We start from the raw sequence: 66219 nt of genomic DNA, 5'->3' as shown, positions 1-66219 counted from the left end.
ATACTTTTAATGTTATAACAATGAACAGCACAAGTTACTAAAATCGCTTATGTGCTTACAAACCGTGTTGAGTGAAAGCATCAAACATAAACAAGTATGATTGTATTTACAAGGTTTTATTTATATAAAAGACAAAAACTAATCTTTTCTGTAAGAAGTCAGGATAGGAGGGGGACAGGATGACTGCAAGGAGGGTCAAGGTGGCTTCTGGGTGCGGTTGATATTTTGTTTCTTAATCTGGGTGCTGGTTACACAGTTTCTTGCCTGCATGCTGGTTCAGTTTGTGAAAATTCATAGCTGTATACCTATGATACGTGTCTATATATATATATATATATATATATATATATATATATATCTACTGATATATATAGATAGACATTTTAATTAATTAATTAATTAATTTATGTATTTATTTATTTATTATGTAGTGTTTTTCAGTAGTATTCTTTATTTGTGTGAAGTTTCAATATCTTTATGTAACAGTGTGTGTATTTGCTAGGGCTGCCAGACTCTGGGTGGCTTAAACAACAGAATTTGTACAATTTCTTTTTCCCTTTCTTTCTTCCTTCCTTCCTTCCTTCCTTCCTTCCTTCCTTCCTTCCTTCCTTCCTTCCTTCCTTCCTTCCTTCCTTTCTTTCTTTCTCATTCACTCATGAATCCATTTGACTAAGAAGCTGTGGGGAGAAGGGGAACAAATTTTCCTCTTTTGTCTGGTTTAACAATCAAATAGACATGAGACAGATTAGGAAAAGAAAATAACCAAATTTAATACATGCATATGTATGGGAATCCTGCATACATGGGAGAGTCAGAGACCCCACATGCATGAGAGGTTCAGAGATAGAAAGGGAACACGGGTATATAAGACATTCTGAGCTAGGGATGAGGTAATACATCTTGGGGCTTCAGTAGGTCACTGCAGGGAGAGTACATGTTCAGTAATTATTAGTTTTCACTGCCATATAGATAAGCAAAAACTCATTTCTGATGATAACTCAGTGTGGGACAGGCTCCTAATTTAAATTCTTCTAGATAGTTAAAGGAGTTTCTCTTGAGTTTCTCAAAATCCACATACCACTGAGGTGCATCTTGGGATGGCTTGTTCTGAACCCCTACAAAGCCATTACACGTACAGGGTGGGCTATGCACTGTTTATGTACAGTAAATGCCAACAGGACAGCCTTGGCAGGTAGACAGAAAGACACAGACACATCTCACAAAGAAGTGAAAACAATGCAAGCAATATCATAAAGCAACGCAGGAATAATGCCCCAAGGAATCGTAGATCTTAAGTAATGTTGGTGACTGCATTCTATGGTATAATGAAAGTTTGGGGGCACAGAAGGGATAACATGATAATAGTGGTTGAATAATGCTACAATAACCTTTAAAGGTTTGGCTGATCACGTACTGGGTTAGGCTGGGAGAGGGGGAAGGGAATGTCATACATAATACCAGGTATTGTGGCTGGATGCCTTACATCTGCTAGTTCATGGAAACTTATGACTGGATGAGGTAGGTGTCATATCGCAGGTTGGCCTCCCCAGGAAGCAGAGTCTGAGACAGAAATTGAGAAGTACTCATGGATTCAATACTGTGGAAAGGTGGGTAAGGATGCAGGATTGATCTGAGGCCAAATTGGGCTGTCCCAAGGTAGGATGGGGCAGTCCCAATGAAGGCTTCAGCCAGCACCCCACCCCAGGGGAAGTCTTGAACTGGATGTTCCTTCAGAGTTGTCCCAAGTTGGGTGAGGGGGCTGGGCCTGTATACTCCTCATTAATTAATCACTGGATGTAGGCTGTCCCAGGAAGTAGATGTGATCTTGGGCGAGGCTGTTTTCTTCAGCCAGTACTCAAAGACAACTGACAGCTAAGGACTGATGGCACTCCTAACAGATGGAGAATGAGTTCTTCAATCCTGAACAGGTAGCTAGAAGGCACATCCCAGGGTCTACCACAGTAGGCATTATTGTTTCATTTTACAGATAAGAATACCGAGGTTCAAAGGGCCAAGGCCAGGATGTGAACCTAGACCTACCCTCAATGCCTGTATTCTTTCCCACTAACTTAGCTACCAGTTCTGCACCTTCTTGACTTCCTGTCTGCTTACCAGTGACCTCCCTGTTTCCCGGCGACCCTAGCCTGATGATGGCTAGCCTCCCCTTCCCCATCCTACCTTGGAACAGTCCATCTCTTGATTGGCTCTGAAGCTTCACTCCAGCTTTTGCAATGCTCTCTAGGGCCTGGTCCACAATCCCGCTTTGTCAGTTCACTGCTGCCTGCACTCAATCAAGATGGACTAAACGAAAGCAGAGTTGAGGAGCATTATTCTAGCTGGGAGGTGCTGGGTGGACCGATTGGATTGTAGCAGAGCACCAGAAAAACTGTAGCAGATACTCATGCATGAGGTCATAAGAGTTTGATGACGGGGACGAAAGTGGGAATGGACTAGCCAATGGCTTTGGGCTCCTCAAACATGACTGAAGCACAGCTCCTCTGAGGCCTCCTTAATGGTGAGCCGCGGGAATTTCACTTACCATGTAGATCTCCAGGAAGCAGCAGGAAACAACAAAGCCTTAGCCTTTCGAAATAGTAGCCATTCTCCTCCCTGACCTGATACAGACAGATGTCAAGAGGGCCCTGCAGGAGTTTGACAGTTTGTCCAAACAACTGCTTTAGTTAAGGCTATAAATCTCTTAGGAAAAGACTTATCTGCCTGGCTGTTCCATCAGTTAGCCAACACGGATTAGTCTGCTCATCTTCTCAGAAAGAAATGTCTTTGGGGATTTTTTCAGATGAGTGAATATTCAGTGTTCTGTCTTTCGGCCTTATCATCCACCCCCCTGCTCTTCATACCATATTCTTCAGAGCGTTGGCTCCTGGGCCTCCAGGACTGCCAGAGGAGGAAAGTCTTAATTCCTTGGCAGAGATTTACTCAGGTCTCCTGAATCTGAGCCTCCCATGCAATGCTGTTTGAGCTTCCCTTAGGAACTGGCTTTCTTTGCCAGCAAAGGGGAATTCTTTTTCACAACAATAAGGAAAATATAATCCCTTACTCAGGGGATGAAATCTTTTCCTTTGCCTCTCAGGACGGTGCACTGCTGCACCCCTCGTCTTTCTGTTCCTTTCCTTCCTGCTGCCTGTTGCATCTTTCCCGTACCTTCCAGAGCCAGCTAGCCCTGGGTGGAGGGGAATCACATCAAGGATGTTGGCATCTGGTCACTGGCGTGGAATTCCTACTTCCCAGCTGGGTGTCTCAGTGCAAGTTACTTGGTTTCACTGAGTTTTGCTCCTCAATTAAAAAAAAAAAAAGGTAACAGTACCAATTGTACTGAGGTGCTGGGAAAGTTATAAAAGAAAGTGAAAAGACATAGCCAATAGTACAAAATAGATATTCGGTATATATTGGCTCTTTCCTCTTTCCTCCCTCCTCCTCAGAATTTATTCATGGACATCACTAATCTGATTCTTTTCCCAAAGCAGGGATTTCCTTTATGACATCTTGCACTGGGTACCCTCTGGGAGTCTCCTCCAGATCTGTTCTCTGAGGCTCTGTGCCCCATGGGGCTAAGCGTGCAGACCATCACCTAGGCTTCTCTGCTTCCCTGCTGACTTCTGGTCGGGAGCCGCCAAAGGTGAGCACGAGCAGGAGCTGGGAGGTCGCGGGGAAAAGTTGGGATGTTTTTTCCCTGCTCCCTTGTTGCCTTGGCACCAAGTTCTGGAGCTGGCTGCATCTCTCCAAGATCACAGCCCCTGTCCTATTGCCCCTCCTCCCAAACTCAGGTCTCCCTGGCTCTGTTACAGTACCTGCTGTCCCATAAGTCCTTAATGTTGTTGCTGGTCACTGGGTCCCTCCACGGCCCTTGTTACTTCCCTTAACTTTGCCCACATCTCTCTTGAGTCCTTTCAAGCCTCTTCCTGTGAACTCTGCATGGGATTGTTTCCTGCTGGCATCCGAACAGGAGGTTATTCACCCTCTATTTTAATACTTCGGGACCAGAGCTCAATATGTACCATTTTCAGTTCTATATTTAAAATAATGATGTACTTGAGAGTGGAACTAATATTTAGGGTACATCTATTGTGTGTTAAATGCTATGTACACTTCGTCACACTTATTTCCCACATCTATTGTGTGTTAAATGCTATGTACACTTCATCACACTTATTTCCCTTGTAAAGAAGATTGTACTTCTCACATTTCACAGAGGATAAACTCAAGACTCAGGGAAGTTCTGTAACTTGCCCTGGATCCTACAGCTAGTAGGCAGCATAGGACACATTTGGTGCAGAGCTAGGTTGGCTTAACTCCAACGTTTGCTCTCTTTCCATTACACCTGCCTATCATGGGGGAGAATTCCAGAGAGAGAAAACTGGAAATATGGGAAAATTTGCGTTGGATTTCACACTTTTGCCAAGAGATAAACCCCATGTTCACAAAAACTTTTCAAGGACGCATTCCAAATGTTCCTGTTAAGTGACATTCATTGGCCACTAGATGGCACCAGTTCAGCGCTGGGTAAAGTTTTGGCCATCACTTTTGTGGGCAAAGGGTGTGTGTAGCAAGTTCTGTTTCCTTTGACACGCAAATATAACTTTGATCTAATGAACTACATATTTCCTCCAAAGTGGGCTGATTTTTAAGCTTTAAAAAGATGAGGTTGTGAATACACAGGGTGTGGGGTGGGGTAAGGGGTGAGGAAGGGGATTGAGGAGACTGAGAATGATGAAAGCTCAGCCTCAAGGAAACCGTGGCAGTGTAGTGGGGACAAACACTACCCAGGCTATAATACCAAACCAAATAAAACTCCTTCGAAGATCTTGAGGGCATTAGAGCTGGAAGGGTCTGATGAGGTTGACAAGAAAAGAAATTCTGAAATGTTCTGAATTATGTAAATCCATAAACCAAGCCCCAGCTAACATAATGCTTACTCAACAGATTGAACTAACCACCTACACCTTTCCAGAAGAATATGCTCTTCAAGGACATTTTAAAAAATCCTTGTCAGTGGTTAGCTGATCTCTCTCTCTCTCTCTCTCTTTCTCTGTTTCTCTCTCTCTCTCTCTCTCTCTCTCTCTCTCTCTCTCTCTCTCTGTCTCCCCCTCTGTTTCTCTCTTTGTCTCGTTGCCCACAATTGGCCTAAGCACTTGGTATACTCTTTATATTTCCTCCCTCTGTGGGATATGACGTCCTAAGAATAAGCCTTCCTAGCAACTTGGGACAATGCCCTGAACATAAAGGGGCCATCTGAGCATAATTAAAATATACAGATGTTCGACAGTGATGTTTTCTTCAAAAAGTCTGGATATAAAGGGGGAAATGACAGAAAAAAAACTGAGGTGTCCTAAATTAAAATTACAGTGGCTGGACAGTGAGAGAAAGAGACACAATAGTTCTCCTGTTAATAATAGCTGTGGACCAGCTCTGACAAAAGACTCCTCACATTTCTGTACGTCTATTGGAATTTAGGATTAATTTTCAGTTGGCTATTTCCATGATTATCAAAAAGAGAGAATAGCTAGGTGCCATCGAAACCCCAGGAGCCTCCACTTCTAATTTACACATGAGCTATCTGGACTCTGCTGTGCCTATTCCAGAACTAGTCCCACTTCACCTTCTTCTGTCCCCTTTGTCAGTAGCTTATGTAAATCCTTCCAGAAGCTTACATCTTTCTCCCCACTACTTGATGTATTAAAACACTTGCAAAACTCCTGGAAGTTGGACAGGCTGTCTTGCCTGCCTAGCCATGCTCCCCAAAATGGGTCTTCTTTTTTTGCTAGTAGTGGCCCAATAAATCCTTTCTTTTAAAAGGACTTTCAGCCATGGAAGTTAAATTTTTGTTTTTGTTTAACCAACAAGGTCTACGAGCCCAACCTTCTCATTATGCAGTTGAAGAAATATTCTTCTATTGCTTTCTGTGCAAGTGCTCCCCAACTTACCCAATTGCTCTAATGAAAAATATTATCCTCACGTTCTTCCTTATGGCCTTCCCAGGTACTGAGGCCTGCAGAAACAACCTGTGGGCCTTCCCTCGGGGCCCTGTGTTTGCTTCCCAGCGTGGCAGGGTGGCAGCTTGCTCATATGAAGATAATATGCTTTCCTGAAGGGCCCTTCCCAGCTGTTTTTTAGCAGCATTTTAATAGAGATCTGGAAAGGCAATTCTTTAACTTAAAGGATTCTAGGTCACAAATATGTTTTGAAGATTAGTGAAACTAGAAAAGCTCTGAGGAGGGGAGAGCAGTAGATGGAGTTGTTGGTGCTGCAGAAATGCCATATAATGAGGAGCAATAAAATGAAAAATGCTATGTAACAATGTCACCACCAACTTAGTGGCTTTTAAAACAACACACATATTATCTTTCAGTTGCTGTGTGTCAGGAGTCCAGGCAAGGTTGGATTCTCCGCAAGATTGCTCCCCCTTTTCCCCACTGAGTCTGCCCAGAAGTAAAGGTCAAGATGATGGCGGCAGTTGTTTCCACATGGAGTGCCCTCTGAGGGCTTCAAAGAAACTTTTCTGAGAATGTTATTATCCCAACTCTGCAGCTAAGGAGACTGACCAACCAGGGAAGAAAAAGCAGAGGCCGCTGTCCAGTATCTCTTGGCAGGTCACACTCAATTCTTTCCTGCTCACATCAGCTGGGGTTGCTGCAGCGTCCAGTTATAGTGTTTCCAAGCTCATCACCCGATGGCAGGGTGTTGTCCATTTGGAAGCTCCAGGCCAATGAGATGAAGCAAATACCTCACCCCACTGTTTACTGCCTCTAGAACAAACTCGTCTCACTGATAATTCTTTTGTGTGTACCTGAAATTGTGCCAAACTTGAGCAGTTTTGGGACAATGTGTGTAACTCTGCATCGATAATAAATCTTGTGTTTGTTTGTCTGTTTATTTACTTACTCATTTATTTTCCTGATAGAATTACTATTACTTTCTCTATGAGTTTCTGACGTAAAGTGAGGCAGACCCAAGAGGAAGCTTTTCTATCATCATATTAATCTGGCCGAATGGGTTTGAAGCTGGATTCCTCTGGGGGGCAAGCGCCTATAGGTCAAAACGGCTCTTCCTAATCCTGGTTCAGGTGAAGCATGACTAACACCAGGCTTGTTGTTCCTACTCTCTCAGGCAGAAGTGTAATTTGAGGAAAAAAGTGTGTGTGTGTGTGTGTGTGTGTGTGTGTGTGTGTGTCCTATCGGGATTGGGAGTGGGCCCTTACTTTCTTAGCATTTCTCCCACTGTACCAGCTAGCTAGGTTTGTTTACTCTCTCCTTGTGCTTCTGGGCCTTTGTGCCTGTCCATGGCCTTTCCAGAAAAGCCTTGTCCACTTCTCTCACTTAGTGAACAAAGAACCAAGGAGGGCATTAGGAAATCTAGTTCCAGCCCTGATTCTGAAATTGACTGACTGGGTAACATTGGTCAAAACACCTGGCCTCTTTGAATATTTATTCCTGATGCGTGGCAGGAAATACAGTAAGTCCTCACTTCACATCATTGCTCGGTGCTGTGACTTTAAGCAAAATGACATATAACAAAACCAATTTTACCATAGGCTAATGGATATAAACAAGGGTGAAGTTCCTATGGCATCTCATGAACGTTAGAATGAAATGCTGTTGACTCACTGAACCCAGCTGGACAGTGGGAAGACCCGCCGAACCACCCACCCTCCTTGGTAGCTGTAGGGATTAAATGATATAACGGAAGTTAAAGCAGAATTTTTTCTTGTCCCTTGCCCATCATCCATACCCAGGCCAGAGCCTTGCGAGAATGTCCGGACCACAGTGGCCTCTATGCTCTGATTTGTCACTTACTTAGCCTTATACTGCTTTGCTAATTTAGAATCTGTTTATGTGTGTGCTTGTGTGTGTGCTTTGTCTATTTTACTTGTGCATAAGCTCTTTTTCTGCTCCTTTGAATTCTTTCAATGCCTAGTGTCCTGCCTTGATCATAACCGGTTTAGTCTGTATTTGTGGATTGGCTACTTAATTGAAGTTGGAGTCCATGGAAGGAGACTTATTTTTAAAGGGACCACCCAATGCAAAGACCTAAGCTTTAAGATCATTTTATGTCCCCTTTCATGGTGGAATGAAGAATAAATACCACAGGCGGAATGAATAATTCAGTGTGTCATGAGTTGGGAAGAGAGAAAAAAAGAGTATCTATACATGTCATTTTCAATCATCTTGACTTGAATTGCCTTATCTTATTTGGTTAAACAATAAAAACTGAGGGAAAATGTTCAAACGTATTACTTGGTTCTTTGCGACTAAGTTACTGGCTAATTGACTGTCCTTTCCGCTATGCAGAATTTGCTGGCTCTGGAGGCCACAACCGTAACTGAACTGAGGAGAATAGGATCACACAAGGGCGGGAAAAGCAACCTGGCAACATCTTTATTCTTGCCTTGTTGGTGAAACCTTGTTCACAAAGAAGACAGGAAAGAGAAAAGACTTGGAGAGTAGGAGAAGAAAAAGGAAAGTCAGATCGTGAGGAAGGGCCAGGAGGATACAAAGGAATTAATCAGTGAATACATATCCAAAGTGTCCATGGGAGGACAGGCAGAGCTTATCAGGGGATGACAGAAGGCCAGCTAGACTTGCCTTCCTCCCGGCTCTGCCCCCAAAGTGAGATCACTGGCCATCCCCTTCCCTTTCCCTAGCAGGCAACAAAAGTCCCCTCACCTCTGCCTTTGCTTAAGCCTGGGCTCAGAGCTTCCCTCCAGCCCTCAACTCAGGGTTTCCCAGAGAAACAAAACAGTATATAGATATATGGCCACACATTTTAAGAAAGGAAAAAACCATATTAAAATTGTAATAATATACACTGGTAAAAGATGAATACAAGTCACGTTTGACTTCTGCAATTATAAGAGATGCTCAAAGTGGTTACCATCAGCGTCTGGACACTTCTGATGAGGGCGAACAACTGCTTGAGCATAGATAACATCTGTTAAAATGTGTATACATTTTTTGGCACCCCTGGTGTATAAGTGTGTATGTGTGTATGTATATATGTGTGTGTGTGTAGTTGTTGGGGCCAAATGATAGAAATTAAAGTAGGAAAATGTTGCAGTTTGAGTCCAAAGGCAGTCAGCTGGCAGAACTGACTCTTCTTAAGGGATTTCAGTCTTTTCCTTCTTATAGCCTTCACCTGATTGGATGAGGCCCACCCACATTATGATGGGTAATCTGCTTTACTCAGAGTTGACTGATTTAAATGTTAATCTTATCTAAAAGAAAATACCTTCACAGAAATATCTAGAACAATGTTTGACCAAGTGTCTGGGTACCTTGGTCCAGCCAATTTGACACATAAAATTAACCATCGCACCTGGGAAGGAAAGGCAGAGCTGACTTTGGAGGGCGGGGAGTGGCAGAATGGCTTCTCAACCTCCCTAACTTTCTTTTCTTAACATTATTTCTTTATTTATGTTTTCAAACAGGAATATAGACACATGGTAAACAATTCGAAAGGCTTAGAAAGGTATATGGTAAAAGGTGAGTCTACCTCCCAATCCTAACCTATTTCTTGGGAATATTTTCAGAGATGTTATATGAACATATAAGCATAGCCCCATAAAGACTGACACATTCTACACACTTCACCCGCTGTATGTTGCTTTTTCCTTCACTTAACAAGAAACTGGGAGTTCTTCTATATCAACCCGCATTCTTTTTAAGGACCACATGGTATTCCAAGGTGCATTGCAGTGCTCTCCTAGTGAAGCCCATGCAGATTGTCTCCAATATGTTGCTATTGAAAACCACATTGCCACAAATGTCCTTACACATCTGTTCTTAAACCAGCCCTTTCCCTACAAAGGCCTGTGACTTCCCCAAAGCATCCTTCAGGTGAGGTCAATAATTATTTTTTCTGACATGGTCTGCAGCCCTCCAGATCACACTGCCTCATCCAATCTTTCTGCAGGCTCAAGCCCTCCCTCCAGTATGAAGTTAATCTCCTTCTGGTTTCCTAAGACTCCACTCAATTGAACAGTGTCTGCCTAGGAGTTTTTATCCCACACCAAACGTGCTTCTTCACATTCAGCCAGGCTAGCTCTTTGTTGCAGAGAGCCTGTATATTTTTCTAAGCTTATTTCAGACGCAGCAGCATTCAGATTCAAATTTCTCCTGGCACTTGGCTGCAGTCAAAGTGACTGAGGAGAATAAATTGTAGTCAGACAGGCCACACAATCCTCTCGTCCGGCGGACGGTTTTGTTGGCTGTAAATCCTGTCACCAGGCAAGCAAACATCCTCATTGCTCGCTGGCAGATCTCTTGGGCGGTGGTGGGAGACAGCGAAGGTCGGGCCACTTTCAGGCCCTGGAAACAAGTTCTGGTACCCAAGGGTTTGGATAGTGTAATAAGAGAGGGGCAGGAGGAAGTTCAGAGGTGGCAGAAATCACGAAGTCCAATAGATGAGAACGGGAAGCCAGCCAGCTCTCTGAAAAACCTGTTCTGGGCTGGACCCACCATCCCAGTGGTACTAACCCTTTTGGGGTCAACAAGCCCCCTTGAGAATCTGATGAAAGCTTGGGGTCTTCTACCCAGGAAAATGAACACATGCATAGACACATGATAGTTTTGATCCACGGTGTGTTTGGGGGAGAGGCTCTGCTGAGCCAAGAGTTAATTAAGGTGCTGCCTTTGAACTTTTTTCTCTCAACATGCTATAGGAATGCCAGGCATTATTATTTTTTTCTCCAGGAGTGGTCAGACCCAAATGTTTCTCCACCGACCTGTCTTTAGCTGGACTGGCTTTAAAATCATTGTGTTTCTGGAAAGTGCTGGTTGCAAAATGAGGGCTGAGTATAGCACCCTTTTCTGAGAGGCAACTGGGTTTTTCCCATCTCACCGATCTGAAGTGCAGACATGCTTAAATTTATTGTAATTATTGAAGTTCCTTCTTCTCACACTGGCTGGCATTTGTCCAGTGTGAACCAGCCACATGGAAAGGTCTGACCTGACCTTTCTCTGGCTGGTTCAGTCTGGACCCACTGCCCCTTTGAGAGTAGATCATCCAACAGAAATGGGATCAATGGGTGCCTGATAGGAAAGGACCTATTTTGCTTCGGGAAAAAGAAATTTATCTCTCTACTAAGCTTAAAATATATGTAATATTATCTCTTCCAACTTTACCATAGTAAAATTTGTTTTAGGAAATACAGACAAAAAGAAGAAAATAAGAATCACCAATAATCTTAACCATCAGAGTGTTCATATTTAATACTTTTGGTGTATGATCTCTCTCTCTCTCTCTCTCTCTCTCTCACATACACACACACACACACACACACACACGCCCATACCCCATATACATTTTGCTTGATCGTTCTATTATGTCCCCTGCATTAGTTCTGATTATTTCTTTTTTTAAAAAATGTATAACAGGGCCGGCCGGCCTGGTGGCTCAGGCGGTTAGAGCTCCATGCTCCTAACTCTGAAGGCTGCCGGTTCGATTCCCACATGGGCCAGTGGGCTCTCAACCACAAGGTTGCCAGTTCAATTCCTCAAGTCCCACAAGGGATGGTGGGCTCCGCCCCCTGCAACTAAAATTGAACACGTAACAGTTCAATTACGTGAACAGCTCAATCACGGCACCTTGAGCTGAGCTGCCTCCTGATGGCTCAGTTGGTTGGAGCGCGTCCTCTCAACCACAAGGTTGCCGGTTCCACTCTCACAAGGGATGGTGGGCTGCGCCCCCTACAACCAGCAATGGCAACTGGACCTGGAGCTGAGCTGCGCCCTCCACAACTAAGACTGAAAGGACAACAACTTGAAGCTGAACGGCACCCTCCACAACTAAGATTGAAAGGACAACAACTTGACTTGGAAAAATGTCCTGGAAGTACACACTGTTCCCCAATAAAGTCCTATTCCCCTTCCCTAATGAAAAAAAAAAAATCTTAAAAAAAAAAAAAGGATAACAATTTTCCAACAACCAAAATGGTCCAATAATGGAATTGGCTGCTTCAAAAACAGTGGGACCCAACTCTGTGAGTGTTTAAGCAGAGGTTTGACATGGGTTCTGTAGAATAGATTTCTGCCTTAGGTGAGAAGTTAGACTAGAAGGTATTTAAGGATTCCAAGTACTAGAGGCTTTGGAAAACATTTCCTCTGGGAGTTGCTAGATCACCCTCCTTAGTCAGCCCCGCAGTACCTCCGCCTGGCTTTCCCCGGAGGCCCTCTTAGGCCAGACAACATGAAATCAGCATTCTTCACTAGTCTTCTGCCTGCATTGTTCCCAGCCCCTGGGTAACCGGGTGACTTGCAAAGGCTGTCATTAATGGAACTGTTTACTTTCAAGAAGTGACCTAATTGGTTCTTTCCTTAATACAAAAGAGAAAGTATTCTATCTCTATTCTATTGCCATCCTACTGTGGGCACTTTGGATTTTATTTAGCACTCCACAGCTGGGGTGTGTGTGTGTGTGTGTGTGTGTGTGTGTGTGTGTGTGTGTGTGTGTGTATGTGCCCCACACATGCATGTGTACATCACATGCCCAAATCATCCTACTGCAATTATTTCATCACATTTAAATCTCGCACTAACACATGCTTCTGTAAGTAGGCAAATGCCTGAGTTTGCAAATTGTCCTTACAATTTGGTTAGTCAAAATATGTGTCACAAAGGAATCTGACCTTTATCAATCTAATTTAATTTTTAGATTTTAAATTATGAAATATTCCAAGAATTCATAAAAGTACAAAAGATAATTCACCTCCATTATCACGTTCACTTGATTTAACAAATATACAATATTTTGCCATATGTACTTCAGATCTCCTTTTATAGGAAGTAGAATATTAAAAGATAATAATTTCATCTCTTCTTGCTCCTTCCCTTCAGGTTAACCATTAATATGAAATTGCATGTTTTCATATTTTACTACGTGTGAATGTGAATATGGCCATAAAAATATGTTACATTGTATCTTTTTAAGTTTCACTGCACAGGTGTTATACTGTAGACATCATTTTGGAGCCCTTGTTCTTCACTTAAGGCTATGGTTCTGGATTTGATCCATATTGATCAATGAAGTTCTCATTGATTCATTTGCAACATAACGTTATATAGCGTTCCATAGTATGAAATGGTACAATTCATTCATCCAGTTTCATAACAGGACATTTAGGTTGTCCCTCTTCTCTCCTTGCAAATAAGGCTGCAGTGAAATTGCATAAACTTGCTTCCTTCCTTGTAAGAATATTCCTAAGGTATAGACCTTAAAGTAGAATCAGTGGTTGAACTTCACTTACAGTTGTCAATAAAAGACATTTTAGTTGTTAGTTTAGTTTGCAAAATTGTGATAAAACATACATAACAAAATTTACCATTTTAACCATTTTTAAAATGTGTAGAGACATTAAGTGCATTCACATTGCTGGGCAACCATCATCACTATCCATCTCTAGAATTTCTTCATCTTCCCAAACCGAAACTCTATGCTCATCAAACAATAACTCCCCACTCAACCCTGGCCCCAGCCCCTTGTTCTTGTTTTAAATAGAGGAAGTCACTATTACTCCTTCATTCATTCCATAAACATTTATTGTGTGCCTATCATGTTTCAAACATGTAAATAGGTACATACAGTTTAGTTCCCACCATCAAGAAACTCCTGTCCTAGCCAAAGACAGACACAGGAATAATTGAAAGAAGTGGTGGAATCTAAGTGATGGGAGAGCCAGAGGCAGAGCAATGAATTCAGGTCTGAGAGTAAGATGAGATGAGGTGGGAGATAAGAAAATCTTTAGAAAAGAAATAATTTTTAAGCTGAATGAAGTATGAATGTCATGCAGGGTCTCTGGTCCCGCTCCCCACATAAGAACGCAGGATATGGCTAGGCCAAAAAGGAACACCCACGGAGCCACAGATAGGGGAGTCATACCACTATAGTCTCGCTGACAGCTGGAAGCAGGAGCCAAGGATCCGCAACCTGCTGTCCACTTCTTTGCCAACCAGCCTCACTTGCTAACTGCAATCCGCAATCCACAATCCGCGCCTCTCTGCAATCCGCACTTGCTAGCTCAGCCACCATCTTCTTGCTAGCCCCCATTTGCTGCTAGCGTAGCCACAGCAGTTATATTAGTTCCCAATGGCTCACTGGTTACAGCTGACGGCCAACTACAGCTTGCCATCCAATCACAGTTGATGGCCATTTACTACTCGAGCCAGCACCTTTCCACATGAGGGCGAGAGCCTGTAAACTGCACTCCTGGCTCTGTCCCAACACTGAAATAAAACTTTCCCACAATTTTTCTACTTTTTCAAACACTTATTAAAATAATTTGTTTTTTCTGCTCCTTTGATGTATAAGTTATAGATTTCCTCGTACTTATATTTATAGATTTCCTTGTATTGAGCCGTGTTTATACTTCTAAGTTGAATATACCTCAATTGGTCATGATACATTGTCCTTTTAATGGACTGTTTAGTTTTATTTGCTAATATTTTACTTAAAAATTTGAAATGAGTTAAGTTTATCATTTTCTTTTTTTTGCATTTCAATCTTTGTCAGATTTAGTATTAGTGTTATTCTGACTTTGTAGAAATAATTTGGATGCTTTTATTCTTTGTCTGGCTCTGAAAAAGTTTAAATAAGTTTTAGAATTTATTTCATGCATTTATTCAACAAGTATTTATTATGTCCTGGTACTAGGAATACAGCAATGATCAAAATACACAAAAGTCTCTTTCATCCTAGTAGGGAAAGGCAGACTGTTAACAAACAAGTAGTTAAGATTTATAATATGTCAGATGGTGTGTTATAGAGAAAAATACATCAGGGATAGGAGATAGGGAATGTTGGGGTGGGAGGTGCAATTTTCAATTGGGTGGTCAGGGAAGACTCACAAATTAATATTAGAGAGGTGAAGGGAAGACTTGCAGAGTTTGTACATTACTATAAGGACTAATCTTCACTATAAATGAATTGGGGAGCCAATGGAGGGTATCAGGTGTTTATTTCAGGTGAAACTTGGACCAGGGTGGGAGCAATGGAGGTGGTAAGCAGTGATCAGATTCTGGATGAATCTAGATGGTGAAGCCACTGAGATTTGTTGCATACTGGATATGGGATAAGGAAAAAGGGGAGAAGTCAAAGCTGATTTTAGTTTTTGGCCTGTGTGACTGGAAGGATTAGTTTGCCATTTATTGAGATTGGGAAGTCTGAGGCCAGAGTTGATTTGGGGGGAAGATAAGGGGTTCGGTTTTGAATATGGTATGTTTGAGATACTTTTTAGGGATCGAAGGTGATAAACAAGCCCGGAGTTCAGGGATTCAGGCTGGAGTTCAGAGAATCACATACAGATATCTTTGAAGGCATGAGAGTAGATGAGATTATCAAGGGAGTGGTTTTAGATAAACTAAAAGTAGAGGTCCATAGACGAAGCCCGGATGAGGAGGAAAACCAGAGTGTCCTCGGAGGGAGCGACTCCGTATGACTAGGTAAGAGGAGGGCTGAAGATGGACCTGCTGTGTGGAGATCGTTGGTGATTTTGATGGGAGGGGCTGTGGTGAGGTCGTGGAGCTCCAGGGGGTGGAATCAGGGAGCACAGAGATCTCTTTAAAGGAATTTTACTGTGAAGAGCAGCAAAGAAATAAGGTGAGTCTGGAGAGGGAAATGGAGTAGTCGATGGAATCTTTTTTTTAGGTGGAGAAACCTTAACTTCTGTTGGTATGCCAATGGCAATGCTCCTAATAAAGAGGGAGAAATTGTTGGAGTGATGTCTGTGTGTAAGTGAGAGGGGCATGGAATCTGGTATGTAAATATGTGGGGAAGGTACTTAGATGCACTGACAGTTAGTTCCTCCTTAGTAACAGGAAGGGAGGCTGAAGACAGGGGTACAGATGCAAATGGATGGATGAGTATGAGGATGGGGGCCCGTGGATGTTCTCTTCTGATTGATTTCATTTTCCCAGTAAAATAGGAAGTCGGGTCATCATCTGACAGTGAGGATGGAGAGATGTTGGAGGTCTGAGGGGAGGGTAGAAGATGTGACAGAGTTGTCCAGGTGAAGGAGTAGGAGGAGTAAATTGTTAAAAAATATATAGTTGATTGCTAGGCAGGATTAAAAGGCCACTTGAGGGTACTGGACACTAATTTAATTTAGCAAAACTGTGTGTGTGTGTGTATGTGTGTGTGTGATTTCCCGCTATGATTAGCTATATAGATGTTGGTACAGAAGTAGATAAAAAATTAGATTTAACCAAGGGTTTTGTAGTTTAGGGAGATTCCCCAGGGAAACATGAATCTGACACTTCGGGAGTCTGTGGGGATAGGATTGTTGGTCACTATCAACCGTTTCTTGTGGTTATTGGTCTATTTAGATATTCTGGATTCAGTTCTTTGTAACAAATTCTGCTAGAAAATGGACCTTTTTATATCAGGTTTAAATGTCATTTTTTCTTTTCCCCACTGAGCTTTGGAAATCCTCAGAGCATTTAAAAATGGACTTAATTTGGCCATCTAGTCCTCCAGTCTGTCATTTGAAACATTTTTAATGCTTCTAATGTGGCAACGAGCCTTCTTGCATCAGCCTTTCCTTTCTCTGGTCTGTTGTACAGAAGCGATGGGCAAGGGGAAGGGTCCCAGAAGGCTGAGCTGCCTGGTTTGCTCAGCTATGCTTCTTCTTCAAGTACTGGCTGCTGTCCTGCCCTCTCCCTGGGAGTGCTGGTCTCCAGGCTTGCTCAGAGTCCTGAAGTTCTAGGCTGATCTCCCAGCAATCATTTAGCTTTTGTGTGTAGGGCTACTTGGAGAAGATTATCAACATAGCAAATTAACATGACATTCTAAGTTGAGCCGCTCTGGGTTTTTTGGGGGGTTTGGGGGGGGGAGTGGTGAGTGGGACTTGACAACCTTTCACTGGGTCTCATGCTCTGGGTTAACTGATAATATAGCCCATTACCATGCACTATGTCTCCAAAAAGAAATGTGCCAGGCCTGGCTGTTCTCTCAGGTAAATTCCTTTAAACTACCCCAACCCCAGGTTAAACCCACTATTTCACCGGCTGCATGCCTGTATATATGCATAAACTGCATGTATGAATTTGCATAAAAATTTCTTTATTAAGGAGAATTATTCAGCTCCTTTTAGATGTCTTCTAAGTGGAAGAATTCAAGGAATTGGAGTTTGTGATTTGCAGAGGAAGGGAAACATAAAACAACAACAACAACAAAACACCAAAACAAGCCTACTTATACCTTCAACATAGGAGAGCTGAGGTCATACTGCAAATGGAGATTTAAACTGAGGCTCGATTAACTTCCTCTGTAGTTACAATCCCTGGTCCAGTGCTTCCCAAACTGTGTTCCTGGAGATTCTGATCCTTCACTAAACCCTTTGTGAAGGGAGAGTTCTGTGGTCAAATCAATTTAGCAAAAGCTGATTACTTTGTCCCCTTCTTCGAGATTCATGACACACTTCATTGATATAATCAATTAACAAATATCTAAGGAGGTCTTTTTATGTGCCAGGCTTTATCCAGGTTATGGCAGGAGAATAATGAGCAAAAAGAAACCCAGTTGCTGTTTTCGTGGAGCTTATATTCTAACAGGGAGATGGACATTAATCAAATAGCCAAACAAATAATGTCTAATTACAGACCCAGGTAAGTTCTGTACAAGAATGGAACATGCTCATAGGTGTGGACAAAAGCAGGGTTCTGTGGAGAGTAACCTCACAGGGTGATCTGGTCATAAATTCCTAACAAGCAGGCCATGGTGGGTAGTCACACTCCAGTCATATAACTTCTTCAGTAAAAGGCTTATCTTTGCTTTAAGCAAGCCTTGTCCATTGTTTCTATGAATCTAGGTTAACACATCTTTGAAATACTCCCTTCAGACCCCTTCTAATATGTGACCACTCTTTTAGTGCAAACAGTTATTCTTGGGAGCATTTAAGATCTTGCTCCCTGGCATATGTTGTCAGATTGGCTCAAATAAACTCTTATAAAAATTCCCCAAAAGTTTGGACATTTCTTGTGTCAACATAGGAAACCTAGGCCAGGGGTCAGGGAAAGTTTCTCTGAAGATGGGATCCAAGCAGATATCTGAAATTGGATGTGTTAACATTTACTAGGTCAAAGGCCAAATCTCGACACTTTAGAATGATCAATAGAAATATAATATGAGCCACACATGTAATTAAAAGTTCTCCAGCAAACACATTATAAAAAATGAAAGGAGACAAATGAAATTAACTTGAGCATTAGATTTTACTTAGTGTATCCAAAATTTTGTTGTTTCGACATTTAATCAACATAAAAGTTATGAATGAAGTATTTTTTAACGTATTTTTTTATCCTAAGTCTTTGCAATCTGGTGCAATGTATTTTACAATCAGAGCACATCTCAATTCAGACTAGCTACATTTCAAATGCTTGATGGCCACAGCTAGCTTGTGGGACTGTATTGGACAGCACAGAAAGGGGAACTAAAGACAAGGCCAGTGAGGCAGGAAGGCAGAGAGAGAAGGGGAGGGTGGTGCAAGATGGGGTGATGCCACTCACGTAGGGGTGCTCAGCCTACTTGTTTTATTCCAACTAGTTGCTCATGAAGCATCTGGGGACTAAGCTATCTTCTTAGTTGTAAGCAAAAGAGGCTCTGGCTCATTTACACAGGAGAGGAGCTTATTAAAATGATATTGGTTAGCAACCACCATCTCTGTAGAGCAGAAGAACCAGGCATGGCAGATACTCTCAGGCAGACTGATCTGGTGATGACCCACCCCACTCTGCCACAGAGAGCCTGAGCTGGCTGCTCCATTGGGAGAGTGGAGTGCTTCCATCCTCACTACCTTCCAGTGCAGAGTTTGGTTGGCTGAGTTTAAATAAGGAATTCTATTAGGTTGCTGCAAAAGTAATTGCGGTTTTTGCAATTATTTTCAACCTTTTAAACCACAATTACGTCTGCACCAACCTAATAGCTGCCAGGGAGGCTAGAACGGTGTATGTTTGCTGTTCAGCCTCGGTAGTAGAAAGTAGGCTCCTCTCACAAGAGAGGGATTCATTCCTCTAACATAGGAAGGTGTCTTCAGATGCTGGGCAGCCAGAAGGAATGACCAGAGTTCTTTGCTAGAGTAGCCGGAGACCTTGACGTTTGACTGCTACACAAACAGAAGTTTCTGGTGAAACGCTCCAGGCAGGGATTTCACACACGGGGCTTCCCAGATCTCATTGTGGTTCTTCAGGAAAGTATGATGAATAACAAGCAGTTGATGATACATTACTTTAATGCTTTTGTAATGTAATGTGATTGTAATTTCATTATGTCCTTTGAGAGTTCTCACATGATATTTTAATATAGAGACACATGAGGGCACTCTAACCAACCAGCAATAAAACTTAAATGGTTTCATAACCTTGGCAGTTAAAAAAAAGGGATGTTGATTTTGTTGAATCTGTCCCCTTTCCCCCTTCCCGGTTACCGCCCCCCGCCCCCCCCCAGCAAGATAGCCAACTTTGCAGGAATACCTAGCTTCTGTGGGGGATCTCACCAACCTGTGACAAAGGCCCCCAACACACACCCTCTACACTGTCTTGTTAAGGTTCTGGGGACATGACTTTGAGCAACTCAGAACAGAAAAGGGGATTTTTGACTCATAGGTACCCATTGCCTCAGCTACTGATGAGACATTGCACCTAAGGGCTTGCATTTAGAGGTCAAGTGGCCAAATCAAACCTAGAGCAGAGGAGAGAGACCTGATTGACAAGATTTCCTTGAAACCTGCAGGCTGTCCTCATGACTCACTTTTTCCATCTATAAACTGGAGATAATATCTGACTTATATTTGTGTAGTTTGCCAATAGACTAGGAGAGCAGGAGAGGGTCAGAAGCCACATACCTGGCAGTGTCATTTACCATCCCATTGAGTTTTATACTCAAAAACTAAAGCCAGCCTGCCTCTTTGTTAATGAATTATAGCACAGGGGAGGGACAAAGCGTGCTCCGCTGGCAGCTGGAGTAACAGAACCGGGATAGGTCGGAAACAGGACCTGCTCCTCGGGACTGGTTTCCCCACACAGATCTTGCAGGCTGGGGCCCCGGCCCCAGGGAGGAGGGAACGCGGGGCTGCTGGCGCGGTTTTCCTCCCCAGGCGGGAGCGGGACAGGTTCCTGGCGACCGCGGGGTCACTCGTGGCCAAAGGTGCAGTCCTGCAGAGCCCGCTCGGCCTGGCAGCGCGCGGAGCGATGGCGGTGCGCAGCCTGCGGCGGCACTTTCCACCTCTCCCACCGCCTCCGCGTCCCCAGCGGTTGGTGAGGCAGCCGCTCTCCGGCTGCCCCGGCCGCCGCCCCTCGGGAGCCCGCGCTTCCCCGCGCCGGACGCGGATTGTGGGCCACGTTCACGGGCGCTCTCCATCCTCGGTCCCGGGGTCCCGCGGGCGGAGCGGGAGCCACGACCCAAGACCTGGGGGAGAAGCCGGGATGCGGATCAATGCAAGGAAGGACAGGAGGGGAAAATGATGAGAGAAGGAGCTGCTGGATTCCACTCAACAGGTAGCTGGGGCGCGTCTGCCGAGACTGCGCGCTGGCCACGCCTCTGACACCCCCAAGCTCAGCGCACCGTTCCCTTTGGGGAGCGTCGCCCGGTATCCCTCCAGCCCGCCACCCCCCAGGTAAGAGCGCGCTTACACGTGGCAGGCGCCGCACGAGGAGCGCTGTACGACGCTATCTCCTAATTTCCCCCCAACACCCCGAAGCGGCAGGAACTGTTACCGCAGGTTGGGGACGAAGGAACAACCTTGGAGAAGTTAAGGGGCTTGCTCCGACTTTGGCCGCTGGTGGCGCGTGCGAGGACTCCGAGAAGGGTCGGTGTGATCCTGGCACCGAGGCCACCGTCCCCAGTCCCTCAGCTCTGCCCGGGGATGGTCCTATTGCGCTTGTCGGCACCTGTTGGGGGCCTCGCTGGGCGGGGGTGAAGGAAGAAGAGAAGGACCAAAGGGGCGATCAGGTGGCTCTCCCCCACCTGGCCCCTTGGCCTGGGGTGCAGAGAGAGCTTTCCGGGGGTGGCTTTGCACTTTGGAGAGGATACCCTTCCTTCCCCTGGGCGCAGGGTATCGGGGCAATGTCCCCCTGGCAGAGGCAGGGGAGAGCGAAGAATCTGGGGTCCAGGAGTGGGCACTGGGAGAAGCAGGGAGCGTGGCAGCGCGCGGGGCCTGGCGAGCAGGCGGGGGCGAACGCACGGCTGAGCGCGCGGGGCGTCCACGTGGTGGGTGTGCGGCGCTTTCATTCAAACTTTGGGGAGTCTCGGTTCTGGCGTCACGAAGGTGTGACCAATCCGAGTCCCCGGAGGGGAATAAATTATGCAAATCACCATCTGGCGATGGGTCAGATGACTCCGATAGTTTAAAAAACCTACCTCTCCGGGAGCTCGCGGTGTGACAGTGGCGAGCCCTTGCTTCCACGGCGGGGCTCACCGGTGAGGGCAGATCTGGTTCTGGTTCTCATTCAAGCCTCTTCACACTCCCTCCACCGCCCCGCCGCTCCACGTAGCCAAGTTTTCCACCTCCACCTTCAGGTGTCTCAGGCCACCGCTCTCTGGTCGAGGGAAGGTGCCTGCTTAGGGTCTTACGGGCTCCGACGGCAGGAGACCCCGAGAGCCCAAGAGGTGTTTGTTTGTTTGTTTGTTTGTTGTTGAAGTCCTGTTTCGCGGAAGGGTGCGTGGCGGGGAGGATGAGGAACTTCGTTCTTCTGCTCTGCCTCTGGGGCGTCTATTGTTGCTTTGCCGCAGGAGGCCCCGCACCCCTTGGTCCAGAGGGACCGCTGCAAGGTAACGTGCACTTATTTTTATTACCACCCCCCAACTTCTTTTCTGTGCCGGGCCCCGTCTGTCTTGCCTCCCCTTCTTCGGTCCCTTCTGTTTCCTGTGAAATCCTTCCTTTCTCGCTGCGCTATCCATTGGCTCCTTCTAACCAGCCTTGCAGGCCGTTTGTTGCTGGGCGCTTCGGACCAGGGCATCTCCAGCCCGGCATCCGAAAGGTCGCGCGCACGCTGGCGGCTGTGCTCGCCCGCTCGCTCTCGCCCCAGCCGCTTCCATTATTTGGGTCCCTTCATCAGGGCTGTCCAGTCACCCAGTTGACTGCCCGCAGCTCTTCAACGTTGTCCTGGTCTTTGAACCTGGAGGTTTGCGAGTCAAGGAGGTGGTTAGAAAGCTCTCTCACGTGGCGCCCCTCTTGCTTTTCATCTCGGTGTGGTGTAGGTGTTTTGCGAGCTAAAGTGGCAGGGAGCATTTGGTGAGTGACTTGTGCCCAGAAGCTATTGGGTTTGTTCCTCCAGTTTGCCAGCCTCCTCCTCGCTAATACTCTTTCCACCCTCATCCCTCCCGCCCCACCTGCTCTTCCTACCTCTCTCTTCACCTTCCTCCTTCTAGCTACTAGCTCTTCTTTTTTATTTTTTTTCTGAGTTCTGCCTGGCAGTCTCTTCCACTGGAAGAAGCCTGCCCAGGTGGAGTGAGGGTAGGGTCACCCAGAGGGAGGGCCAGGGGAGCCCCTACACTGCACCCTCTTATTTCATCTTTTACTCTTCTGCTGAGGTTGGGCCAAATGATATCATTCCATGTCAGCATATCGATGGGTGAGAAGATTAATCTGAATGAATGAATGGGAAATCGCCTTGCTTTCCTTAGCATGTCCCCAGCTCTCTGCTAAGAAGTGTGATCTGTGGTAGGTGGGATCTCTAATTCCCGTCCTGTAAAATGCGAATGTGTTTGTCCAACTTCTGTGTTCATGATTCTCCGTATTTGTGTGCCATTTCATTCCTTCAAAGAAGTTTTACTGCTATGCCTGCTTAGTGCCAAGCACTCTTCTAGGAGCAGATGAAAACGCTTGCCCTCATGGAGCTTACATTTCAGTGGCAAGAAGACAGACAGGAATCTAATTAAAATACAGAACTGGTGCTTGGTATTATGGAGAAAAATAAAGGAGGAAGGTATGGAGTGCTGGTGGGAGAAGGGGGTGCAGTTTTAATCTGTGATCAAGTTTTTCTCCTTGAGAAGTTGACCACTGAGAGCAAGAAACTGAAGGAGGCAAGAGATTGAGCCATGCGGACATATGGGTGAAGATCAATCCTAAAGTTCTGGAGTTGAAGTGACCAAGACGAGAGTAGTAGGAATGAAGCTAGAGAACTCGGGTCAGAGAAGCCAGCTGCTAAGGCAAACCTTTTATGTCAATATGTGGGTTTGTCCACCAATCTGTCCCAGGAAGACAGCAGACTCTTTTCCCTTCTCTTCTAGAATTCCCCATCTGGTCTCTGTGAGTAGCTATCTGGGTAGAAATTAGGGAAGTGTCAAGCTAGCTATGTCCATGGTTCAAATTTCTGCCGGTTGGGGCTTTTGTTCATTGCTTTAATGACAAAGTTCTGCTCATGTGTATTTAGTTGCATTTTCTGGAACCTTATCCTTTTTACATCTGGTTCATTTTTGTCCTCCACCTGCCCCCATTCACCAATCCCCTTTCCACAACTCTGGTCTCTCTTTCCATGATTCCATTTGCTTCTTAACTCTGGGATAAATGAAACTCCTGGGATGGTCATTTGATATCTTTCCCCCTGATTTCTAAGTGACAAGAGAGTTTAATTTTCTAGTTTCCTAGCCTGTTTTTTTTTTTTTTTTTTTTGTATCAAGGGATGGTTTCCTGGATGGCTGGAAGAGTGCTGGATGGGGTTCATTTAGGACGATCAGAAATAGGGTGTTGATGACAGCATCTAGTGTTTAAAGGCCATAGGGACCGTCAGTGACATCAGCTGTGTTTTGAGAGCAGTGCCATTTAGGAGATGGTGAGCAGTGGTCCTGGAGAGAGCTGTTTTGCTGCTCTCATGAGTTTCTCTATGGAAACTAGAGTGATGTCTGGCACATGCCTGGCACTGCAAGGAGCACCGAGGATGCATGAGGTTTCTGGATTAAGTGCTGGAATCAAGATGGGAACACTAGGGGAACATAGGTCGACAGCTTCTTACCTCCAATTCCAAAATGTAAAATCTCTCGAAATTGGAAAATTTGGTAACTTGTCTGGCAGCAAGACCTGGCTTGACCTGGCCTTATCTGACCTGAACTGACAGGAGGCTATTTGCAATTTTCTTTTTGCCCTCGAGTGTGAGTAGTCATGTATTCCCCTGCAGATTCTTAGTGTATTGGATGAATGGGGAATGCCTTGCTGGGGGTGTTATATAATACATGGTATATGTACCATAATGTTTTCTAAAATGTGAACATTTCTGCATTCTGCAACTCCTCTCGTCCCAAGTATTTCAGGAAAAGAATTGAAGACCCATACGCTAAAAGGAGTACCTTAAGGGAAGGAAGGAAAATTCATCTTGAGAGGGAAGAAGAAAGAAAAGCAAGACACCTGTTTATTTCAGAGTCATGGTCATCAATACTAGTGACTAACTAATACTCTTAAATGTAGATGAGATGGCTCTCTTTTATAATGTCTGCAATTCTTCTGGAAGTTAAGGAGGAACCATTCAGCATATACAAAACTACAACCCAGAGGGGCCAAGTCATTCACTCAACTTTGCACTAGAATCAGACCCCAGATTCTCCAGCTTGCTAGACGCACCCATTCTGTTCTTTTTCCCCAGGTGACCTCCACAGAGGCCAGGATGTACAGGCTGCTGCCAAAGCCAGTGTAAGGTTCAACCTCCGCACCTCCGAGGACCCAGAGCATGAAGGATGCTACCTCCCTCTCGGCCACAACCAGCCCCTAGAAGACTGTGGCTTCAACATGACAGCCAAAACCTTTTTCATCATTCACGGATGGACAGTGAGTCTGGGGGAGGGAGCTCTGTAGCTTTACGCAAGATTTGGTTTCCTTTGTTTGGGTCAATTAAAAAGAATACTGGTGCTTCCAGATTCCACTCTCTTCCCTCCCCCACCTTTTCTTGTGGGCTGCTTGTATTTTAGACAGCTGTGAAGAATGTAATGGGCACTTCGCTGAGGGGGCAATCTGGACTCCAGCAGGGTGGTATTTAATGCTGGCACACAGGGCTTTCAGAAAGTGGCTCTCCTGAGGGCAGCAGCCCAGCTCCATTGGCTCTTAAGAACCCCTCTAATTACACTTAATTACATTGGTCAACCACTGCCTCACGGGGGCCATCCCTCCGTAAGAGCTGAGCTGAACTGAAGCAACTTGACTGGCTCAGAGAATCTATGAAAAGCCAGCTGGCCTGGCTTGCTGGCCGCTGTTGGCATGGTGCCCTCCTGTTTGCATAGAGATAGCTCCGTTTAAAGGCACTGGGGCTCTTTATGTGCCCTAGCTGAGCAATTCCCATTGAAAGACCCATGACAAACTTCAACAGAAAAGGGCTTTAACACTCAGCTTCAGAAGCTTTTGACCAGTGAGGGATTTGTTCATTCATATAATGACAGTCTGTAGGAAAATGGCACTATTAAGTGAGCAGGTTTCTGCCTAGGCTAATTGGGAGGGGACATTTCTTCTCTTAATGATGAGAAATTCATATCCGTTACACGCCTTCTAGGTCTTTAGGTGTATCACCAACTGTTGGGGTCAGGCCTGGGGTGATGAGGGGTTAGGTACCTACCTACCTAATGTGATTGAAGAGATGACTAAAAGCCCGTCCATCTATCCTCACTCCACAGCCCACGATTAGAATCATGCATTTGAACCTTTTAAAGGCCTCCTGTCAAAATGCAAATACAAACTGCCTGCAACTTACAAATGGGTTGCATTCCAGAAAGTTCTTTTGTAATCTGTTTGGAACTTGGAACAGCCGTTTCCCATAGAAGCAAGATTGTAAATGGCATTTGGATTCCCAGCCCAGGCACAGAAAATCTATTTGTCTAATGACGTACTTGGCGATAGGTTCACAACTAGACCTTGTCACCATTTATACTTTGTTTCTGTGGGAAAATGTGTTCTGAGTTCTAATTTGGCATTCCTGGGACAGATCTTCCCTACTCTGGGGTCAAGTGGGATGGCAGCGATGGGTTGTGAGAAGGGGTCATTTGTGAACTCTGGGTTTGCCTAGAGGACAGCATCTTCCTGCATCTCCAACAGAGAAGCTAATTCTCCAGGACAACCCTTCCCAGTCATCTTTGAATGATGGAGCAGGCCACTTGCCTGACTGTGGTAGGGACATAGGCTAACCATAGGTCAGCATTGCCACCAATGCATATCTCATTGTGGCCCTATCAGACAGTTGGGCAGCAGCGATGAAAGTTTTGATGGGAAAACCTGGGGCTATGGAAGACAAACATCCATGTAGAAATCCTGCCTGTCGCTGGTCCTGCTCGTGTGCAAATGTTTGATCGCTGATCAGTCAACATGAAGGTTCTGGCATCAGCTGGGAAGAGGGTCACGGGACTGAAGTCCATATTCATTAGAATTTCTGAAACCCAGAGAGGAATTTATTTTTTAAAGTCCTATTTTCTCTGCAGATGAGTGGCATATTTGAAAATTGGCTGTACAAACTTGTGTCAGCCCTACAGACACGAGAGAAAGAAGCCAATGTCGTGGTGGTTGACTGGCTCCCCTTGGCTCACCAGCTCTACACAGACGCTGTCAATAACACGAGGGTGGTGGGACATAGCATCGCGAGGCTGCTCAACTGGCTGCAGGTAACGGGATGCGAGGGGTCATCTTCCATCATGAGCAGTATCTTGAACCAAAACCTTCGTAAGAATGTACAGGTCAGACTGTGTTCCAGTGAATCAGATGTCTGATCAAAATCTCTGGGATTCAGTGTTTTACTGAACCAAGTATTGCTTGAAATACTTGAAAGCTGGCACTTGTAGAGAGCCTTTTAATTATTGATATACCTCTGGATTTTTCCTATTACTGTGTTTGCTGGAAAAATGTTTGCCTTCTTGGTCATTACTTGCTGATCACAGAAACGGATCCCCTTAGGTTGGTTGGGAGTGGCCAGGAGCCAGATTGGCTTGGCTCTTACAAACCTGTTGAAGTCCTTTCCTGCGTCTGAAGGGTGGCTGTCCTGAGAGGGGGCTGATTCAAACAACTGCAGCCTAATGCCTCCCTTACAATATAGTAAGTGTGAGAAACAGATCCGGAGGTCTTAAACTTACTTTTTATAGGTTAATCATTTGCTTGAGATCAGTGGACTTACCTGGAGGCAAGGGTGCATTGGCAAAGCGACCTGATTATCTGGGCAATTCCAGCCTGACCTTCCTTTTGTCCACGGAATTGGATGAAGTGTGTCAGAATTCTGGTCAGGGTTCTCGGCATTTCCTCAGCCTAGGTGGTTTTGTAGAGCTTGTTTCCTGAACTATGGTGGCAAATCCCCACCTTCTCACCCCCCACTGATGGAGTGCTCTATCAGGGTCCGATGCGAGGTGGGCTTGTGAGGGCATAGCTCCTGAGGCCTCAGAGGGCGTGTGACGAATATGCTGGCATAGCCTGTGGGTGGCACTGGCTCCACTGAGCCTTTGCTTTGACCTCCAGACTGCCACCCTTCCCCCCATTAGATAAGGCCAGAAAAAACAGAAAACATGTAGGGGAAGGGTCAGGTATGCAGCTCCTAGTCACAACTGCCCCCAGGACTTGGCATTTGAAGTGCCACCAAGTCCTTTGACCTCTTCTTACCTGGCTGTGTCCCATCTGTGTTGCATTGCCAGCAAAGCCAGCTGTGCCTCTGGAAGTCCCTGTCCCTGACTCCTCCTCATTGTGATTGAACTGAATTGTTGATGACTCTGTGGGCTCAGGACCACACTTCTCACTCACAGACTTTTGTGACTTCCTGCAGGAGAAGGAGGATTTTTCTCTTGGGAATGTTCACTTGATCGGCTACAGCCTTGGAGCTCACGTGGCTGGGTACACCGGCAACTTTGTGAAAGGCACGGTGGGCAGAATCACAGGTAAGCTCTGCTTCCTCCACTAACAACTCGTCCCTGAGCTCCTTCAGCTCCTCTGACAAGCTGGCTATTCTGAACCAAACAGGTAGTATGGGTGAACTGTAGAGGGTTAGCTTTCGAAGAAACCTGGAGAACAGCTGTTCCAGAGCTCTTCAAATGTTCTGTTTAGTCATGGAGCCCTTTCTTAAATCAAACTTGTGCAGCACCCAGTATATGAAATAGACAGAAGGGCTGTGCTGGTCAAAGCTGGGTAGGTGGTGGGCAGTGTTCGCCTTGCTATTTGGGCTTGTCCTTTCCCCAGAGGAATCGCAGGGTCCCAGAGCACCAGGGAACACTGTTTGAAAACCACTGGTCTGGCCCAACAGGTGAAGAAACACCCAGGGGCAAATAGCTAATAACTAAAGGGCAGAAGTGAGGTGGCACCCTGGCCTCCAAGCTTCTGGGACTCATTTCCCACTTCCACCCATGACACTCTAGGACCTCAAGGGAAAAGAGTGAGTGATGGATCCTGGTTTGAATTCTGCCTCTGATTTCTATTTCATCCACCAACAGTCTCTTTCCAATGTTTAGCTGGCATACTTATTAGTGACAATTACCTGGTTAGAATGCGTGGTTCAACTTTGTCTTTGAAGAGACCTTTCTGGTATTGGTAACCCAGATCGTCAATAGAAAATTGAGCTTTTCGTTTCAGTGAGCTTTTGATGTGAGAGTTTGGATCAAATCATTTAATGATTGTGAAAAGTGGAAAAGATTTGCTTTCCCATTTTAGAGCCCCCTCAGATACACACACAGGGCTTCCTCTAGGCTAAAATGAATGGCAAATTTGTTGCCCTAAACTTTTATCTTTCCAGCATTCTTTTACTTGTCCTCACTCCCAGCTTGCCCCTCATCCCCAACATACTAAGGGCCCAACTGCTCACCTAGAAAGAGTTGATCAATTTCTTTCCCAGCAGTGTTTTCATTTTGAAACAGGACTCAGCAGAAGGGCATCCTTAGCTAAACAATGATTTACTAAAGGTAGAATTTCAGGTTGCAGCAGTAAGCTGGTGGGGTAGAGTTTTAAAAAATATGTATTTGTAAGGTTTTAGTGGCTCTCCTTAAAGGATTGTCCTGGGCTTCAGTCCAATGTGTGTGCACATGCACACTCTCCTTTCGATCCAATGATTTGATTCAGCATAGTTTGAAAGCTTTATTTTTGTTTACCAAGACCGTGGGACCTGAGCTGTCTGAGAGGGCAGTGATTGTGTGGCCACGTGTGACTGCTCATTAACCCACGGCCAGTGCAAAGCTGTTCGACCTCAAGCCACTCTGGGTCCTACTGTCTGAGCACCTCCTCCTGGCCCCCAAGAGAAGCATGATGTTAGGGTCGGGGTGGCCATTCTGGTGGGGGCCAGCATACCCCAGGCCCCCACCAGAGAGCCACTGGCAACAAGGACAAGCTGCAAAGCCTCCCTTTCCCTATTTCTGAATCTCAAATCAGATGGGGTTGGTGAGGAGTGAGTATTCCAGTTCTTTCCCCTGCCTGTTTGGGTGGCAGCTGCTGAGATGTGGGCTTCGCTGGGAGAATGCTAATGTTCTTTGTGCTGTCTACCGGGAGCATGGGGGCTGCATGTCCTGAGTGCAGCCCCTTCTTTCTGGCCTTTCTCTGTGGAGCAGGGGCCTGGGGTGAGCACGACAGGAAGGAGTGGCCTCTGTCCAGTTGCCAAGCAGCACCTCAGGGTATTTGGCTGACCTGACGCATGCTGTTGTACATGTCTGATGGAGGAGGCTTGTGCACTTCCCTCTCCCCTTGGACTTCTCATGGGCCTGGCAGGGAACCAGGTGGTCCCGACTGGTCAGAGGACCAGGGACTGAGGGGTCCTGCAGCTTGAAGGGTCCTGAGGCCACTGATGCGGCTGTGCAGAGGCCCCAGGGGGTCCTTAGCCTGGAGCCTGCACAGGGATACCTGAACCCCAGTCTTGCTTGGATCAGAAGACTGTGGACTGGAGTTTGTTGAGAGAAGTCTGTGATGTACTAGGGAAGAGGTCATATATTTCTAATTGAACCTGTGTCTAGTTAGTTATAAATAAATAATCAAACAGATTCATTCATTCAAGAAATTCATTCATTAAGTGTCCCGTCTGCAGGCTCTGGGCTAGATGCTACCTAATGTCAAGTAGTTAAGTATGACAGGTATTTTATGCTATCTCTGAGCCACAGAGCACTTAGGCAGAGGGCGTCCTTTTGGCTTCATTTTACAGATGTGGAAACTATGTCAGTGCTTAAATAACAGGCCCCAGATCTTGTACCCTAAGTAGCAGAGCTGGGATTCAAACCCAGAGTCCAGAGCCTGCACCTAACCACTATCCTCCATTTGCCTCTCTTCTGTTAGTAGAGAGAAAGTAGCTGTTGCAGTGTAGCAGGCTCTGCCTAGTCAGGCCAGGATGCAGAGGGTTTCCTGTGTGTGTATGTGTGTGCATGCATGTGTGTGTACGAGTATTCCCCTTGCTGGAAAGAGTACTTTGGGAGGAGTCTGGCCGAATGCAAGAAGGGGTGGTTCTCCATCTTCTCTCTTTTTGGAAGGGATAAGTTCTCTCTCCCATTCCTAATTTAAAAAATAAATTGTGCAACTTTTCCCCAGAGCCCATGGACCCTGGCTATGTGTCAGGCCGGGTCAGTCTGGGTAGATGAAGGCTCAGCCTGGCCTCCAGCCGGCCTGTTGAGAAGCCCTGTCAGCCGCCTGCATTCCTGCAGCGCAGCTTGGTTTCCATGGCACTGACTGTCTGGTGGAGATTTCTGTTCACACCAAGCAAAGAGCCCCTCACTCATAATGATTACAAAGCAGAATGTTCCTCTTTCTTTTTTTTCCCTCCAGAGGACGTGGCAAGATCAGGGAGAGGCTGCTTGTGTCAGTACTGTTGTCCTTGCAGTCTCCAAAAATGAGTAATCATGGGCAACTCTGGGAGGACACTGCTTTTGTGCCATCTTTCTTTTGGGCCCTGGGCTGGGGATGAGCCTGCAAGCAGCCTGGGCACCCTTTTGCCTCCGTCTTACACATGTGCCTCTAAACTTCTTCTGGAAACGATTTAGACTTTCAACCTCTACCAGTTCTCAGGAGCAATGAGTTCCACAAGTTTACTGGCCACTCTAGACAATAGCTCTGCCTTTTGTTTATCCTAAAATTCCCCCTCTCAAGCCCCACCATGTGCTCCCAGGTTCTATGGCACTGGGTTCTGGGGAACACAGTCCTACGACCCAGCTCTTCCTTTTTATGACTCTGCTCTTGCTCACATCTCCTCCCTGCTTAGGTGTTTTGAGATCAGGGTTTCTCAACTTCGGCACTGTTCACATTTTGGGCCAGTTAATGATTTGTTGTGGGCGCTGCCCTGAGCATAGTTGGATATTTATCAGCATCCCTGGCTTCTACCCACTAGATGCTAGTAGACTCTCTCACCCTCCCCCCAACTGTGATAACCAAAAACGTCTCCAGACATTGCTAAATGTTTCCTTGGGAGCAAAACCATTCCCAGCTGAGAAGCACTGTTCTAGACTAAACGGACCCCCTTCTGCTGCTGCATATATTCTTTTCTTAACTTCCTCTCTCTGTGTCTCTAGTGCCAGGAGCCTTCTAGGTTGGTATGAATTCAGCTCCCATAATTACTTGGGTTTGGTAATAGTAGCTAGTATTTACATTGACATTTACATTGACTTACTCTCTTACTATCTCACATGAACTGCATGAATTAAGACATTCAGATTCTATTTTATAGATAATACTGAAGCATAGAGAGAATTTTCAAAATCTGGCCTATAGACCATGTACTTTTAGGATCACCTGGGGAAAAAATATATTTCTGGGCTTTATACTACCACTCAGAATTGCCAGGGGGTCAGGGAATCTGCATTTTATGGTTTGCAAATTCTTTTTTGGATAGTTTTACATTTATGTGTGTCCAAAATTAAAAGATGGTGGAAGTCTCTCTTATAGTTGCCGTTACCTGTCCCATTCCTTTCCCGAGCCTCTCCCCCAGCATACATCCACACAGGTAACAGGGGGCTGCTGTGTCCTTCTAGAGCATTTTGTAGCTTCAAAGTGGAATCTGAATTTGTAACAAGCTCCCCAGTAATATTTGTGGTGTTTCAAATGTGAGAAGCAGTACTTTGTACAGAGATGCTTGACTATTTAATACAGAAAGTTTGCAGGCAAGAAGGTTTTCTCTTTGCAGCTGCAAAATAGAGGAATTCTGGAGGCCTGGGATATGGATTCTCAGTATATCTGGTGTCCCCTCCCCACCCCCACTCTTGCCATTCCATCCCTGGACTGAATTCATCGCTAAAGGAAGAGGGAGATTAAGTCCCAACACAAATAGCTCAGTTTGGAGAGACTGAGTCTTCCCTCCAGAAGATATAGGTAGCTTAGTTATTCTGTAAAACGCCTGTTAAACTGAGGTTGTGAAAGGCCCCCGGTAGCAGACTAAATGGGAGGAATGGCTCAGTTTCAGCCAGCCTGAGTTCTTTCTAGAACTGCTCCCGTTGTGACAGTTCATGGGTCCTCGGAACTTCATGTCAGGATGAAGCTTGTGGCCAGTCTCCTGAGTCAGCTGAGGTGTCAGGACAGGTGGAGGCTCCAGAAGACCCTGGAAGCTCCCGGACTGCCAGCCCCGTGCTGGGCTCGGAGGACGGTTTCATTCTGCACGCCCGGCCTTAACGTCACGCGGGGATGGGGTGACTCGGAGCCCCTGACACAGCTGGTCTTGGATTCCCCTTGCGCTGTAGGTTTGGATCCTGCCGGGCCCATGTTTGAAGGGGTGGACATTCACAGGAGGCTGTCTCCCGATGACGCAGACTTCGTGGACGTCCTCCACACCTTCACGCGCTCCTTCGGCGTGAGCATCGGGATTCAGATGCCCGTGGGACACATTGACATTTACCCCAATGGGGGTGACTACCAGCCGGGCTGTGGATTCAACGATATCTTGGAGTCAATTGCATATGGAAGTGAGTTCCTTATTTTCTGCTTCACGTCGAGGTATGATTCAGTTATCACCTCTCCTCCTAAATCAGCCAGAGCTGCTCGAGCAACCAGCCACATTCATTTCATTAATCCCCCTTCCTCCCCACAGTGGCCCTCCAACACTGTCTGCCGTTCATCATCCTGCAAGCCCGTGTACAGCCTTCCCGTGGTCCCCGCTCTGCTTTCTCATCCTTTGAGGTCACAGTTATTGATGAATTTTTTTAAAAAACTAAACGAATACATGTTTGTTGAAGAAAATCAAGCAACATAGAATTGCTTAAAGCAAAAAATAACACTTCCCCCTCACCATCCACTCCCACTCTGACTTGTACTCAGAAGTAGCCAATAAGAACGAACAGTTCAATGTGTATCCTTCCGGTCTTTTTTCTTTGCAGATTTATTTCATATGTGAATGTGTGCTCATATTTTTCAAAATCACATTGTTCTGCAAATTTCCTTTTTCAATCTTAATATATTATGGACAGTCATAAACTTCAGAGCACATAGATTACTTACCTTATCCTTTTGGAAGGCTGTATAATATTTTATAGCACATACGATGTCATTTTTTGTAACACTGGAAAGTAAAACCAAGTAAAACCAACATGCTTTCTCCATTCACTTATCATTTATCTTCTGAATGCCTGAGCCTCTTCCCAGGAGACTTGGGATGAACTGAATTTGCTGCTGAAATGGAGGTGTGGCCCCAGTGACCAATCCCTTTCTGGGTTTCTCATTCACTCACTGCATTGGATCCTGGTAGCATTTCTAAGTGTTAGATCCAGTCAGCTCTCTCTAGTCTGATGCTGTGCCCTTGGGTATCCTACTCTGTCACTCAGAGACTGTTGCCCTCTCCCATTGTGGTAATAGCCAAGTAGACCCTCAAGGGCTTGGAGGTCTATGCAAGGGGAATTCAGCCCTGCCTTAGAGGATGGGAAGACGGCATTTCCTAAGGTTGGTGGTGTTAGTGAGGAAGGGGTAGGGTTGGCCTTGCCAAGCTCTTCTTAAGGTCCCAGGATTTACTTGAACTATTGGCTTTACCCTCTGGTTACAAGAGGTAATGATGTACTATGGCCAGAAAAATTCAAATTATACTCCTAACTTTATAATCAACTGTATGGTCCTGAGAAAACTGCTTCGTTTTCATGGGCCTTTGGGTCATAATCTATAATTGAAAGGATTAAACTACAATGGGGTTGGCCAACATTTTCTTAAAGGGTCAGCTAGTAAATATTTTGGATCTTGCAGGCTATGGATTCTCTCTTTCAACCACTCTTCTCTGCTGTTGTAGCATAAAAGGAGCCATTGATAATCTATAAACAAATGAGCATGGCTGTGTTCCAATAAAACTTTATTTACAAACACAGGTGGCCAGCCTGGAAGCTGTAGTTTGCTGAGCCCTGGACTAGAGGATGTTTAGCATCTGATCCACTTCCAGCCTTTTGTGACTGTACCACCTTGTCAGGAATTGGTCACTCCTACGGCACCACGGGTCTTCATCACCCTGTTTAGTGCCTATTATATGTGCTCTCGGGCTCTTTATTGCTTTGTGTGTAATAGTGCCATCTTCCCACCTGGAGAGCAAGCAGTTAGGTGGCAGGAATAACCTTCAGTTCTTCTACATCTTAATGGGAGTCTAACACATCACTGGGCATGTATTAAGAATTACACAAACAAGAGCACGAACAGCAACAATGAAAATAGTTATTACTGATGAGGTGCACAGCACTTACGGATTGAGCAGGCACATCACCGAGAAGTGGCTCATCCTGAGTGTTCTCTGTCTCCCCATCCTGCAGCCATCGCAGAGGTGATGAAATGTGAGCACGAGCGAGCTGTACACCTGTTTGTCGATTCCCTGATGAACCAGGACAAGCCCAGCTTTGCGTTCCAGTGCACCGACTCCAACCGCTTCAAAAAGGGCATCTGTCTCAGCTGCCGGAATAACCGCTGTAACAGCATTGGCTACAACGCCAAGAAAACCAGGAAGAAGTGGAACAGCAAGATGTACCTAAAAACCCGGGCAGGCATGCCTTTCAGAGGTAACCCTCAGTGTCCACAATGCCCTGAAGCAGGACTTCTGTCTTTACCCTCCTTCTAAATACCTCCTTCTAAAAAACAGGGCACACCGCAGCCCAAGAGATACTGCCGGCAGAGTTCACTCACATCACGGCAAATCAGATTACACTGCACATGCCCTAGGAAAGTTAATCTTTAAAAATAAATGGTGGGGACTCCTTTTGTGATAGAAATCATTACTCCATGATCATAGGACCAATATCTGAAATCTCTCTTACATTGAACTTTTCAAAGCTGTTACATATTAGTTTTCTCATTTGATCATTACAACAAATCTGAGGTAGGACCAACAGAGGTTCAAAAGGATATCTTGCCTTTTTATAACATATTGTAAAACCATAAGGTTTGTGGCTATGGTGGGTGTTATTTCACATGAGGAAATTGAGGCCTAAAGAGCCTTGGTCCTTAATTCAAGGCTACACAGCAGGAAAGTGGCTGGGCCAGAATCCCCAAGTTCAGAGCTCCTTCTTTTATACCTCAGTAGCTTTGTATGCCATTGGACAGAATGAGACCAGAGAGAAGCTGAAGGCTGGGCTGGACCAAAAGGATGACAATCCATAAAAACTCAAATATGCTGCGTGACTCAGTTTGGGTCAGGGTGCCCTGAGATGACAAGCAAGGCTCACAAATGTCTTTGTTCTGCCTTTTCTGCAGTGTATCATTATCAGATGAAAATCCATGTCTTCAGCTACAAGAACATAGCAGAAATCGAGCCCACCTTTTATGTTACCCTTTATGGCACCAATGCAGACTCCCAGAGTCTGCCTTTGGAAATGTAAGTTACAAGTTCCCTTTGCTGGGGTCAGGACAGAAAACAAGTTGGTTTCAGAATGAAAAAGTGCAGGAGCATGCAAACAGGAGCAGGAAAGTGTAGTGTGCGCGCCGCGGGGAGGAGCTGGGCGGGTCCAGCGGCCTCTGCCGTCCTCTGTCCCTTTGTATGCTCTCCACCAGGCCCTTGATCCAAAACAGTTCTGAGAGGGAAGCTCGTGGGATAGGTCAGCAGCGTGAGAAGCTGCTGGATGAGCTGGGCAGAAAGTGCCATTTTGTTTTAGACAATACCTGACACCAGTGGTTTTAGGGAATTGGGAACATCACAGACATCATTCCTGGACCATGTCTCATCATCTGTGGGAAGGGCAGACAGCAATCTATATATTTGTTGAGCATGCCTAAGGTACAAAGCTTAATGCTGAGTAATGCTGGGATTGCAAAACAACATCAACAAAGTACTCGCTCTCAGAGCTCAGGGTTTAATTGGAGGACCAGGTTTGTATGCACACAAAGGGGGTGAGGTAGGCTCCGCAGTTGCCAAATGAGAGGGGCAGGCAGGAGAGTTCTGAGAGGAAGAGGCTACTGTTGAGTGAGGATGTGACTTCTCTGTGCTTTCTCATTTCTGTAAATGGGGAGGTGCTCATGAATGGTTTGAAAAGAAGCTGGGGTGCTGTAGCAGAGTTATCTTAATGTCAGCATGGAGAACAGCTGAGCTTCCACCTTGGTCCTGCTGGTGGGGTGTGGATGGCATGGAAGAGGGACCTCTCACTCATTTCTCTCCAGTCTGTGCGGGGCAGGTGCTATCATTGCTTCACCCCACACAGTGTGGCAGGAAAGGGAGACCAGCTTTTCTCTCCCCTTGTAGAGTGGAGCAGATCGGGCTGAATGCCACCAACACCTTCCTGGTCTATACGGAGGAGGATTTGGGAGACATTTTGAAGATCAAACTCACCTGGGAGGGAGTATCTCAGTCCTGGTATAACCTGTGGAAGGAGCTTCGCAACTACCTGTCTCAAACCCGCAAGTCTGAGCAGGAACTAACTATCAGGCGCATCCGGATCAAGTCTGGGGAAACACAGCGGAAGTAAGTGCCTAGTGATCCTTTGTGGTCCCAGTCAGTGGTGAGCAGAAGGCACATGCCTCTGCAGCGTCCTTTTCTTTGCAAAACAAGCACCTTCAAGCCTTCTGTATCCAGAGCATGTGGGTAAACCTTCAAGCACCTTTGCAAGGAAAAGTGAATTCTGGAGCGAGTCCTCTGTTAACTGTTGTGCAGTTTGTGCCCTGATCACAGGCCCTCGGCTCAGAGGGGTGTGCAAGTGGGGGCTGGAATTCAGGCTTTGTTCTGTTTGCCAAGCCCCGTGTTGGCCCTGGAGGAAGGGAGGTGGCCCCTGCTCCTAGACAGAGCTCTTTAAGAGTGCTGCCTTACTCTGGCATCCATGCAATCATAAGTTTTTGCTTGCTCCTGTGCCAAGCACACCAGAGTATCAAATCCAGGGAGCCGCTGGGATGAGGTCTGTGGGAGGACCTGGTTTTCCTAGCCTACTATTTTCAGAGCATTAGATCTCTCCTTTGGAAGCTCTGAGTCAAGGACATGGGGTGGGGTCCTGACGTCAAGTAACAGAGAATCCTCTGTGCTATGCCAGCTGGCAGTTTTCCCACATCTGTTAACACCAAGCCCAGCATGAAACATCCAGGCCTTTATCTATGAGGCTCTTAAAGCGTGTCTTGACTCTCTGCGCAGCTTCTTTCTAAGTAGAAGCCAAGCAAGTCTGAGAGAGGGGTCTTCCCCTCTCTTTGTCGAGAGAGGGATCTTCGTTGGTCAAATCCTTCAGCAGACTTCTGGGAGGTCACTGTCAGTCTTAGGATGGTAGGAAGCAGCCTCCAAGCTCTTTGTACCTCATCTGGCATTTTCTCCATTACAGTTTCCATCCATCACTTCTGGCATAGATTGGCTGTGGGGGCAGGGAAAGTAGAGGCTTGGGTCCCTTGTCTGAGTGATTCTGGTCTAGAAACTTATGCACTGGAGGGTTGCTAGCTGGAGGGAGCTGTTAGCACCAAGGCTGTGAGCTAAATAATTGTGTGTCTTTTTCCTAAGTGCAACCTGTGCCTGCAGGGAGGGGTGGGGGATGGTAGCAGAAAGATGATCATTTTTATAAAATTTCAAATATAATGAACCACTGAAACTTTTACAAATGTAAGTTTGTTTTCATATTGTTTTCAGATAGAAGATTTCAAAAAAGTAACACATTACAGATAGAGTTGAAGCCCCTTATGCCCTCCCCTTGTCCAATTCCTCCCCTTTCAAACCAAATGTATGAAATCTTCCAACATGAACTAATGTTGGTGTCTTTAGCTCCTTCATGATTTTTATACCTTTCATATTTCTGTTGGTATTCGTACCAGCATCGAGAATTGTTTTGGAAGTTTCTGAAGTTTACATGAATGGATATATCCCTTAACAAATTGCTTTTTTTCATTCAACATTGTTTATGAAATTTATCCAATAGGTATAGATGGAGTCTATTCACATTTAACTCCTGTATGTAAACCATCATTGTGCAAACAGTAGCTTCAACATTGTTCTACTGAATATTTAAATGGTTGCTACCTGTTGGCAGTCACAGGTAGTGCTGAGATGGACATCCTTGGACATTTTCCTTGTGCGTGTGTGGAGGGCTTCTTCGGGGCATGGAATCACTGGGTTATGGTATATGTCTTCTCCAGCTTGACTAGGTATTAATTCCTTCTCCAAAGTGTTTGGACCAGTTTTCAATTTTAGCCATAGAATAACAGTTTCCCTCTCCCCTCCTCCTCACCGACATTTGGTGGAACATTCTTGTCATTCCGTTGGGTGTGAATTGCTCCCCTACAGTTGTTTTCATTTTTTTCCTGCTTGTGATAAAGCTGGTCACCTTTCTGTATGTTTCTGTGCTATTTGGGCTTCCTGGTAAAGGTTCTTAAAGCTGTTCTCATTACGGCTTCGGTCCTCTAGGTCAGCACCCAGGGTCAGGTGTTCCACACATGTATAGTTCATGGGGTCATGCTAACCACACACCACCAAGGCTGGTAGTCCCCATGACTTGGCCGTAAGTTATAGTTGAAATGGTTTTTAGACCACTGATTGTTTCTGTGATCTTCGTTGTCCATTTCCTGAATCTTTGATTTGAACTCGCAGCAGAGGTCCACTTATGCTTGTTGATGGATATTTATGAGCACCGTATACTGGAGTTTCGCCATTTGAGGGGTTTACAGTCTACTGTAGACATAGCAATCCACAAGCAATTCAAGGCAGCATATAATGTATTGAAATAAGATGAAATATTCATTATTAACTCCATGCCGTAAGAAGTAACTAGAGCAGCAAAAGCAACATTTATACATATGAGGATATGCTTTGCTATTAAAGTGAGAGGTCAGGGCTTGGGCCGTCAGGGAGGCTTCAGAGAGGTCATGCCTTGAAAGGCAGACAGTCTTTTTTGGGTAGACAGAGGGAAGGAGGTGTAAGATGTGTGATTAAATACAGCGTGAACCGAATCGTGGAAGACGTCAAAGTGAGGCATGGTTTAGAGTGCTTCTAGTTGCAACGGGGAGTTCTGAAGGTTCTTGAGTCAGGGTGTAGCATGATGGAAACGTCTCCTTTCTCCTTGCTCTGTCTGCCTTGGATCCAGAAACACCATCTGGCCAATGCACAGCCATGTATCTTCCCCTCTAGACTTGTGGCTACTTCTGTGGTTTCTTTTTCCTCCTAGACTTACTTTGTGTGCAGAAGACCCTGAGCACACCAGCATATCCCCTGGCCAAGAGCTCTGGTTTCGCAAGTGTCTGGATGGCTGGAGAATGAAAAATGAAACCAGGTAACTGGGACTTTCTCATATGTTCATACAGCACGGGGTCTGTAGGGGGTCACCTAGCATGTGTGGACATGGATCTTGGCACCTGAGACATAGCAGTGAACAAAACAGATAAAAATCCCTTCCTTTATGAAGCTGACCTTCTGCTGGAAGGAGACAGACAAGTCACTGGAACATACAGGATGTCTAAGGGTGTTAATATCCCTTTGCCTCTTGTTCTGCCTCACCCCATAGGGGTCACAATCCATGGTCCTGGTGGAATGAGGTCTTTCAGTAACTAAGTACCTGGGATTGGTGCCCATGCCCCAGCTTAGACTGAACTTCTCTGTAGTGACTGGGGCTGTGGGAAATTCTAGGGTTCCTAGCTTCCTTCTGGGTACCCATTTGGGATGAGTAGTTGGGTGTGAGGTAACAGAGAAGTACAAGGCATAGTCCCTTTTGTTAGGGTTTCAGGAACCCGGGTTGGTGTGGGGATATTGGTGGGCAATTCTCCCGTTTTTGAGAAGCAGGAATGCTTGTGTGTGTGTGGTGCTGAATCAGACAAAGGGGCCATCTTGCGCCATCTTGCGTCATCTTGCGTCAGTGTCCTATTGTCCCATGCTGGAGTCCCATTATTTCAGAATTGAGGAAGGCTGATATCTCATGGTCTGAGACAGTAAGCACATCAAAAAGGGGAACCCGTCATACACCCTGTCAGCCTAAATACCTGCTGAGGAGGGAAAACCACACCCCACTGGCCCCCACTTCTTGCCCCAACCAAGGTCCTAGATAATAATGCTGCTGCTATACCCTGAGCACATAGCATGTGCTCACCCTTATGTTGTTTCATTTACGTGTGTCATCACCACCGTGCACTGGTGTTGGGGAACCTGCGGCTCAGGGAGTGTAGGTCTCTCTTTCCAGGTCCCCCAGCTGGTGATGGCAGGTGAGGATAGAAACAGATCGGTTTACTTTAAAGCGTGGAGGTTCCACTCGCTCAGATAAATCACCTCACTGCGATCTGGGTATCAGTTATCAAGCAGCTGTGCCCGTGCAGGGGTCCCCTGGGATTAACCGTCTGCCAACCCAGCTGCTCTGTCTACAGTCTCTCTTGTGTTTCTTGATCCAAGCAATTCTCCCCTTTTTGAGAAGCAGCTCTCCCCACAATTGTGCGTGTGCGCGTGTGTGTCTTGTGTTCACGTGTGTGTGTTGCAGGTGAGTATTGTGTTAAGTATGTAAATGCAAGCATTGAGATGTATGGAACTGAGAACCCAGAGAGGGCTCCACTGTGGTCTTTCTCAAAGTGAATCTGTGGCTTGGTGGAAGAGGGGAAGGAAGAAGCACTCAGGCAGGACCTTTTCCATTTGTTCTGGAAGGGAAGCAGGGAAAAGAGTGCGGTAGGTATGTAAGAAAGCATAGTTGTGAATTGAACAAGGTGTGTGTCAATATGGGCTCACAATCCAGGGTGTGTGTCAATACGGGCTCGTGTGTAGGCTAAGCAAGTTAATGAATGCCACTCTCACTTGATTCCTTTCAGATCAAAGGTGGAGCTTCCCTGAGGGTGCCAGCAAGGCCCCCTGCCCTGTCTGCCAAGCACATGGAGAAAAGTTACTGCTGAGGACCCACCTGACGGAATGACCCCTTTCGGCCTTGACCCTGAAGCACAGGGAAATGCCTGCTTGCTGGGCCCAGGATCTGGCTTCCTATGACAGTTAGGACTTCTTACCAGAGGGGATGAACACTGCTGTTCCTGCTGTTTCTACTGCTGCCCTAGCATAGCGTTAATGCCAGATCTGTGTGCAAATGGCCGAATGCCCAGGCCTCTTTTACACACCGGACTGGTTTCTAAGTGACTGGATGAGCTTGTGCTTTGCCTGACAAGGAACACTGGCTCTGCATGGAAGTGGCTCTGTGTGGAAGGCTGGCTGCTGCCTGGCCTGACTTGAGTCACAGTGGGAGGTCTTCCCTCTGAGAGCTGACTCATGCCAGGATGGCAGATCTGTGACTTTGTTCACCTAGAAAGAGGAGAGGAGATCTTAGTGGTGCTGAGACCCATGCTATTGGGGTTCAATGGGCTGCATCAATCAATATCAGTTACCTTTTCAACATTCTGTCCTGCTCCTTAACTCACTGTCTAAAGCACACATCATTGGGTTTCTTATTTTTGTATTGCTCATTTTTTGATTGGGCAAATGTTTCTTAAGCACTTAACCTTAATGGGGTTGGAATTTGTAGACTCCCTTCTAGTTTATATGGTCTGTGAATATACATGTGATGAAGGCTCCCCCAAGGGCATTGGGGGAGAGCTACAGGATGTAAGAGTTGGGGACCCTGAGGCTTTCAGTAGTTTCTACCTATTTCTTCTTAGTTATGCCGTGCACTTCCCCTAAGAGTGACATATTTGATCACCAGCAGAGTATCACATGTGCTGGGGACCAGGATGGTGGCCAATTGCTAGATATGATTGATTTGGAGCAAAGTCTCTTCGGTTCAAGAAGACGGAAGGTATCACATCTGTTATATGTATCTGTTTATACAGAGCATCTCTTGTCAAACGGCTGGTGCTAAGATTTAACAGTGTGTTTTCCTCCTTGGAATACCTTGTTCTAATACTAGTCCCTTTTCTGTGTTAAACTTCTTGCAAAAGCCTCCAGATCTTCATTTGAATTAATATACATGATCCACCCCCAGAAGCCCTTTTTTACTTTCCGAAAGATTTGCATGGTGTCACCTAATTAGAGATTGGCAACAGGAGGTGAGCTGGGCAGCTGTAATGTTATTATCCCTATTTTACAAAACGGAGGCTCAGTGAGGTTCGGCCACCTGCCTAGAATTATATACCAAGTTGGTAGTGGAGCCAGGTGATGACCCAGATTTCCTGGAGGCAAAGTATGGGGTATGTTGATCTCTGTAACTTCATTAAGACTTCTATCGCCATCTCATCAACTTGACCCAGATGTGACAAACAAGGGCTTTTTTTCAGAGCTAGCCATAAAACCCTAAGTCCTTTTATTAATATATAACCAGGGAAACAACTGTGCCAAGGGGTTGGGCTTTTTATGGCTGAGATTTATTTGGAAGGAGATATGATGTCAAAAAGGGGGAAGAGTGGTTTTCTTTGTACTTAGTTTATTAAAGGATACTATTTTAATCTGTATTGTGCCAAAGTTGTATCATTGTTCAATGCCAAACTTCAGAAGACATAAGCAATGAAGTCTTAAGGCAAGGTATTTTCTCAATCCAATTGTGTGCTTCTGTTGCTTGTGTGATTGCATTCTAACCAAAGCGGAGCTTGTATCCTGGTTATTTCCATGTTAGCAATGGAAGCCTCGGGAATCGAATCCTCAGTGGGTCCTGTATTTATACATTTAGCTTGAAGACTTTTTTGTATATGATGATGCTTTTTGTAATGCTACTTAGAACATTATTTATTTATCAAGTGTTTATAATGTATAAAACAATGTATGGTTAGTTTTTACTTTAAGATTAACCAATTTCAAGATTTAAAAATTTTAATAGTAAAAATAATAAAAAGTCTGAAAAATTCGTCGTGGTCTGGCAACTCATTTCTTGAAAGTTGAGAGAATTATGGCTGCCCAAGTCTAGGGTTTGACAAAAAGTTACTTTAATATGAGATATAGTCTCTATTGGATACTAATTGTTGGTAGGAGGTGGACAACGACTAAAGGACAAGAAGAAAAATTATTTGAGTTGCAGCAGAAATATCTGAAGGTGGATGTTAGGAGGAGTGGCCTAACACTGGGGAACATTAGTGAGGATATGGGTTTGGTAGCACGTGACCTAGAAGACAGTGACATAAACCAGATAGAAGTTGATTTATCTATTGTTTTAACTCCCAGCTAATATTAAGGTTCTGTTCCATAAAGTCAGGAGGGTCTAGGCTCTTGGATTTTTTGCTGTGTCATCCATAGGATGTTCCCCTCATCCCTACAGTCCAAAGTACCCCCCATTAGGTCCCCTTCCAGCCAGCTGTGGGAAAGTGGAAAGAGAAAGGAGGCTCGCGTCCCCTCTTAAAATCATGACTGAGAGGTTGCCCACCTTCTTTTGGACAGAAATCAGAGTCACATGGGAAACTGGGAAATACTGTTTTTATTCAGGGTGCTCAAGGCCCAGTTGACAATCCAGTTACTATTTATAAAAAGTGAAATTGGATATTGCCATCTGTTCCTCAGGAATTAATTTTTATTCCCTAGAGGCAGGGAGATAGACCAGGGCACCCTTTTTTTTTAATTGGGGAATATTGGGGAACTGTGTTTTTCCAGGAGCTATCAGCTCCATATCAAGTCGTTGTTTTCAATCTAGTTGTGGAGGGCGCAGCTCACTGGCTCTTGTGGGAATCCAACTGGGGACCTTGGTGTTATGAGCCCTGCGCTCTAACCACTTAGTCAACTGACCACCCCCAGGGCACCCTTTAAATCATTCAATTTTGTAGTTAATTTTTAGTATTCTAGAACTGATCTACCTCTTGAAGTTTGATGAATTACACCAATTTGACTTCATTTCTAGTCTTAAATGTTGCAGTGTTTTAAAATGAAAAGAAATCTCTCTGTTAGGGGTTTTCATGCTGGTGGAAAGTAGCTGCTCTTTATTTTCCCCCAGGACATTCTGAAATATTAGGTATAATAATGGGAGTAGGGGAGGAATTGGTTAGATTAGAGGTGTCCAAACTTTTTTCAATGTTTTTTACCAAGGTCCATATGTGGTAAAATACACAAACAGCCGGGCCACTCACTCGAGGTGAAGTACATATTGCCTCACCTGGTTTATTTAAGTAAACTAAATATATTTTTGGAATTTGCTGCGGGCCAATAAAAAATAGATTGCAGGCCGCAATTGGCCCGAAGGCCACAGTTTGGACACCCCTGGGTTAGACAGTAAGAGTTCTTAACCTAATTGTTAGTTCTTAACATAATTCAGGTAACTCGAAAGGGCTGAAATCTCTCTGGCAGACTTCAGGAACTTTTGAAATTGCCCAAAGGTTAAGGCAGCCTGGATGACCCATTACGTCTTGTCTGACATGGGGATTCAGTGCCACCCCTTCACCAATTAGAGCAGGGAACTCCCTTGGGACCTCCTTTGACTCTACAAACTGACGTATTGAACTTTTCAGAAAGACAGATGCCAAGTAGGTACTAGAACAGCCATGCTTACCCAATACGGTATTTCTTTAGTTATTGCCTCTGTGTTTGGAGCTACCCTGGGCCCTCTGCCATGTTAGCTCCAGAGAGCAGAGTTTTATCTGGCTTTTTGGCTCTTGCAGCCCTAGAACCTCGATTACTGTCCGGAACATAGTAGGTATTCAATAGATACTTAAATGAATAGATGAGATTAGGTACAAGAAACCAGCTGCTTGAACAGGCAGTAAGGGAATTGGGAAAAGTATAATGAATCTGGAGTTGAAGTCCTGGTATGTTACTCGGTACTGTGTTTCCCCGAAAATAAGACCAGGTCTTATATTAATTTTTGCTCCAAAAGACGCATTAGGGCTTATGTTCGGGGGATGTCATCCTGAAAAATCATGCTAGGGCTTATTTTCCGGTTAGGTCTTATTTGCGGGGAAACACGGTATTATGTGAGCTTTAGGCTAAATATACTCTTCCAAGCCTCTATCTGCTCATGAGAAAGAGAGACAATACCTCATAGGGTTGTGGTTACTAAATATACATAATGAAAAAAAATCATTGTTTTGTAAACATTTGAATTAGAAAATAAACATTTGAATTAGAAAAAGACAAAGATGAAAATATACATTCTTTCTATGTATATGTGGAAAATTTATGTATGACAAAGTTATTATATTAATCATTGGGAAAGGAGTGGATGGTTAGATAGAAGATGCTGGAAAGTAGGCTCATTAAAAGAGAAACAGTTTGGATCCCTGTCTCATACAACATACAAAGATTAATTCCATTTTAATGAATGATATGAATGTGAAAGAAAACCATTAGATAGCAGTCATTAGCTACTAGATATTATAGTATATACACAACTGGTCCTTGAATAATGTTTTAGTTCAACAGCATTTCATTATAATGTTGATCAGAAAAAAACTTGCTCCTTGGAAGGGACTACTGTCTGTGTGGAGTTTGCATAGCTTTCCCATGTCTGTGTGGGCTTTCTCCAGGGACTCTGTTTTCCTCTCACAGCCCAAAGGTATGTATATGCGGTGAATGGCGTGTCTACATTGTCCCAGTCTGAGTAAGTGTGGGTGTGTATGTGAGCGATCCTGTGATGGCCCGGCGTCCTGTCCAGCATGGGTCCTCCCCTTGGTCCTGAATTGTCAGGAGAGGGTCTGGCCACTGCATTCCTGACCTGGAATAAGCAGGTTGGAAAATAATGATCTCACTTGTTTTTATTAATGTTTCTGAAATGTATGTATACCTCACATTTATTCCAATGTTTCACATTAGAGGTGTTTTGGGTCTCTGTTTAGAAGTTTGGTGATGTTTTTGTGACCAGAAATACACTGTAAGAACTTAACTCTTATTTGTAGCAGTTAGCCTAAGGTAAAATTGATTTCATCATACATTGTTGTCTTTAAAAGTTGAAGTTTCCAAGATCTTTTGGATGACATTAAGGGAGGACTTACTGTATTTGAAATCCAGATGAAGCCTGAACAAATGTAAATGTCACTATTGGAACAATCAGCAGTAGAAAATTAGAATAGGTCAACAAATAAGGGAACTGAAATGCTAATAAAGGATTTTTCTTTACCCCGTACATTAAAAAAACTCTCTAATCATAGAGGTTTTACTGGGAAGTTCTACCAATATTTCAAGGAACGTTTCCTGCTGCCTTCTTTTCTGGTCCCTATAACACATTCTCACATTATTCTACGCACTTTTTCTCTCATACCCCTCAAGCGCTCCATTTTCCAAATTTGTTGGACTTTCTACTCCCTCAGGCCACGCTCTCACTTATTCAGGTAGCTGACTTCTACAGAGGTTTGTTGGAAGTTTTTAACTGAACTCAGTCATGCTCACGTATCAATGACTAGTAGACCTTTAAGCAGTCCAGAGTTATTTGCATTGTAAAAAAACACGAGATGCTTGTAAATCCAAATTCATCTTTGATTCTCACGGAGACAGCAGAACCAAATCAAAAGGAAAGTTTCCTATAAGGGTGGGAAAATATTGGGTCAGAGGGGCCACCTTACGAATAGGCAAGTCCTGCTCAGGAATCTTTCCTCTGATCAAGTCTCCTAAAAATATTGGAGACTGGTTTTCATGGTTGATTCATTCCTTCACTCTGGATCCCATAGATCCTCTGTGCATGAGCATTTGTTCCCCACCCCACTCCCAATGGTTTCCATGGTGGCAGTAGTTGCCATGGAGTGGTGTCAAAGCTGCCTGTGGGTTATCTACAAACTGAGGGTGGTCTAGCCTAAAAAAAAAGATGAATAAGTAAATAAAAGAAATTAGAGTAAAATAAATATAAATTAGGGTTCATGTCACTTGTTTTCCTAAACGTCTTTGGTCAGCAATACCATTGAACCTGGACTTCCCTTACATCCTATCAGTGCATGGCTGTGTTGTGACGTGAAAGGGATGCTGGAAATGTCTGGAAACTAGGGCAGGTCTGAGCAGGCAGGGGCTCAGGTCCAGAGGTCAGCTGGTGCAGCAAGGAGCAGTTATTTGGATCAGTGTTAATTGTCTCAGTTCAAAGGAATCTGCATTCTACCTCTTTTATTCTTTGACAGGAGGTGGATGATAATGGTTAGACACCACGTATGAACCTTGAAGTTGTTAAGTCTGGAAACAGAGGCTGGGGTTATCTCATAGGAATGGAGAAGCTAACGGTACACTTTAAAAGTAAAGATATGTTTACTTCTGCCCTGGTCATTGTCCCAAGACAACCTCAGTGGGGTTATTGTGGAGCCAATGAACACCTCAACTATTTGGGGGGAAGGAGAGCATTCTATCACCAGCTCAATAACTCATTCTCTTTCTTCTGTCAGAGATATCAGTCCTACTGTCTGTCCTACGTCCTGTTTTAGCCAAACACATCTTTCTTTTTATGACTAGGCTACCCCAAACTCTCTACACAGGCTTCTTTTTGACCCACTCAGAAAACGCTTCTCAGAAATGGGGCTTCACGACACCTTCAGTTCATTTTGCTGGTGACTTCACTGCTGCTGTCTCTTCCTCCTTCAAGGCAGGCTTCTTCATTAGTAGTTCTCCTTCTTCTACTCTTCCTTCTCTTTCTTCCTCTTCCTCTTCCCCTCCTCCTCCTCCTTCTTTATTAAGCAGCGTTATTGAAGTTTAATGGACACACAATACATGACACATACATAAATCATGTCATTTGATGTTTTGATATGTTATCTCATCATGAACTGAAATCATCGCCACAATTAAGACAGTGAACATATCACTCTCCTCCAAAAGTTTCCTCACGTCCCTTTGTAATTAATTCTTCCTGTTGGCCTCTCTTCAGGCAACCACTGATCTGCTTTTTACACTATAGATTAGTCGGCATTTTCTAGAATTGTATGTAAGTGGAATGTATGTACATATGTTCTCTTTTTTGTTCACATTCTTTCAAACAACGTAATTATTTTGTAGCTGATCCATGTTTTTGCAGGTATGAGTAGCTCATTCCTTTTTGTTGCGGAGCAGTACTCATTGTATGGGTATATCATCATTTGTTTATGTAGGCACTTTGATGCACTTTGAGTTGTTTCCAGTTTGGGCCTATTACAAATAAAGCTATGAGCATGTGTGTACAAGTCTTTGTATGGACATGTGCTTTTATTTTTCAGGTGTATATGTATATACATGCATCTATAACATACATCTAACATATGATCCAGACTATCTATAGATAGATTAGATAGATAGATAGATAGATAGATAGATAGATAGATGATAGATAGATAGATAGATAGATAGATAGATAGAAGATAGATAGATAGATAGATAGATAGATAGATAGATAGATAGATAGATAGATAGTCTGGATCATATGGTAGACACATGTTTAACTTTTTAAGAAACTGCCAAACTGTTTTCCGAAATGGTTGTACCATTTTACATTCCCACCAATAATATATGAGAATTCCAGTTGTTCCACATCCTCACCAGCAATGGTTATGGTCAGTGTTTTCAATTTTAGTCACTGTAACAGGTATGTCATGGTATCTCATATTTTAATTTGCACTGACTTAATGACCAATGACCTTAACATATTTTCATGTGCTGACTTGCTCTTCATATATTTTCTTTGGTAAAGCATCTGTTCAAATCTTTTCCCCATTTTAGGGGAGATTGTTTTCTTTTAGAATTTTGGTGGTTCTTTATGTATTCTGGGTATAAATGATCAGAAATATAATTTGAAAATACTTTCTCCCAGTCTATGGTTTGACTTTTCATTCTCCTAATGGTGTCTTTTGAAGAGCTGAAGTTTACAATTTTAATGAAACACAATTTATCTATTTGTTCTTTTATGGATGTAGTATTTATATAATATTTTAGCAATATTTATAAGAAAATTTTCTCTTATGTCTTATCTGGAAGTTTTATAGTTTTAGGTTTTACTTTTAAGTCTATGATTCATCTTAAGTAATTTTTTTACATGGTGTGAGGCATTGATCAACATTCATTTTTTGGCATATAGATATTTAATTATTTCTGCTTTCTCTCTCTTTCTCTCTCTCTCTCTCTCTCTCTCTCTCTCTCTTTTTCTTTCATAAGACAGGAACTAGTTTATCCATACCCATCTGAGAAATGACAGGTTGGGTCTGTAACAAAGGATCATGTTTTAAAGCATAGGCTAGCAATTGTATATGAGAGTATACCCTTCTACATACAAATGAACTGATCAGACCACAACTTTTCAATGCTTGAAACAGAATAACTTCCCATCAAAGCAGCACCTGTGTGACATATTAACTTTAGTATTCCTTTCCTTTTTCCTCACTTTCTCCTTCAACAGAATCCACAGCAATCTCCTCATAATCTTCTCAAGGGCAGCCATGTCCTCACAGGCCTCAGAAAATTCTCCTTCATCCACACTATTACCCATGTACCAGTGAACAAAGGCACACTAGGCATAAATCAGGTCAAATTTGTGGTCCAGGCATGCCCAGGCCTCAGCACCAGCTGTGATGTTTCCCAGTGTGTACACAGCTCTCTGTGCTTTGGCCACAGTGGGATGCTGGTAATTAATGTCAACTTTGAAGCCAGTAGGGCACCAGTCCACAAAATGGATGATACGCTTGGTCTTGATGGTGGCAGTGACAGCATTGACATCTTTGGGAACCACGTCACCACAGTGCAACAAGCAGTGAGCCATGTATCTACCATGGCAAGGGCCACATTTCCCCATCTAGTTGGCTGGCTCAAAACACACATTGGTGATCTCGGCTACAGAAAGCTGCTCATTATAGGCTTTCTCAGAAAAGATGGCTTATGTGGCCAGAAGGAAGTGGATGCAGAAATAGGGGACCAGGTTGGTCTGGAATTTGGTCAGGTCAACATTTAGGACTCCATCAAATCTGAGGCAAGCAGTGATGGAGGACACCAGTTGACTTATCAACCCATTCAGGTAAGTATAGGTTGGTGCTCAATATCGAGGTTTCTACAACAGATGTTTGTTATAAATGGGCTGCTTGTTAACCATGAAGTCAGAGAGCACTCCAGGGTGTTGTGGGTGGTGAGGATGGAGTTGTAGGGCTCAACGACAACTGTGGAAACTTGGGGAGCTGGATAAATGGAGAACTCTAGCTTTGACTTCTTGCCATAATTGACAGAAAGACGTTCCATCAGCAGGGAGGTGAACCCAGAACCAGGTCCCCACCAAAGCTGTAGAAAACCTGAAGGCCCTGAAAACCTGTGGGCTGGTCGGCCAGTTTCTGAATTCAGTCCAAGACAAGGTCAGTGATCTCCTTGCCCGTGGCGTAGTGCCCCCAGCAAGGCTATTGGCAGAATCTTCCTCGGCTGTGATGAGCTGCTCGGGGTGGAACAGCTGGTGGTAGAAGTCAGTGCAAACTTCATCAATGGCCATAGTTTCCAGGTCTACAAACACTGCCCTGGGCATACGCTTGCCAGTGCCTGTCTCACGGAAGAAGGTGGTGAAGGAGTCATCTCCTTCCCTAGTGGTCTGGTCACTTGGCCTCTGGCCTTCAGGCTGATATTGTGTTCAGGCAGTAGAGCTCCCCGTAGATACTGCCGACTTGGACACCAGCCTTGAAAAGACCATCTCTTTTCCATAGAATTGCCTTAGCACCTTTGTAAAAAAACAAGTTTTCTGTATGTGTATGGCTTTATTCCGGACTCTCTGTTTCGTTGATCTATTTGTCTATTTTGACGTGAACATGCACTCTCTTGATGACTGTGGCCTTATAAGAAGTCTCGAAGCTGGGCACTGATAGTTTCCCAGCCTTGAGTTTTTTCTACAGTTGTTTTAGCTATTCATTTGCATTTTCATGTAAATTTTAGAATCAGCCTGTCAATTTCTACAAAAAGTTTGCTGAGCTTTTGGTAGGGATTACATTGACATTATGGATCTGTTTGAGGAGAATTGATATCTTACTTTTGAGTTTTTCAATCCATCGTCACCAGTTCTTAACTTGAATTAGAATACTTTTTTACACTGAATTCAGTGTTTTACTGTTGGCTTTCTACTGACAAAATGATTTCTTTAGGGAGCCATGGTTTACTCTTTCTGAATATATAAAAAATATTTTTGGATAGAATAATGTCAAGCAAATACACAATTATTTATTTACAATGGCATGTTTATTTTAAAAAATGTGAAACACGAACATTAAAACATGTCAAGATACCACTTTAGATGGTGTAGTGGATGTGTGCAGGGCCACCCACATGCCTCCTTTAGGACCGAAAAACTCATTCTCCAGCTGCTGGGAGGGTTGGCCGTTGAGGGCTCCAGGAATTGTCTTCAGCCAATCAAGGGGCTCAAGGTCACAGGCCCTCCCCAGGGTCAGTATATGTTCAATAACTAGTTGATCAGGTCCCACCTCCTTGCCCCAAGACCTGACAACTCTGAAGGGCCATAGAAGCTGCAGAGCTCCTCATGGGATCAGCCGTGGCCTTGGTTGCATTGTCCTTCAACTCTTGCCCTGCCCAGTCCAGCTGCCTTCACTCCCCCACAGATGTTGATCCTGAGAGTGCTCCCCAGTGAAATTCTGCATGCAAATCTCCATCTCAGACAGAGTCTGTCTCCCAGGGAATCCAACAAAGACAGGTGATTATTTCCCAGCCAGCTTGCAATTAATTCGCAGGCTTAAAGGAGTGTAGACAGAGAACCCCAGGTCAGCCCTGGAGGTTCACAGATGAGATGTAGGGAAAACAGGAAGCCAGTTATTACTGGCCTGCTCTGCCGGGTAGCTTATGGCTAATGGCACTTTCCTTGCTCAGAGGTGCTTTCCCTTTCACACATGGCATGGTGGTTTCACTTTGAAACCACCCAGAGACTGGGAGGAGATGAGCGAGGGGTTTTCCCTTTCACACGTCACCATTGCTGCCGTTTAAAATCACCCTGATGTGGGAAAAGGAGAAAGCACTTGGCCGGCTTCTGCCTTCTCAGTGTGGTAGGGGCATGTGGGAGAGAGGGGTTGTGGGAAGAGGTAAACTTTCCGTACATGCCAAGTGAAACAGCACAGAAAGACGTGCCCAGCCGGGAACAGGGTATCACAGAGCTGGGAGTGCTCAGAGGAGCAACCACGGAAAGGGGTGGTGACTCACTTTATAACTTTCTGAACTTCCGTTTCACAAGGGCGGGAGTGTGAGATGGGAAGTAGGAGGACATAGTACCAAAAACTACCATTAAACATTTCTGATACTCAAACATAGTTGTATTCACCTATTAATGCTAATGAAAACCAGAGTGGTCAGAACTGACAGGTGGGCAACCAGAATCCTAATGAATAGATTTCCTAATTGCTCTTTGCCACAGACATCAGCCGACATTCGGTCTTCCTCCTTGACATAAATCTTGTCCTACTCTGTCCCAACAATATGTGCTTCACAGAGTCACTCCACATTTTTTTAAAAGTTAGAATAGGGCATTTATTTATTTTATTTTTAAAAATTTACTGGGGTGACAAGTGTTAGTAAAGTTACATAAATTTCAGGTATACGATTCTGTATTACATCCTCTATAAATCACATTGCGTGTTCACCACCCAGAGTCAGTTCTCCTTCCATCATCATATATTTGATCCCCCTTACCCTCATCTACCACTTAGGGCCTTTAAAAACAACCTTAGGCTAGCTCATGTAAGCCAGTTTACTTTATACAACAGACATATTTTTGTAAATTTAATTATATAATAGTGACTAATAAATTAATTGTATTACAAAGTCCTTTCACCATGTTCCCTCATTTGGCATTTGCAACCATCTATGTGGTAGGTATTGTTATGCCCATAAAAATACCTCCTCTTGCAGAAGAGAAAACTCAAGTTCCAAGAGATCAGTGGTTGGTACAGGGGCCCTTGGTAAGTAGATGAACTTGGACTTAAACTTAGGTCTACAGACACTAAAGCCCTTAAAAGCACCAAATGAACTTTCAGAAGACTCTTATAGTGAGTTTGTTTGTCCTATGCATAAATCTGGATGTTCTATTACGAGGTGGGAGCCACTTGCTTTCTTTGAAGAAACACCTATTGCAAGATTTTCTCATAAGAAAATGGAAAATTAAGAAATAATCTTTCTGGTGCTTAGGTAAGTGGGAGATTGGCAGACACCAAAATTTTCAAACTTGTTCAACTGGCTTGTGGTTGGATACCAGAATCATGTGCATTGCTGAAGAATGGCACAGAGATGTTTTACCAGTAGAACCACCTCTCATAGTGAGAGAGGACACTATATGAGGAGAGGAGTAGCTACAGGAACTGGAGAGGCTATGGAGGAGGGAGCTGAGGTGAGGCCTGGATACTCTTCAGCTGTCACTCAGTAAAGACAAGACCAGAGGGTTCTGAAAGTAATAGAGGACCCAGCGTGAAACCAGGCCCTTTCTAGTCCTGTTTTATTTAACCCTCACTGCACTGCTATGAGATGTTTTCCCCTCCTTTATTTCAAGTGTGGAAACTGAGGCTGTACTTTAGTTCAACTGTGCTTGTGCCCCAATCTAGTCCCAACTCCTATTCCTTAGTAACTTCGCTGGCAGAGAAAGCTTCAGAAAGAGAATGGCTTAGGCTGAACACTGATGAATGGATTCATGCTCTGATATGTATGACTAAGAGTTACTTAATGTGTTGCATTTTAAGAGAGGAAGTCCGTTACAGGAACAATGTAATGATCCCATACCTCATTGCAGTAGCATTCTTTATTTTGTTTTAGGTGGGTGGACTTTCTGGATGCTGCTCGATTGACATCAGTTACATCAGTGCATTTCCCACTTTAGTGTACGTACAAACCACCTGTCGATCCTGTTAAACTTGACTCTGACTCGGTAGGTGTGGGGTGTTCTAACAAGCTTCCATGGGGTGCTAACATTTGAATAGAGGACTTGGGTGACCACCAACCTACATTCAGCAATGCACCCAGGAAGGAGCTGAGGTACTCTTTCTTGGAGTCCCCTTGACACACTCTTCATCCTGCCATTACAGCAGGACTTAAGACATTTGAGCTCTGATTATTTGTTTAGAAGCCAGCTTCTCTATTACACTGAGAGTTCTTACAAAGCAGCAGCTGTATCCTGTTCTCCTCAGTGTTCATCTCACAGTCCGCCCTGAAGGTGGTCAGATGAGATCATAAACTCTGAGCGCTCTTACAAGGCCCCCCTGTTCCTGTTTGGCCACATGGTGTAAACCAGTGTTTTTCAACCCTGACTGTAGTTTAGAGGAATGTAAAAAATACTGATACCCAGGTACACTTCAGGTTCTGATTTAAATGAACTGTTTTGGGACTTACTTATGGATAATTTTAAAAGCCTCTTACAACTTAACAATAGAGAGACAAATAAGCCACCTAAAAAGTAGGTAAAAAAGAGTTGGACAGACAATTCTCTGAAGAAGACATACAAATGGCCGATAAGTACATGAGGAAATGTGCAAAACCATAAGTCATTGGTGAATCAAAGTTACAGGGAGGTACTACTTCACACCTAATAGGATGGCTATAATTTCTTTTTTTTAAATAAAGGACAAAAAGTAGTGTTGGCGAAGATGTGGAGAAATCAGAACCCTCATACATGGCTGTCATGTAAAATGACGCAGGTGCTTTGGAAAACAGTGTAGTAGTTCCTCAAAAAGTAAAACATGAAGTTACCATATGACCCAGCGACGTCACGCCTAGGTATATACTCAAGAGAACTGAAAACGTGTGTTCTCATAAAAACTTGTACATGAATGTTCACAGCAGCATTATTCATAATTGCTAAAAAGTGGAAACAACCAAATGTCCATCAGCTGCTGAACAGATACGTAAAATGTGGTGTATCCATACAGTTGAATATTATTTAGCCATAAAAAGGAATGAAATACTGTTTACATGTGTGGAGGAACCTCAAAAACACTGTGCCAAGTAAAAGAAGCAAAAGGCCACATATGATTCCCTTTACAGGACATATCCAGAATAGGCAAATCCATAGAGACAGAAAACACATTAGTGGTTGCCAGGGCATGGGGGAGGGAGGAATTGAGAGGTATGGGCTTTCTTGTCCAGGGGATGGTGATGTTTTGGCATTCAACAGTGGTGCTAGTGGCACATTGTGACTATTGTAAAAGCCACGGAATTGTCCATTTTAAAATGGTCAAAATGATATATTTCATGTTATGTAAATTTCATCTCAAAAAAGAAAAAGTTTTTAACTTGTCAGGGTATTCTGATTGGTAGCCAGGTTTGAGACCCTCTGGCGTAAGGTAAGCTGGGGCATGTTCTCCAACATTTGCTGTTGAGAATATGACTCTGTTCTCAACATCAAATGCACATTAAAATGACCTTGGGAACTTTAAAAATGCTGATGTCTGGGTATCCCCTCTCCCTACCCCAGAAGTCTGACTTGCTTGTTTTGGGGTGCAGCCTAAAGAAGCGAAGCTCCCTAAGAAATTCTCATGGGCAGCCAAAGTGGAGACCCTGTTGACTGTGAAGCACAAGTTCCTGAACAATAGGCGCTGAAAGCTCCCCAGGAGAGTTATTAAATGCCCTTTTCTAACTGTGTCCCTGGAGATTCTGGTTCAGGAGACCTCGTTATTATTAACAAGCTCCCTGGTGATACTGACGCAGCAGGTCTGGATTGAAATGTGAGAAACACGGCTTTGGGAGGCTTCCCAAAATTTGATGTGCATACACATGTCACTTGGGATCTTGTTAAAAATGCAGCTCTGGTTCTGCATTTCTAACCAGCTCTGACGATGCCAGGGGTACCGGTCCGCAGGCCACAGTTCGAGTTGCAAAGCTGTAGAGCCATGGTTCTCAAAGTGGCTAGTGTTAAGGGTTAGTGTTAAGGTTAGGGTTCTCACAGCTTCCAGAAGGTGGGAGAAATAGGATGGTAGCTACATGGGCAGGTGCAGGCAAGGAGGGATGCTTTTTTTTTTTTTAATGAATGAGATTTGAATGTGTTAAATGCAGATAGAAAAAAAAAACTAGCCCAGGGGAGGGGCTAAAGACATGGGAGGGAGGGGATGTTTGATGTGCCAGTAGGTTGTGAAATTCAGGATACAGGTGTTGGGAGTCAGCTGGGCAGGAGGAGATGTTAGATACAAATTCTACTGTGACACAGAGAAGGAGCAAAGGGTACAAAAAAATATAGGTAGGTTCAGTGACCAGGAAGGGGAAGGGGCTGCTTCTGATGGTTTCTATTTTTGTCTTCTTTCTTAGAGGACTTCACCTTTGGGGGCGATGGGCTAGTCCAAATCAGAGGAGACATTATAGGGTGATAAGGCTGGAGTCTTTGGGCAACTGCCTTCCAGGCATGCATTCTGGCATGCATCTGGTGTGGCCTATACTTTGGCTGCTGTTTATCTCAAAAGAGACTTGCCTTAAGCCCAGACTGATGAAATGATGCTCTCAGGCTTCCAGCTCGTGGTAGCCAAAATGTGGACACACATGCCCATGGGTGTGGTTCTACAGCCCTGGGCCAGTGTAGCAACTCATCACCCATCACACTTCTAGGACTCTTCCAACAATACTTAACCCATTTGGGCTACTATAAAAAATGCCAGAGACTAGATAGCTCATAAATAACAGAAATTATTTTCTCACATGCTGGATATTTAAGATCTGGGTGCCAACACGGTCAGGTGAGGGCCTTCTTCTGGGTTCTAGACTTCTCATTATTTTCTCACATGATGGAAGGGACTAGGTAGCTCAGTGGTGTCTCCTTTCTAAGGGTACTAATCCCATTCATAGGGGTTCCACCCTCATGACTTAATCATGAGGCCCCATCTACTACTCCCATCACATTTGAGGATTAAGCTCCAGCAAATGAATTTTGGGGGACACACACGTTAAAATCACAGCAATACCCTAAGCCCCCATCACATTGTGCTAGCATCTTCCTAATTGTGGGTGTCACAATCCACCACGGGTTATAACCACCTGTGGCTATATTCAGTGCCCTTTCTTCTAGGTTCCTGGAGAACAAGAACTCTATGTTGTTGATCTTTGTAATCCCGTTCAAAATTGCTCTGTGTGTGAAACTGATCATGTTTTAGCTAAATTCCACAGTCCTGATGCAACATTTTGGCTCAGCCACCACGTAGAGATGGTCCCCCCAAAGCCACTACACCCTCCTGTAGTGCTGGCCTGCTTCGCATAAGAGGGTTTTAACAAGGTGATGCCCAGGAATTTACAACCACCCCTGTCACATTCCCAGTAGCCAAATCAGAGGGAATCCCAGATTTTAGCCCTTCCCAGCTCAGCTGCCTCCTGACCACAAGAGAACCTCTGGGAATTTATAAAACCCCACATCCACAGTTTTCATTATCCAGCACACGATTCCCTGGCCATCCCCTTATTTAGCCCTGGGGAGTGCCATGAAGAGATGGGCTGAATTCCAATCATGTCATCACTGGGGAAACAATGAAATGCCAGACCAGCTACAAAGACTGTCACTGTCATCGAGATAAAGGCCAGGCTGTGTTCCTCTTCAACAGTGGCCTTCTGGGGGGCACGGAGTGCAGACCAGGGAAAGCTTGGTTTGCTCTTGTTAGAATCCAGGAAAACATTTCCATGTTTGTAGTCCCCACTGGCTCTAGGGTGGGGCAAAAGGGCAAGAGATCCAAGTCAGCAGATGGTACTACCAGTTAGAGAGCCCAAATTGGGCTGAGAGAGCCCCACATCCACATACACCCTACACCCTGTAGCCTGTGTAGTCTGCCTTAGCGGCTATCTGGAGGAAGGCGAGTCCAACTTGTTTGTAATCGAAAGAACCATCCCCTACCTCAGAACAGCATGTGGTAGCTTCTAAGGTATCTTCACATTTTAATCTCATTTGATCCTCAAAACTAGCCTAGGACAAGTATTCTTATCCCCATTTTATAGATGAGAACACTGAGACCCAGGTAGTAAAGTGTCTGTGGATCCTAAGTGGCAGAACCACTCAGGTGTTCTGACTCCTAGTTCATAGCTTTTTCAGTGACAGCGTACTGCCTCCCTTTTTTAGAGAGTTGGTTACTGCATTGAAAGTTCAAAACAGACTTAAGATGCTGTAATTTCTTCATCCCCGCAAACCCACGTGGCAGCAGTGCATCAGAAAGGGTCTCTCTGGGCCTGTCCGGTGGCTCAGGCGGTAAGAGCTCCATGCTCCTAACTCTGAAGTCTGCCAGTTCGATTCCCACATGGGCCAGTGGGCTCTCAACCACAAGGTTGTCAGTTCGATTCCTTGAGTCCCGCAAGGGATGGTGGGCTGTGCCCCCTGCAATTAATATTGAACACAGCACCTTGAGCTGAGCTGCTGCTGAGCTCCGGATGGCTCAGTTGGTTGGAGCGCATCCTCTCAACCACAAGGTTGCCAGTTCGATTTCTCGACTCCTGCAAGAAATGGTTGGCTGCGCCCCCTGCAACTAACAACAGCAACCTGACCTGGAGCTGAGCTGTGCCCTCCACAACTAAGACTGAAAGGACAACAACTTGACTTTGAAAAAAGTCTTGGAAGTATGCACTGTTCCCCAATAAAGTCCTGTTCCCCTTCCCCAATAAAATCTTAAAAAAAAAAAAAAAGAAAGAAAGAAAGGGTCTCTCTAACTTCAAGATGCAAGAACCACTTCCTAGAGTAAGCTCTGACCAAGTCACACAGCGTGCTGTCACGGACTGGTCAGAACCAGAAGGTGAACAAGGCTGCCTTGGATGCCTGGGCTGTGCCCCTGGGTGGCAGATGCAGGTGGTCTGGGAACATGTCCCACTGCACAAGAAGGACCCAGGCCACGAAAGCCTCCCTTGTTCAAACAGATAATCTGAACTTCCTTCAGGATCAGGTTGAAATGGCAGACGTCAATGTATATAACTTAGGAAATGTGAAGACCACTTTGTTTTTTCATTGCACAATTAATTTAGTCAATCAATAAGTATTTTAGGGGCAACACCTGTTTGTATAGCCCAGTGCCAAACACAGTAAAAGAGGCAAAGGCGTAAGAAACATGGGCCCTATGCAAAGTTAAGGACAGCAGAGCCCCATGATACACCCTCCTCTCTGCTTTCCTGCCTGAGACGTTGAGACCAAAGAGAAGAAAGGACAAAGCTCTCAGAATCTCTGCTCTGTCCACCAACTGAGACTCAAAACCAGGCCTTCATGGGTTAGCATCTTCATGGTGCCAAGGGCAGACAGAGGCTCCTTCCATATTTTTGCTGTAGGTTAGGGATCAGGACAAACTAGGACGGACTCTCAGGAGACTGTCTTTCCTCCCTATAGGTTGAGTCTGTTGTAATTTCTCCTGTAATTTTAATATCTCATGGCTGTGGTCATCCTGACTCCTCAGTTGGATGGGAAATGATGTGAGGGCAGGAAGGTAGGTAGTTGGTCTCCCAGAGGCATAACCTCCCATTTCTCAGCCCTTTACTCTCCACAGAAGACCTTCTTCCTTCTCAGGTGTTTAACATCCTTCCAGGCTCTTCCTATCAAAAACTAACCTCAAGAAAGGATCCAAACATTAAGCAGGATCCTAGCCACCTGGAGCTAGAATGACTCCTTGACTTTCCCGGTGAGGAGACCGAGATTACTGCAGTACTTAAGGTATGTCCCCCCACCCCTGCAATTCACACTTAGCGAGACCAGAACCCTTCTAGGCATTGGTGAGAAGGGAAGATTATTTGTGAGTGATCAGATCCTTTCACTTATTGCGCTCATTTATAAACTCAACACCGATGACTCTGCTTCCTTTCAAGACATTTCATGACCCAGGAGGGACAAGCCTTAGCAAACCCTTGGCTCCCACACACATCAGTGCCGGGAACAAACGAATGAGCCACTCTGGGTCTACGTACCTGATGTGGACATGCTTGAGCTTGCATTTGAACACTTATTCACAAGGCATTGGCCTTGGGTTAATGAGTAGAGCAACCACAGAGTCCTTTGCTCTTCAGCCATTTTTCTTTCAGTCACACTAGAGTCACCGGATACTTTGAAGCTCCCACGCCAGGACAAGCACAGTTCACTCCATTCGGGTCGCTCCAGGGAGGCAGTGTCTGGGAGCAGAAGTCTTCATCCAACACCTTGCTCACACAAGCTGATTCAAAACACATTTATGGAGCACCTATTTTGTGCTGGGCACTGGGAGAGGTACTAGGGAGCCCAAGTCACAGACGCATATTTCCTGTGCTCCTTTCAGTCTAATGGGGAAGACACCTACTGTGTTTTCCCGAAAATAAGACCAGGTCTTATATTAGTTTTTGCTCCAGAAGACACATTAGGGCTTATGTTCAGGGGATGTCATCCTGAAAAATCATACTAGGGCTTATTTTCCAGGAAACATGGTAAGTATCTTAGCGGGGACGCTGAGAGAAGGTCAGGGAGGCCCATGTCTACCTACACAGGTCATTTTAGTAACATACAGAGAGTGAAAGGATGGAGAGATACGTACCAAACCTGTCTTAAGTCTTCCCTATGCTTGTTCCCCTTTTGCTTCATTTTATTATCTCCTACCCTTTATAGCAAAGCTTTTGGCAAGCATTTTCCACACACATTTCCAACTCCACTGAAACTGCTCTACAATCACCAGCAACCTCATGATAGACCATCCAAAAGGGCCCCCTTCATGTCATAAACCTCTGTGCAATTTGGTCTCTTGGCTGCTCCCTCCTCCTTTCTTGCTCTCCCTGGCCCCACTCTCCTGTCTTGCTGGCCGCTGGCTCCTTAAACATTCTGTGCTTGTTCTCCTCTTTTTCACATTGCTCATCCCCCCCCCCAGGGCCATCTTCCCCACATCCAGCTTTAACTTCTACCTCGCTGGTGATTTAAAACCATTTGCCAAGTGCCTCCAATTTCCCAGACACTGTGCTAAGCACCATACATATATTATCTTATTTAGTCCTCCCACAATTTTATAAGGTGTGACTCGGATTTCCTTTTTACAAAAGAGGAAAGCAACATGCAGATAGCTTGTATATCAGGCCTTCCTCAAGTTTACACAACTAGTAAGAGGCAAAGCCAGGATTCAAATTCAGCTGGACTCTTAAAAACCTTTCCTAAGCCACCAGGTTATACCACCTCCAACATTGAGATCTCTCCGCCTAACTCCTCTCCCTTTCTCCAAACCCCTATGACCAACTTCTCATGAGTTAGATGTACACATGGGCACCTCATACTTACTATGTCCAGAGCAGAACTTGTCCTCACACCCCTCAGACAGTTGCCCTCAATGTTGACCCTGTCTTGGTTCCCAGAACCACCCTGTACCCAGGCTATCTACCCCAGACGCTGAGCTGTGTCATCCCAGACTCCCCTCTCCCTCCTCACCTCCTTTCTCTCCCCTCCTCTCTACCTCGGTCTCATTCCTCAGCAGTTTGGATCCTTCCTGGTCTCCCCTTTTCCATTTCACTCCTCCAGTCCATCCGCCACACTGTGGCCCTCCCCTTCTAAAACACAACTCTGACCACATTACCCTCTTATTAAAATCTCTCACTGGTTGCCCAGTGTCATGCAGGGTGTCATGCGGGGTCCCAGCTCCCGCTTCCCACATAAGAATGTAGGACATGGTGAGGCCAAAAAGGAACACCCACGGAGCCATAGGCGAGTCACACCACTATAGTCTCTCTGGCAGCTGGGTTGGAGATACAGGAAGCAGGAGCCACACGATCCGCAAACTGTCATCTGCTTCTCTGCCAACCAACCAACCCCTTGTTAACTGCAATCCGCACTTGCTAGCTCAGCCACGGCAGTTATATCAGTGGCTAATGGCTCACTGGTAATAGCTGACGGCCAACTAGTCACAGCTGACGGCCATCTACTACCCGAGGCAGCACCTTTCCACGTGAGGCCGAGAGCCTGGAAACTGCTCTCCTGGATCTGTCCCCACACCTAGTGCCCTCAAGTCAACCTCCAAACTCTTTAGCTTGGAAGATAAAACCTTTTGGGACCCAGCCACCTTCCTCTCCGTTTTGCCTTTTACCCCTTTCATAGGTAATCCACAGTCCAGCCACCTCAGCTGCCCATGGTCCCAGGTGTTAAACAAAGAAAGTGTAACTTCCAGGGCTGAAAGTCTTTTTAAAAGAAAGGGCTTATTAGGCCATTGCTGGGAAGGAGAAGGAGGAGAAGAAGGAGAAGGAGGTCGGCCTTGGGGCTGGAGTCTGAACCACCAGCAGCATGGCTGGATAGGAAAGGCAACACGTCCATGGTCTTGGAGTTCGCAAGTTTTTCGTACCTCAAGTAGGGGAAGGGGAAAGAGAGATGTAAGTGTTCTCAAAGACTTCACATTAGCTATAGACACAAGAGCGGGAGAAAATAAAAGGGAGCCAGCTCTGGGAGAGGCACAGAGTCTGCAAAAAGAAATGTCCACTCGTGTGGATTGGCTGTGGGCAGCAGTCTGGAAAGCCCATGTGTAACAGGAAGCAGAGGCTCCTGGAATTCCATGGTGCCTGGCTAAAATAATCTGCCGAAATAGCCACCTGGAAATTAATCCGAAGTTTCAACAGACATCCCAGGAATGTGAGCAGTCTTGTTAGCTGGGCCCCAGCCATGAACAGACTAACAGTTCTGTCTCTTTCTTTAACTTAGAACATCTCAGAATTTTCTCCTTGTCACTGAAAAGCCCCAAACTCCTTCCCATCATGTTTTCCCTCTGTCAGTAACACCTACATGATAAACCTCTACTTATCCTTAATGTAGGATGTTCAATTGTCACCTCTTCCAGGAAGCCTTCACACACTCTTCCCCCCCCCAAATCCTTCCCAGGCACAAATCTGTACCCCCCTCCTCAATCTTCCCAGAGTATCCAATGCAGCCCTCTGTTCACCACTGGTTGGTAACTGTTTACTTGGCTGTATGCCCCTGCTCTCCCAACTAGGCTGCACTTGCCTCGTTCCAAATGGGGCCTATTGGTCTTTACACAGTGCTTGGCAAAGAGTTTCTTTAATGAACACTGACTGATTGGCTGATCGATTAGTTAATTAAGTATAAAACCAGGTCCTCTGTGAAGGAACTGCAGTCCAGATGGTGAGGAAGTCCAATCATAGGTGAGATGATGGAAGGTACTCATGCCAGGAGCACGGTTTGTTTTCCTGACTGCAAAGGGCTGTAGAACTTTGGAGGAGAAAGATATTAAGAGAGTTGGAGGGGCTGCAGCAGCAGGTTTCCTGGATGAGAAGGGGGTTAATCAATGCACAAGCCTGGGTCATGGCTTCACCTATACCTGGTTTTGTTTTCCAGCAGCTGCAACATTTGAGCAAGGATTGGTGCCAATATGCACCCAGGGTCCCTTCCACATAATTAGCATGTCTCTGGGGGAGGTCTGAATCTCACAGTCTGGAATGCAGACAAAGAGGATCTGTTCCAGTTATGCTAATTGCTGCTTCTCTCCCACAGAGGATGGGCTGTGAGAGATGGCGGGAAGCAATGGCAGGAGGCAGCCAAGCAGATGGGGAATTCCTTAGCTCAGGAGCCTGGCCCGCACCCAGGGAGAGGGCCCTGCCAGCCTTCACCAGTCAAAGCTGCAGGCTGAACCGTATTCATTTGCCCTGTAAGCTGTTGCGGAGGAAGTATGATTTAAAGACCCGGCAGCTTCCAACCCAGGTAACCCAAAGCTTAAAATTGCACTTTAGAAATAGTGCTTTCTCCTGGAAGGTACTTTTTAAATACAAATGACCTTTTAAATACAAATGACTTACACATTAAGTCCCTAACACCTTATTATAAATGGGTGGGTGTATAGCTTTCCTAAGGGGTCTGGGGGCCTGGGACGGCAGGTACCCCAAGGTGTAAAGGGAACAAAGAGAGGACAGGAGTCCCTGGCTCTGGATCGAATCCACTCCTGCCACAATCGTGCTGCATCCCATTCTGGATTGCTGTCCAGCAGCCCCATTCTGAGCCGGCCCTTCCTTCTGCCACTGTCCTCTGCTGAAGACTCATTAATTGTTAAGTGCACCACCATCCCACTCCAATATGTCCTTCTCAAGGGCTCCTGACTGCAGAACCAGTGACCGCTGAGGAGTTTATAGACTTTAGCTACCATGTTGGGGTGTTGGTCCATTCTGGGAAAGCGTTGGTGGGGTCAAGAGCACTTGCTACGTATGCATTTGCAGTTATTGTCAAACTCCAGCATACATCAGGGAGCTTGTTAAGACAGACCACTGGGCCACGCCCCAGGCTTTCAGTAAGTTTGAGGTGGAACTTGAGAATGTGCAGCTCTAACAAGTTCCCAGGTGATGCTGGTGTCTCTTCACCACTTCTTCCCCTCCATCCATGCCTGAACTCATTGCTCTCCAGCTTGTCCATCTACCACTGGACCCAAACCATTCTCACTGTGGTACCAAGATGTCAGTACATTTTTCAAATCACTTTGCCGTGAAAGGTAGAATAGTTCAGGCAAACAGAAGCCTCAAGAAAAATAAGGTAATGGTTTAGTAACTCTGGACTTGTCTTGAATGAGCCACTGGGTGATGGGTTTTCACATTATCTCTGGCAGGTGAGGTTGATTAGCAAACATGTTAAACACGAAGGAGAGTAGCATTCAAGTTTCCATCATCAAATACTTGTGGTTAATTTTGCAAAAACCAACAACAAAGTGCTAGAAAAGAGGTCCTACGGAATAATGGAAGTCAAGCAGTCTAAGGCGATCCCCTCCTGTGGCAGAGTGAGCCAGCAAGATGCTCGGGGTGTGTGGTCACTCTCCAGGGGTAGAGCTGGCTGTCCCATTCCATGTTCTGGGCCCAGGGTCTGTCCTAGAGGGCTGCTTGTGACCTTGAACGTGAACATCACCAATTTGCACGGAACCACACTTGAATCGAGAAACTTCGAACTCAGGGAAAGGGAATGTGGCATTAGAATCCCAGGGAAGCTTGTTGAAACACACACACGCACACTTCCCTACCCTATATGGGTCTGACTTTGCGGGAGTTCAGTGGGGCATTTGGACTCTCTTCCTTTATTGGCTACTCTTCCTCTCATGGCCCTGGGGGACACTGGGGAGCAGAAGAAGGAAATATACCCCAATGGTGGGGCTTTCTCTGACCTGGACACCTGCCCTATAGACTAACAGTTTTGGTATTAGTAGTAGGAGCCCATACAATGTGCTGTGTAAAATTCCTCTTGAAAGAAAGCGGCCAAGTTACGTGAAAGCTGTATCAACAAGTGACAGGTCATGGTAACTGCCTGCTCCTTTGGGTCTGCTCTTTTCCCTGGTGTAATGCAGGGACTCAGCTCCCACTTCCCGCACCAGAACGCAAGATATGGTGAGGCCAAAAAGGAACACCCACTGAGCCATAGATAGGGGAGTCATACCACTATATTCTCACTGGTGGCTAGTTGAGACACAAAAGCAAACATCCACCGGTACCCCAACGAAGGGTCTTCCTGCACCCTTATCTCGCTGGCGGCTGGGCAAGACACAGGAAGTAGGATCAACACAATCTGCGATATAATCCACTTGCTAACCCCACTTGCTAGCCACAATCCGCCATCCGCTTCTCTACCTACCCACCAACCAACCAACCAACCAACCAACCAACCAACCAACCAACCAACCCCTTGCTAACTGCAATCCACCCTTGCTCGCTCAGCCACGGCAGTTATATCAGTGGCCAATGGCTAACTGGGTACAGCTGATGGCCAACTACTACCAGAGTCTGCACCTTTCCACGTGAGGCTGAGAGCCTGGAAACTGCTCTCTGGGACTCTGTGCCCACACCTGAGAAAGGCCAGAGTCATAAAGGAACAGAACCAACAAACTCTGCTCACTATCATCGATGGCGGGGCTACACGCAGTGAAGAATGCAGAGAAGAAGAGTGTAGGGCTGCAGGGGACTGTAGGTACTGTATGAGGGGGAGTGGGTGCCCAGGCCCTGCAAGGAAGGGCAGAATTTACACATGTAGATGAGAACGTGGAAGACTTTCCAGGCAGAAGAAATGAGCAAAACCTTAGTGTTTTGCAGTAAGCAGAGGGTGTTCTGGGACGGTGGAGGGAGCTGGAGAAAATAAATGTTGGCTCTATGCTGCTCTGGGGGATGTTGTAAGCGTATGAGCCCACACTGGCCATTCCAGGCCTTGTCTAGGAATCTCTCTGGTAACCAGGAATGAGAAAGAGTGGCTTGCTGGGGCTCCACTCACCTCTTCCCATGCCTTACAAGCAGGCCCAGCTGGGCC

At 45.2% G+C, this 66219-nt stretch overlaps 1 protein-coding gene and 1 pseudogene across 3 annotated transcripts; one reads left to right on the top strand and one right to left on the bottom strand.

Annotated features, from left to right (window-relative positions):
* Positions 1–21376: 21376 nt before the first annotated feature.
* LIPG (lipase G, endothelial type) lies at positions 21377–43045 on the top strand. 2 transcript variants are annotated; one of them, XM_081078280.1, is made up of 10 exons: positions 21377–21771; positions 24579–24760; positions 26395–26574; positions 27717–27828; positions 32581–32802; positions 34618–34860; positions 35552–35672; positions 36534–36752; positions 39418–39522; positions 41036–43045. In XM_081078280.1, the coding sequence occupies exons 1-10, from the start codon at positions 21675–21677 to the stop codon at positions 41055–41057; spliced, it is 1503 nt and encodes a 500-aa protein (XP_080934406.1). In that variant the 5' UTR covers positions 21377–21674; the 3' UTR covers positions 41058–43045. The 2 variants fall into 2 exon arrangements, with proteins under 2 accessions (XP_080934406.1, XP_080934407.1); XM_081078281.1 differs by lacking the exon at positions 26395–26574 and having other exon boundaries at positions 41036–43037.
* Positions 43046–49411: 6366 nt separating this feature from the next.
* On the bottom strand, positions 49412–55896 carry LOC308509833 (tubulin alpha-1B chain-like; annotated as a pseudogene). The gene is made up of 2 exons: positions 55830–55896; positions 49412–50745 (listed from the first exon to the last, which is right to left on the bottom strand). The product of its transcript is annotated as a tubulin alpha-1B chain-like (transcript).
* Positions 55897–66219: the final 10323 nt, after the last annotated feature.

Source organism: Rhinolophus hipposideros, assembly GCF_964194185.1.
Source record: "Rhinolophus hipposideros genome assembly, chromosome: 17".
Classification (NCBI taxonomy): Eukaryota; Metazoa; Chordata; class Mammalia; order Chiroptera; family Rhinolophidae; genus Rhinolophus; species Rhinolophus hipposideros.
This window is presented reverse-complemented; position numbering and strand designations above follow the sequence as displayed.

What these genes read in the sequence shown, in the direction of transcription:
- LIPG (XM_081078280.1), top strand. Translation starts at nt 21,675, where the DNA reads ATGAGGAACTTCGTTCTTCTGCTCTGCCTCTGGGGCGTCTATTGTTGC. An exon ending in TCATCATTCACGGATGGACA is followed by an intron (nt 24,761 to 26,394) that starts GTGAGTCTGGGG and finishes TTTTCTCTGCAG; the next exon opens with ATGAGTGGCATATTTGAAAA. An exon ending in CACGGTGGGCAGAATCACAG is followed by an intron (nt 27,829 to 32,580) that starts GTAAGCTCTGCT and finishes CTTGCGCTGTAG; the next exon opens with GTTTGGATCCTGCCGGGCCC.